The sequence below is a fragment of the Armigeres subalbatus genome, chromosome 3, assembly GCF_024139115.2.
Source record: "Armigeres subalbatus isolate Guangzhou_Male chromosome 3, GZ_Asu_2, whole genome shotgun sequence".
NCBI lineage: Eukaryota > Metazoa > Arthropoda > Insecta > Diptera > Culicidae > Armigeres > Armigeres subalbatus.
The window spans coordinates 180538111-180599058 of NC_085141.1; the positions used below are offsets into that span (position 1 = coordinate 180538111).

At 40.2% G+C, this 60948-nt stretch overlaps 2 protein-coding genes across 2 annotated transcripts in view; one reads left to right on the forward strand and one right to left on the reverse strand.

Moving 5' to 3' along the window:
- The window catches only part of LOC134228127 (ras-like protein 2), a 16521-nt gene extending 14601 nt beyond the window's left edge, over positions 1-1920 (reverse strand). Inside the window, exon 1 of the mRNA XM_062709907.1 lies at positions 1603-1920. Coding sequence (XP_062565891.1) covers positions 1603-1713 — 111 coding nt within the window. The 5' untranslated portion in view covers positions 1714-1920. The remainder of the gene's footprint in view (positions 1-1602) is intronic.
- A 13955-nt stretch (positions 1921-15875) lies between these two features.
- On the forward strand, positions 15876-60665 carry LOC134222163 (uncharacterized). Its single transcript, XM_062701308.1, has 11 exons — positions 15876-15954; positions 17524-17687; positions 25484-26383; positions 26993-27133; positions 35466-35701; positions 35881-35963; positions 58360-58749; positions 58811-59255; positions 59321-59396; positions 60020-60104; positions 60173-60665. Exons 1-11 carry the CDS (start codon positions 15891-15893, stop codon positions 60613-60615), a joined length of 3027 nt encoding a protein of 1008 aa, XP_062557292.1. The 5' UTR covers positions 15876-15890; the 3' UTR covers positions 60616-60665.
- Positions 60666-60948: the final 283 nt, after the last annotated feature.

Genomic DNA, 60948 nt, shown 5'->3' on the forward strand with positions numbered 1-60948 from the left:
CATCAAATTCATCGTCGTTCAAACATTAACGACATCTGTTGATTTTAGTTAGTTTGGCAAACCACGAACCAGATGGCGGTAGTGTGCAAACGTCAAACTCGAGCAAATCCGATGCGCGCGCCACGAGTGATCGATTGGCCAACTTATGATTATTTGAATTTACCAGTAAATCAGTGAACGATGGAGATTTGTCGAGTGTTATGTCTGTTTGTCTGTGATAATGGTGTTAATTTGTTGATCAAAAATGTATACATTTTGTCTTTATGAAACCATTACACAGATGGCTTGTTTTTATAAGAAATTGCAGACATTTTCAAATGTAGAGCCATTTCTTCATCTAAAGCTTAGAATCCTTTTTATTTAATTAAATCATAGACAATAAACCTATCTATCTGTGTATAATTTAATATTGTGAATAAGAACAATATTAATTGCAGAATTTAAAGGTGACCCATCTTGCCCCGCTGTTTGACCCATCTAACCCCGGGATTTTTTGGTTTTGGTTTTGGATAAATAGACTCCTACTTTATTGACTCAAAAAGAAATAAAAAGTGGAATTTTTGTTATTTCATACTCCTGGTTTACAGATTATGAGCTATTTTTATAGATCCACGTTGAAAAGTTGAATCAAATGTTTCTGTTTTGAAGCATTCAGGGTTCGCCTTAGGCGACCTATCTTGCCCCATCATACCATATTAAATAAAATAATATAATAATAATAAGAAAGATAGATAAATGATCAAAATCGAAAAATTGCATGCAATTTGTACGAAAAAAATTTCATCGAAAAGATTGAGCATTGATCTTCAAAGTATTCCAATTTTTTCCTCGTAAATAAAAGAAGGAAACGAATATAAATTAGCAAAACTGGTGTTGTCTATTCTTGTGTAATGACTCATTCGACGACGGCAACAAAAAGGTTTGGAAATCCGGATTTTATAAATATATCATATAAAAAGTATAAAACTTTTGGGCAAATCTTTGAATACCATATTTTGATCACACCTTCTAAAATGATGGAAGAGTCTACACTATCATTTATAAGTCACTACATAGCACACCAGTTGGAAACTGCTGGCCCACTCTGTAGGTACGTATCGCATCACTATTTAGGTGAAAATACACCGAATTAGCTAAAAGTATAAACAGATTGTTTTCTTTACCACGCAAAATTGGCACCGCTATATTAAATAAAAGATAGATTCTCTCGCAATCACGGACGGATGACGAAACGTGCAGGGAATTATGTGGGCGATCAATGTCGTTTGCCGCGATCTCCCGCATCATAGTTTCAGTATGAATTGAGTTGAGAACAACGCACGCCAATGGAGCAAATATGAATGAATTTTGCATTCTACCCGATCATCGTTGCGGGTGAGGTTTCGGTGATCGATTTGAGTGACTTCTCTCACTTGAGTATGATGCACCACTTGAGACATGTATATGGATGGGTCTTTTGAGGTTTATGATCTGCGGTTAGACATCTTGCAGATGCCACAGCTGCTGACTTTGGTAGGGTAAGCATAATTCCCTTTCATCTACAGATGCTCCGTTTAGTCATATAACAATTAAATAAACAGAACACTCTTTTGCTAAAAATACCTGTATAAACTGTATAGTAATTGCTGATTTTCCAACACCTCCTCCTCCCACTACAACCAGCTTATATGTCTGAGCGTAGCTGCCAGGGTTCGACGGAGTGTAACGAGACATCTTTCGGGTTCCTGGGGATATGTGCCGTTTTCAAAACACGTAATTCTTAACAATTAACAAACGAACTGTTCACACAAACTACAAATTGGGATTATGTTGGAGGTAATATCAATTAAACCAAACAAATAAGGATAAAGTGATCACTCAGCAGTAAGTTGTGTACATTTTTTGAAACTGATCAGCAAAAGTGACATCAGATGTCTGTACGAGAAAGAGAGAACAGTTCCGCAGCGACGTGAAAGATGGAATACAGTGCTTGCCGCATCGTGCGAACGCAGCATACCCCACTGGGTTATGCTGTGTTGGATTGAATGAACGAAGGGAACAGATGAAAACATAGGAAAGATTTGAATTGCCAGTTATGTTTAGCTTATGGTATGTTTTATGTTTAGGTTTCGATGATTCATCTCATATGTAGATTGTAATGGGAATGGGAAAGCAAAATTGATATTTTTTTATTTGCATGACTATGAGTAATGCAACAGTTAATTTACCGCATAAGCCACCATACTTCTAATAATAGTTTGCAAACAAAAAATATTTAACACAAAAGTAAATGATGGAATGAAATCTGACGTATGTGGCTGAGTAAATCATGATGATAAATGCAACATACAATAATTGTGATGAACAGTACCACTCTGCATGTCTATTATCTATTTTGTGCACTGCAGAAATGGAATTATGTGCATTTGATACATGATTTTTTTTTGCCAATTTCACGATAACACCTTAACATAATCGAAAAATACGCATGAAATTGCTGAAACCGACATGTCGCGCTATCATAAATCTGCGATGGATGCGCATTATATTTTACTCTACGATGCCGAGGCCACCCATCACTTGTTTCACTTTCAATAACACGGAACTTTGAGTATGTATATTGATCTAGATTTGTTAGCTGGTGAAACGTGTACTTCGAGAATACCCCCAAAAAACAAATCTGACAATTATTGTATAAAATCTGGGCATATACAATTCTGTAAGCTTTTTATACAGATATTGTATTAAAATAATACATATTTGTATTATTTCAATACAACAATTGTATTGAAATCTTCCGAAATTGTATATGCTCAATTATTTTACAGCTTATGTAAAGTTCTTATGCAGAACTGTATTAAAATCTGCCTTCCGCTGGTTGAATGTAGGTGGTGAATCCTAACCTCTATTCACTTGGATCGTAGTGCAATTTACACCAGTTTAGATAAATCACGGAGTAGTAACCATTGATATATATAGTCAGTCTAAGTTAAGCTAAGCTAAGAAAATCAACAATGTGTGGTCTCTGTTAATAAAGAACGAAAAAAAAAATCAATATGTGGTTCCTTCAACTCACCCGTAAGTTTTTCGTTCAATCAAATTAGGTGTACAAACAACCATGCGTTCACCGTTTATTTCTCATGCAATTGTGCCATTTTGCATCAGTAGTGAATTTTGTCCCAGGTTCATTTTTAAAACGAATTCTAAGTGCTTTAGAAAGTCAAGACAATCTGCAAATAGTGCTTTTGAGAAGCAGATTATTGTGATATGTACACTGAAGTCGATTCTTACACGCGGGGGATACGTACCTCGTAAATTAGAACCGTAGAAAAACAAGAATCCAAAAAACCGCGTGATTCCCGAAATTAAAAAACTGCGTGAAAACATGTTAAATAGTAAATCCCCAAGTCCTAGGGGTCGTGGGTTCGAGTCCCATCGAAGGGAAAGTGGTTACCTTCAATACATTTTTCAAATCAATATCTTCCACATAACGTACATATTCACATATGAGTTTTCACAACATTGTAAATTAATGTCCAAGTCGGGTGGTTTAATCCCCGGAATATAGGGGAAGAGGCCCCAAAACGCCCCCCCGATGCAAAACGCCTTTTGTGGTTTCCCTCATATTTACCGTCATTAATATGTCGCTAACAAAACTAGATCTAAAATTATGTAGGATAGGCGAAGAAAGTTTCAAAATAGTGCATGGGAAGGTCGGAAAAACCGAAAATTTCCACATTTTGAAGAAACATCTAACATTTTGGCGAGGCAAAACGCCCTAGTGGCAATAACCTACAAAGTACTTGCGTCTCCACGGACTATCCATACTAGAATGCTGATTCGCCGACGCGTGGTACTTTGTTCCCTAGGAGCCGCCAGCTGAAAGGCGTTTTGCCTCATGAGTTTTCCGGCAACAAAATATCACCACTTTTTTGAAATGTGAATATTATCAATATGATTGAGAGTTTTGACAATTTTTGAATGGCATCAACTAGCTATCTTGTTTAACTGATGCATAATGTAAAAATGCCCATGAATAGCGTTACAAATAAGACAATAGAGCAGTGTTTGCTTAGCTAGGGCATATTGCCCCCCCCCTTCCCCTAGGCAATTAACTTTGATTGAACAGATCTATTCTTGTAATTTCATAAGAGTCTGCGTTTGGAACGAACATTTATTTCCGAAATTTTATTTCCATAAAAACTTAGTTTACCGAAACTTAAATTATGCTCAAATAGGATTACGTACTTTCATCAGGCTACGGATTCTTAAAATTGACCTATTTCAGCTTTTTAATTTATTCTAACATTATACTGCCTTACCTTATTATTTTATTTATGATAATAAACTGAATAAATAAGTTTTTTTTAATTCTTTATGTACGTGCTAACTAAATCAGTTTTTTTCTCAAATTATTTATTATGTTGATAATATGACCAATTATCCTCTGGTTTGGTTGAATTCTTGTTCCATCCTTCAGTTTTGTGTTATGAAAACGTATACTCCTAGTTCCGAAAGGTAAACTAATATTAATTATGGCAATCACAACAACTATATAAGTTGCACGTGCTAATCAACTGAAACGCACAAACTCTTAATTTCATTTAGTGTTTGTGGGTTACAGTTGATTAGCACGTGCTTTCAAATTAGCATTTTTCTCATATATCTCATTCCAGCATGTAACAAGCCCCATATGAGCTTATTATGAATTAAGTTATGATTATTATGAATATAATGACGTAAAATGCTGGGCAGTAGTACTGTATTTTGAGTTTAGTTATATATGTACATATGTCTAACATAGCATTGTTGGGTTTCAAATCATCGACGCTAGTAACAACATCGCTTTTTCAACACTCAATATGATAATGTGATTCAATAATCGTGTTTTTTTTATTGTAAAACAAAAACGCTCCCACGCCAAATGTAATGAAAACTCCCAGTCTGGGGAAAACGGATAATGCTGGAAATTAGCTATTTAAAATAATTTTAATTGCTAATGAATTATTACATGTATTCATCTCTTAGTGGACTGTGCAGTGCATAAAAGTCTTCTCCATTCTGCTCGGTCCATGGCTGCACGACGCCAACCACGCAGTCTGCGGAGGGTCCGCAATACGGCCTCTACTTGATCGATCCACCTTGCTCGCTGCGCACCTCGCCTTCTTGAACTCGTCGGATCGTTGTTGATAATCATTTTCACCGGTTTACTGTCCGACATTCTGGCGGCTACGTGCCCGGCCCACCGCAGTCTTCCAATTTTCGTGGTGTGAACGATGGATGGTTCTCCCAACAGCTGATGCAATTCGTGGTTCATTCGCCTCCGCCTCGTACGCCATCTGCACCCCACCATAGATGGTACGCAGCACTTTCCTTTCGAAAACTCCCAGTGCGCGTTGGTCCTCCACGAGCATCGTCCAGGTCTCGTGTCCGTAGTGAATTACCGGTGTAAAAAGCGTTTTTTAGATAGTCAGCTGGGGAGGCGGCGAACTCTATTCGATCGGAGCGTTTTGCGGAGTCGTTATCGGAGGTCATCAGTGAACCCAAGTCCACAACTCTTCAACCACCTCGATTTCGTCACCACCGATACAAACTCGTGATGGGTGGCTTACGTTGTCCTCTCTTGAGCCTCTTCCTACTACGTGGTATAATATCAATGTCGTCGCCGAAACCAAAAAGTGATGTTGAATAGCAGGCACGAAAGACCACCATCTTGCCGCAATCCTCTGCGCGTTTCGAAGGGACTCGAGAATGCCCCTGAAACTCGAACTATGTGCATCACCCGATCCATCGTCGCCTTGATCAACCGAATCAGTTTATCTGGAGGAGACGAGCCAGCCTCGGGCTGAAAGTCTCCCTAATTAGCATTAGCATTAGCATTGAGCAATTCGCACAAATTCGTAGGTGGTACAAGCCAAGATTATTGTATGAGAGTAGCATTACTTTCATCCGTTACCTCAGATATTGATTTGGGACTAATCACTATCTCTTAGATGGAAGCATTGCACTCTCCAATAGTCGAGATCTGTCCTGGCCACGTCCTTGCGAATGCTGGGGAAGGGGAAGGATGGTTAGTTGGACACCTACTTAAGAAAGATGCAGAGAACTCTACGACCTCTCATAGGTGCCACGGGAGGTTTTGGGATTGTGTGGAAGGTTATAACAGTAGGAATCGTTTTGGTAGAACGTGAAACACAGAAAGAACTAAGATAGAAATACAAAGTAGGAAAGGGACGAGCCTGGAATTGATCCCACGACCTCCTGCTTATAAGGCAGAAGCGGTAGCCACTAGACCACCGAGCTTGTCCTCGGGCTGAAAGTCTCCTTAATAAAGACAAAAAAAAAGTTTATCTGGAAATTCGTATTCGTGCATTGTGCATTAGCTGCAATAGCTTGTCCCGATCGATTGTATCATATGCGGCTTTGAAGTCGATAAATAGATGATGTATGGGCACATTGTTTTCGCGGCATTTCTACAATACCTGACGTACAGTGAACACCTGGTCCGTGGTAGAACGTTCACCCATGAATCCCGCCTGGTACTGCTCCACGAACTCTCGTGCAATTGGTGTTAGTCGGTGGCATAACATTTGGGAGAGTACCTTGAAGGCGGCGTTCAGCAATGTGATTGCGCAGTAGTTGCTACAATCCAGCTTATCACACTTTTGTAGATGGGACACACTACACCTTCCATCCACTCCTGCGGCAGAACCTCATCCTCCAAAACCTAGGTAATTATCCAGTGCAGCGCTCTAGCAAGTCCATCACCACCATGTTTGAACAGCTCTCCCGGTTGTTGGTAAACTCCAGAGGCTTTGTTGATTTTCAGCTGGCTGATCTCCTCCTGGAGTTCCTGAAGATTGGGAGCCGGAAGTTGTATGGTTCATTACACCATTGTATGCCACATCGCCATTCAGGTGTTTTTCGTAGTGCTGCCGCCACCTTTAGATCACCTCACGCTCGTTCGTAAGAAGGTTCCCGTTTATGTCCTTACACATATCAGGCTGTGGTACGTAGCCCTTACGTGAACGGTTCAATTTCTCATAGAACTTTCTTGTATTATTAGCGCGGTACAGTTGCTCCGTCTCTTCACGGTCTCGATCTTCCTGCTGGCGCTTTTTCCTCCGGAAAATCGAGTTTTGTCTGTTCCGCGCCCGTTTGTATCGTGCCTCGTTCGCCCTCGTGCGGTGTTGCAGCAATCTCGTCCATGCTGCATTCTTCTTTTCCACTAACTGCTCACATACGCCGTCATACCGGGGGCACCGTGTCAAGTGCAGCGGATGCGGTGCTACCAATGGTGGATCGAATATCTCTCCAGATCCGATACATCTTCAAGAGACGCTGCGCCTAGCTGCTCTTCCGTTGGGAGTACCACTTCCAGCTGCTTCGCGTATCCTTGGGCTAGTCTACCGTATTGTAGCCGCCCAATGTTAAGCCGCGGCGTCCGACTTCGACGCATGTTGTACACAGTCGAGAATTTTGATCGCAGGCATACTGCAACGAGGTTGTGGTCGGATTCAATATTCGCACTGCGGTAGGTGCGGACGTTCGTGATGTCGGAGAAGAATTCACCGTCGATTAGAACGTGGTCGATTCGGTTTCCCGTTTCTTGGTAAGATGATCTCCATGTGGCCTTGTGGATATTTTTGCGGGGGGCTGCGTAGTTTATGCATAGTTGGCCGTTGTCATTTGATACGGTGTGCAGACTATTTGGTCCGATGACCGGTCTATACATTTCCTCCCTTCCTACCCGTGCGTTCATGTCGCCGATGAAGATTTTGAAGTCGCGCAGTGGGCATCCATCGTATGTCTGCTCCAGCTGTGCGTAGAACGCTTTTTTCTCGTCGTCCGGTCTCGTGTGGGCAGTGCACGTTAATGATGCTATATTTGAAGGATGATTATGATAACCTATTTAATTAGCTAATAGCAATATGTTTTTTTTATATGTGGAAGTCGCTACTACGGGCTCCAGAAGAAACTGCGGTCAAAAAAAATTCGCCACCGCACCAAATGTGTCATGTACAAAACGCTAATAAGACCGGTTGTCCTCTACGGACATGAAACATGGACAATGCTCGAGAAGGACTTGCAAGCACTCGTAGTATTCGAGAGATGAGTGCTTAGGACCATCTTTGGCGGTGTGCAAGAATACGGTGTGTGGTGGCGAAGAATGGATCACGAGCTCGCCCAGCTCTAAGGTGAACCCAGTATCCAGAAGGTAGCTAAAGCCGGAAGGGTACGATGGGCAGGACATGTTGCAAGAATGCCGTACAGCAACCCTGCAAAGATGGTGTTCGCTTCCGATCCGGCAGGTACGAGACGGCGTGGAGCGCAGCGAGCGAGATGGGCAGACCAGGTGCAAAACGACTTGGCAAGCGTGGGGCGTATTCGAGGATGGAGAGATGCGGCCTCGAACTGTGTATTGTGGCGTCAAATTGTTGATTCAGTATTATCTGTTTTGATGTAAACTGAATAAATGAAATGAATGAAGCAATATGTTTTTAATTGGATTTTTTTTATGAAGGTTATTAATATGTATATCGATTTTTACGTGAACTTTTTAAAAGGATCTAAGCAACATTTTTTGATGAATTATTTTGAGTAGTGCATTCAAAAGCTTTCGTATTGGTATGTTGATTTAGAATAATTATTTATATAAGTTATGTTACTTAGGTCCTTTTGAAAAGTTGAGTTTATATGAAGGAATTGATCCCTTTTATGAGCTGAATATACAGTAATATCCCTATTTCATCACCCCTCGGTGAATTTTCGAGTGATACAAAAGGGATTGTGTCAAAATCGGGAAAACAATTATTTTAAGTTTTTTTTTTAAATTTGTTACACAGCTAGAGGTTAGCCAGCCAAGGACTGAAAGCCTAAGAGGCTTCCAATAATAATAATTATTACACAAATATCAATAAATTTATGCCTTGGAATTTCAAAATACTTGAACGGAACCCGTAATTTCTTATCGAAAATGCTTATAGAATTATTTAAAGATAGGGGGAAAGACGGCTTTGGCAGGCTTTGTTCTATTATTGGCAGGGGGGTTTTTGTCGACCAAATTTTATGAATTTTGGCCACAATATTCTTTGATATGCATAGAATGTTCAGGCTAAATTTGAGCCTAATCAGTCATAAAAAAGCCCCTGCCAATAATAGAACAAAACCTGCCAAAGCCGTCATTCCCCCTACTCAGAAATGATTCATAATAAACCACAGGAAATTTCAAAATCGATTTTTTTTTGTTTGATGCCAAATGTCTTAGAAAAGCATGAAACGTCGAGATCTGGTGTTACGTCGAAAAAAAAAGAAATGACATTTTGGAAAAAAATTTGGAGACTCGAAATGGAAAGTATTTTAGTTCTCGAAAAGAATAACACTGACAGATAGAACAAAGTTGATAAGGCTGAAAGTCTCGCTAATAAAGACAAAAAAAAAACAAAACAAAACAAAGTTGGCATGCAAATGACGATTTATGCAAGCAATCCACTCATTCAGATTACTATGAGAAATTGAGGTGGGGGTGATCCTTGCTTTAAATCTAGGACAAAATTTACATGCATGAGGATTACTACTCTTAATACAACCTCATAATTACCACGGAGTAGGATATTGGGAACCCGAGCAAAGCCTGACATCATAATGAGAGCAAAAAGAAAACATATTTTGATATCGACATCAAATTAAAATCATAATTTGTTTTCAGACTTATTAATGATTCATAACTTATTTGGGTAGGGGAGGAGGTTCGGTTGTGGGCACCCTTTTGTGTTTGGTCCATAGCTTTGGCCCTGGTGGATCTTATGTCGACATTTGCATAGCAATCGAAAGCTAAACTTATAACCTTACTACTAGCAAAGTAATTAATATGATTTCATCGATTTGGAAAAAAATATTGACAATTTAGAAAATTTGACATTTTTGGACATTTTCATTTCGTGGTTCGGTTGTGGGCACCCTTGAAAACTTAGCTAAAAATAAAGAAGCATGAATAAAAACCACCCAGATTTAAAGACAAGGAATAGTTTATTCATTCTAAAAGCCAGGAGACGCTCAAAGCAATTCACCTAGCAGTGATGATGCCTCTCTCGGTGCATTAAGGAAGATGTTGAAAAAATCACATAAGGAAGGTCTAAAATAGCACATTAGGTAAATGGGTTTTAATTTTTCATTGATTTACGTTTTATTGGTATGCATCACAGTCAAAAAAATCCTGATTAATCACCCTAGCGGCAATAGTGCCTTTCTCGTTCATTTCAAAGAATAATATTTTGGCCATAAATTTTGATCCCATAGTCCGATCTGACCAATTTTCAATAGGAAACAATGAAAAAGCATTCCCCGTCGAATGCAACTTGTTGCAAGCAAATCGGTCAACGCTTTGTTCCAAAAAGTGTGTGTATAATGACTAGACATGCCCAAAGAACCAAAATATTAAATAAACTCCAGGGTTCGGATTTCTCACTCACTCACGCGACAACTGATCACTCCACCATGCATTTTATCCGGATAAATTACAGTGCGATAAACTCCGGCACAAGCGATGGTGCGAAAAATTGTTATCCTTCTTCCCATGTTTCGCGAAAATCAAATGCCGCTTGCTTTGCCTCTCCAAGCTGATTGAATCTGACGATGCGCCACGATAAGCAGAAGGTTTAATACAGCAGTTTTTCCCTTCGCTTTCAATCAATTCATGTGGTGACGTGGTTTTAGTGGGCGCTCTGAACATTTTAAAATTGTTTTGGGTTCGAATCCCGTTGCGGTCCTAAATTTTTGTAAATATGCTTGTAAAATTTATCTGATGAGGCGACGAGAAGGAAAATTTGTGGATTAAAATTAAATTATCCGGCGATCCGGCGCTCACGAATTTATCACTCGCCATTCTATCCGGATAAAAATGTTGTGTGAGAATACTTCCTCACAGGCTGACCATGAAAAATCACACTCCGGTAAATGGATTAATTGCAGGTTTTTATTCATATGAGTGAGAATTCCGAAGCCTGATAAACTCATTATTTCGAACAATTATGTCAAACTAATTATAAAAACAGCCTTAAAACGTTATTAAAAATAAGTTAAGGGACAAGTAAAACGATATTGAATGATTTATCAATAAAATGAGGGTGCCCATAATCGAACCAATAAAGGTGCCCACAACCGAATTTCGCAGCCTTTTTGGAACGTGAAGAAAAAAAAATCACGCTAAAATTTTGATGGCAATCGTCATTGAGCCTCAAAATAGATTAAATTTACTGTATAAATACGCATTAGAACTCACTTTTTGAATTAAATCACTTCAATTTATGACACTTTGAAAAAGGCCAAAAAAAACTTTCGTGTTGTTTTTCTTATACAAAAAAATTATTTGTTTCTAGTTCAAAGTAGAGATGCCTATCCGGTTTGATATTGAGCACAAAACATCATACTATCATAGCAAACTAATGACGGTTGTCAGAATGACAGCATCTCTTATCTGTCAAAAGATACATAGGGGTGCCCATAACCGAACGGTGCCCACAACCGAACCTCCTCCCTATCATTTTGCTGTTGATTTGTGGATTATATGAAGTTATATCAAACTGATTTCTTATTTCGTTAACCAAAACCAATATCAAAACCTGTCATGATTTTCTGTCATCGACAGCAGAAATAGTTTTCAATTTGATGTCACAGTAAGATTTTTCTGCTATACATTTTGTTATTTTAACCGTTAAAATGACCAAAAGGATATTAAAATTAGGCGATTTCACAACAACAAAATTAGCTATCGATTTGCTCTTAAGTTTTGCTCTGGAAGATATTCATTGGGTTAGGCTTTGCGTGTAGCTGACAATGTGACCGTGGTAGATCTTACACCGTAACACACGACCCAAATGTATCTACCCAGCGGTACGGGGAATGAAACGCTTGGAAGCTTTTAGTCGCCAAAATGTATTTATTTTATATATTTGGGATGCATTTACCACACCTTACTACACTAAGTCGAATGCAACAGATAGAATCGAGAGAGGCATCATCAAATTTTGTTTTTTTTTATTGAAAACACAGCCTGCCTACTTAGGTCAACGAAACGTGGCTGCTAAAAACAGTGTCGAAGTGATTTTATACACAAGTTTATTGCGTTTAATAGTTGAAGAAGTACATGAGTCTAGCGTAATGAGGCTAAAATACGTTTGATACATTTTTTTGAAGAAGCGTAATCAGCGTAAGAGCCTGATAAAAAATATTAGGGGTATTCACTTAACAGCGTAAGCAGCCACGTGTTTGATTATCGAAATGTTTCATACACAATCACAAGATACATATTTCAAATCACCTATGAAACATTTCCTTAGCCGTGCGGTAAGACGCGCGGCTACAAAGCAAGACCATGCTGAGGGTGGCTGGGTTCGATTCCCGGTGCCGGTCTAGGCAATTTTCGGATTGGAAATTGTTTCGACTTCCCTGGGCATAAAAGTATCATCGTGCTAGCCTCATGATATACTTACGAATGCAAAAATGGTAACCTGGCTTATAAACCTCGCAGTTAATAACTGTGTAAGCATTGGCGTAACTACCTCCGATGCCTAGGGGGGGCTATAGCCCCTTTATATTTTTTCTCGAAATTTACCCTCTTTTTGAAAATTCTCGAACATTTTAACATCTCATCAAGTTATCAGCGGTAATGTAACAAATGCAGTCCAACCACCTAAGGCACGTGTGCACGTGTGAGCAACAACTCACAGTCTATGTTTAATTGCGCTCGACTAGCGTCAGGCAGTGGATATATTTGCATACTTCATAAATATTCCATCTATCTCAAATGAAAAAAAAAAAAATAGTGCAACTTTCCATGGATTCCGCCGAGAATCTTCCAAGAATTCTGATGAGAATCCTTTAGTGATCCTGACTGGAATGTTCCAGGGACTCTGACGGAAATCTCTAGATATTTCGACGAGAATACCGATGGGAGCCTCCAGGGATCATGAAGGGAATCCACCAGAGATTTCGGAGGGAATGTTTCAGGAATTCCAACGGAAAAATTTCAAGGATTCCGACGAGAATGCACCAGGGATCCTTCACCCTCCAGGAATTTCGACGGGAATATTTCAGGAATTTGAAGGGGAATATTCCAGGGATTTCGTCGAAAACCATCCAGGAGTTCCAATATGATGGTTCCAGGTATTTCATGAGCAATGTTCCAGGGATGAAGACGCATATCGTCGAAGGATTCCGAAGCAATCCGTCGAAGAACTTCGAAGCAAATAATCGAGCGACTCCGAATTAATCCTTCAGTTATTTCGAAAAGAATCCTCCAGCGATCCCGAAGGGAATCCTCCAAGGATGTTGAAGCAAATCGTTGAGGGATTCCGATGCAAATCATCAAAAGATTTCGAAGCAAATCGTCGAATGGTTCCAAAAAAAAATCGTTAAGGGACTCTGAACAAAATCTACGAGAAATTCTGAAGCAAACCGTCGATGTATTCCGAAACGAAACGTCGAATGATTCTGAAGCAATTCTTCGCGGGATTCCGAAGCTAATCGTTAGCCGGATTCCTTATCGTCTAGAGATCCCAACGCAGATCATTTGCAAAACGTCGAGAGACTCCGAATTAAATCTTCAAAGGATTACGAAGCAAATCGTCGAAGGATTCTGATTTGTCAAGGAATTCCTAAATCAATCTTGAAACGAATCTGGAGATAATCCGGAGCAAATCAACGAGAGATTCTAAGGCAAATCCTCCATGGATTTTAAAGGGTATTTTTCACAGATTCCCAAGGGTATTGCTTAACAATACTGGAAAGAATCCAGTAGGAATTCTTCTGGATTACGATTGGAATACTTCGATGAATCCGAAAAGAATTCTTTAGAGATTGAAGTGAGAATTCTTCTCGGATTCTGATGAGAATCCTTCTCGGATGCTGATGGGAATCTTTCTCAGAATTCAGAAACAAGGTAATTTTTCTTCCACTCATTTCATTAAGTATGAGAGAGTGAATATGAGAGATAACTCTTTAGTCTTCAAACTAATTCATTCACATATAGCATTGTATATAGCATATAGCATTGTATATAGCACATATAGCATTGTTGAAAACTGATATCACTGCTAACTAACTTATCAAATCCTAGGGGGGGGGCTAATTTTTTTCTAGGGAGGGCTTAGCCCCCCCTAGACCCCCCTTATTTACGCCAATGTGTGTAAGTGCTAATGAACACTAAGCTGCGAGGCGGCTCTGGTCCAGTGTGGGGATGTAATGCCAATAAGAAGAAGAAATCTCGCTTAACTTTTCAAAAGGACCTAAGTAACATTTTTTTCATGAATTAATTTAAGTACTGCAATCAAAAGCTTCCATGTTGTTCTGTTGATTGCGCTATTCAAATTAATTCATGAAAAAAATGTTACTTAGGTCCTTTTGAAAAGTTAAGCGAGAAATGAAACATTTCTTCAAACAGATACGCAGCAACCTACGCTGTTAAGTGAATACCTCTATTGTATTTTAACTAATAACCGGCAATGTTTTTCGTAGTTTGTACAAAGATGAAATTCGAATTCGAATACAATAGGTCTGGGGGTGAGGATGGGTCAGCGCCCTCACCGACAGTCTGGAGTTCGGATAACAAAGTCGTTCAGAAAGGTCTCTTATAAACCCAGTTTTCTTGTCTTCAGTTATATTAAATTTTTTCTACAAGCATTTTATGCAGTCGAAACAGTGACCTCAGTTCACCCCGACGACGGTACCTTTACATGCAAGTGACGTGCGATGATGATGTTAGTAGCGAGTGGAAAAGGCGTATTGCAGCTGCGAATAGAACTGCTTACAGACTTCGTAATTAACTTAAGCCCCGTTGTCTGTGAACAAAGACAAAACTTGCGCTGTGTACTACTCTGATTATTTTGGTGGCTTTATACGGCCATAAAACACGGAGGCTTAAAGGAGGCTGATCGAAGAGCTTTCGGAGTATTTGAGCGTAAGGTGCTGCGGACAATACTCGGCGTTAAACAGGAGAACGGCATCTGGCGGCGTCGTATGAATCACGAGTTTTACCAGGTGTATAAGGGGCAAGTACGTCACGCCTCTAGGAAAGAGTGGGGGTTCTGAGCAGCGTAACGATCCATACAAAAAAAAAAAATGGAGTTTGTTGCCAAAAGCGAGACGAAGGGGGTTGAAAACCGCCAGTTTTTGCGAGACATACTTTATGGATCTCCCTTAGGGCTGGATATTGTTCAGCTTATACAACACGGTAGGACTCCGGTGGGCTGGTAAGGTTGTTCGTAGTCCGGAAGAACGCCAAGCGAAGATAAGAAGGCCACGTACACGATGGATTTTTGCAGTTGAATACGACCCGAGGGCGTTCAGGGTGACTGTAAGCAATTTGGCCCGGATGGAGTCCAGTGGATAAGGATACTCCATTCGGCGTAGGCTCATCGGAAGGAGCTGTAGCCCATCAAGTATCAAGTAATAAAAATTGGCTTCTTGGGTTAGAAACTTTGCTTTTAATAACTTCAAGCTCGTAATTGTCCCTCTCATAGTAGTTTCTAGTAGTCAGAGAATCTGGCGGAATCGGACAGATTTTCTATCTTTGACCAGAGATCGTTCGCACTGGAAAAAACCGCAAGACAAAATATATTTTCCAATATTTTTTCCCAAACATTGTCTCATGCAAATTATTATCTAAGCTTCATCGGGAGTCCCCTTGTCAACTGTTATTAATAAGATAACAAAAACCTGCCAATTGTTGGAGGATGTTTGTAGTAGTTTGCAAAATAATCATTCTAAAGCATAACTGAGAGCCAAAGTATTGGCCCGACAGCCGGACCTGAAGTGTTAGTTAGCAGTTGGATGGCTTTCTATCTGGATCTTTGTAGATAACTGTTACATTGTTTCGAATTTGCAACTTCTGTTTTGAAATCGCAATCAATAATATGTGGATTAGTGAAGTGTTGCTGCTAATTATATCAGTTGGTATTAAAAATGTGGTTGGGCAAAGTGAGTACATCCATAATTATGTGTTGAATGGTTGAGATAATTGGTTCTAGAGTGACAGACAAATTAGCAATGAACTTCAATTGTACAACTTTAAACGCTCATAATGATCGTATCAACAAAACGACTGCATCAATTCAAGAAGCATGGTGCTAGTAAATGACGTTGCACTGCATCGTTATGCTCTACTAATTTTTGAAAAAAATATTTACCTGTGTTTTGTAGAACTCGTGCAACAGAATTATAAGCAAAATTAGTATCAGTTCCCAAACAATAATTTAAGGTCAACATTTGAACTTCGCTAGAGCTAGTGTAAATAGAATTTCGGTATAGTCAATCATTGAACAATTTGTATATGGTCTATTATTCGGTATGTTCTAATCAATGTCGGTGGTATGGAGAAGCAAATATTGCATGTGACATTGACTTTTTCTGATCCACACCATTTTGCCGCTTTTTAGCGAACATTGTTCAGCGATGACAAATGAGACCCATTCTCTATCGTGTGATGTATTTATTAGCCGTTATGCTGAATGATCATTCAGTTTCATGTGGAACGTTGTACAATTCGTTGCGGTTGATGTGAAGCGCGTGCATTTAGTGATTCAGTGTTATGTCGTTGGAAGATATCTGTTGGAAGCTCTTACTATTCCCGTGGATTGCAAAGCTTGCTCATTGGAAAGGAATATGTTTGATTTACTATAAAACTACCACTCCTTTTCCATTTATTACTCTCCCAAGTGGCTATACCTTCCCTGCTTCTACAAGTACACCCTATTTTACCTTTACTCCCTTAACAACTAGTCCTGTGACTACTCAGCCACCTCTTACTTTTAGTACAGGTACAGTCCCAACTGCAACAACATCAACAACACCAAGCACGACACAAAGTGTCTCATTCAGCACCATTCCAACAACTTTCCCCACATTTACGACACCAACAACATTCCGAACAACGATATCAACTGGTACTCCAATAACATTTCCTACTCCTCCAAATACTCAAACACTCACGCCACCTGTGTTGACAAGTGGCATCTTCACTGTACCGACTACTCCATCTATAGTACCTACGCTTCCAACCGGTACGTTTCCAACTCTTCCACCTACATCCACTCCAATTTCATCACTCTTCCCAACAGTTACTTTCACACCACCTGTCCCCACCAGCACTATTCCCGGCGTAACAGCCACATCGCTAAGCCCCGTTACACCAATCACAGACTACTCTCCACTGCCCACTTTCCCAACCTTTATTTCGACCTTATATCCCCCTACTATAACAAGCACGTTCCCAACCACCGTTAGTTGTGCACCTATTCCTCCAACTTGTCCTCCTTTACTTTCTACTACTACTACTGCTACTACTACAACGGCAAGTGTAACTTCTACCCAACCTGGCATCGATCCGCGACCTGCTATCCGGCAACTTCCCAACGGTTGTCCATGTCTTGATCCACGTGAGCTTTGAGATTCAAAAACACTTATAGAATAGAATGAAGGTACCACAAGTAGGATTTTACGAAAACTTCAAGATTAGTGCATTGGTTATTCTTTGCTTCATAATTGCAGATGACGCCTGCCGTACTCCGGATGGTCAAACTGGTATCTGCATGATTTACATTAACTGTGATAGCATTGTGCGTTTATTGATGGTAAACGCGCAGCAACGAGACCCTAATATCGAAGACTACATCCTACAGAGTATTTGTGGGAACCGCCAACTCTCTCAAATGGTAAGCGATGCGTTTTATAATAGATTTTTAGAATATTGATATTTGCAGTGATCAAAATGGTCGATAGTAACAGTCATTTTGCTAATCTTGATGATGGGTTCATTCTCTTCCACTTAAAAAATATCGCATTTTGTCGATGGATCATCACTAAGGCAGAACTTTTCCGAAAATTTTAATTTTGAATAAAAGTCATATACGGTTATAAACGGTTTATGAACGGTTTCGTTAAATGATTTAGAGATCAACAAATTTTTCGTCAAAAAGTCTTCAAAATAGAAGGATAACACTGGACGACAAATTCAGAAAAAAAGTTTGTATTCGCGATGTTCATGTGTTGCATTTGTAGTTCTCGACCTTTAACATCGACTGGTTACTGGTGTTTATTGTTTGATTGGAAAAAAACCGAGATTATTTGGTCACAAAGTAGGAAAGGGATCATCGCCTTAACGGCGTTGAAGTCACTTGCATGTTTGCATGATTGCATGGTCAGATTAGTTAAAATACTAAGTTATTACGATATCTGAATGTCACCATGAATGCTATTAAAGAAAAAATGGGCCTTTCAGGGGAAACGATAGGTAGGGATCAGTACTGCAAAAGTTCGTGATCGTCATAAAAGAGCAAAGCGTCTTTTTCTATCTCAAGCGAGCAAATGAAAGTCTCGTGGGTATTTTGATCAATTTCGCATGAAAGGCAGTCTTGAAAGCATGTTGTGCTTTGTTTTAAAGTTGAAATTTCTACATTATTTTATTAGATATATGCAACTAGTCAATAAATTAATCATTTTCCTTTAATCCACCGAATTGAAAGTGGTAATAAACAAAAATAAAGCAGGTATTGCACACTTTTATAACCTATTTCAATAAATATTTTTTGAGATTTTTGTAGCATGCCTTTTATCCTTCGCGTTTATATAGAAATTGGAAGAGGCAGCTATGTAAACATCGTCTGACATCTCTCATTGAAAATGAGAAATTGCAGTACTAGTAGGGATTTTAAAAACTGTTCAGCAGCATAACTAAGTACAGTCGCCTCTCCACATCTCGATATTGAAGGGACCATCGAGATAAGAAGAGATCGAAGAATGGAAGGGAAATTGAAATAGGTACAAGACAGCCCGGTGGGATCCCTATCTCACACAATAGGTTTGTTTTGCAGCCCGTATCCCACTGACAGTTCTGTATCCTAATGGGGATCAAATGTGATGTTTGTAAACAAAACACATCTTCTTCTTCTTCTTTGGCATTACATCCCCCACTGGGACATTGCCGAATCGCAGCTTAATGTTCATTAAGCACTTCCACAGTTATTAACTGCGAGATTTCTAAGCTAAGTTACCATTTCCGCATTCGTATATCATGAGGCTAACACGATGATACTTTTATGCCCAGGGAAGTCGATCCGAACATTGTCTAGACCAGCACCGGGAATCGAACCCAGCCACCCTCAGCATGGTCTTGCTTTGTAGCCGCGCATCTTACCGCACGGCTAAGGAGGCTAACACGGCTAACAAAACACATACTATCATGACTACACTGAGATGTTGGCTACAAAAACATGGCGTCGTGCCACCGACCTGGTACTAGATCGAAAAAGCACGTTGCTATGAAAAACGACAACAAAACAGATTTTATCTTTTGTTTTTAATGTGTTTGTTATTGTACAAAGACGGTCTTACTTGATACTTGCTGGGCTACAGCTCTTCGATGAACCTACGGCGAATGGAGTATCCTTCTCCACTGGACTCGATCCTGGGCCAATCGCTTCCAGTCGCCCTGAACATTGAGCGCCCTCAGGTCCTCTTCAACTGCAAAACGCCATCATGTACGCGGCCTATCACGAAGCCTGCGGCCTCTTCCGGTTTCTCTTCTAAATATTATCTTCACTTGGCGTTCTTCCGGCATACGAACAACGTGACCAGCCCACCGTAGTCTGCCGTGTTGTATAAGCTTAATAATATCCAGCCCTTTATACACCTGGTACAATTCGTGATTCATGCGATGCCGCCAGCTACCGTTCTCCTGTTTACCGCCGAGTATTGTCCGCAGCACCTTACGCTCAAACACTCCGAAAGCTCTCCGATCACCCTCCTTCATGTTTCATGGCCGTATAAAGCCACCGGAAGGTTCAGAGTAGTATACAGCGCGAGTTTTGTTTTCGTTTGCAGACTACGAGACTTAAGCTGGTTACGAAGTCCGTAATAAGCCCTATTTGCAGCTGCAATACGCCTTTTAACCTCGCGGGTAACATCATTCAAGGATGTTATCGATCATTTAGTAATTTGCGTTCGATCATTTAGTAGTTTGTCAATAACTCATTCCAGAGGCTAAATTACAAAATGTGTTGTATGGTGAACTTCTAGTGTAAAGTCTTATCTACAACTCTGCCTAACAGTTCGTTGTTTGATTTTTACTAAAAACGGAGCTAAGGCGCTAATAGCAGTAACCTATACTAAATGATTGAAATTTTGTTATTATTTAGTATGAGTTACTGTAACTAGCGCCTTAACTCCTTTATTAATGAAATTCAAACATCGATCTGTAAGGCAAAGTTGTAGTAAAACTTTCGCACTAGAGTCCACCATACAACAGATTTGGAAATTATGCCTCTGTAATGAGTTATTGACAAACTACTAAATGATCGAGCGCAGATTACTAAATGATCGATAACATCCTTGACATTATTATCGCACGTCACTAATCCAGCACCATTTCGCTGTCTCCCTCTTAAAATGCACAAAAGCCTCTTCCATGGTACGGCGATCAATCCCGATAATATCGATATCGTCCGCAAATCCCAGGAGCGTATGCGATCTTATGATAATGATGCCTCTTCTTTGCACACCAGCTCTCCTAATCGCTCCCTCGAGCGCTATATTGAACAGTAGATTCGAGAGTGCATCACCCTGCTTTAATCCAATCCAACGTTATACGAATCAGCCGTATCAGTTTCGCCGGAAAACCATGTTCAAGCATAATTTGCCATAATTCATTCAGTTTCACTGAATCGTACTCCGCCTTGAAATCAATAAACAGATGATGTGTCTGCAAGTTGTACTCCCGGAATTTATCAAGGATTTGTCTCAGGGTAAACATTTGATCCGTCGTTGATCGGCCCTCACGAAAACCTGCTTGGTGTTCGCCGACGAAGGACTCTTCAAGCGGTCTCAATCTGTTAAACGGGACATCATTTTGTACGCTGAATTAAGGAGGGTTATTCCTCGGTAATTGGCGCACTCCAGTTTGTGCCCTTTCTTAAAGAGAGGGCAAATGAGTCTTGTAGTGTTGCTTCCTGGCAGCTATTTCGGTTTTATTTGTCAGCAAATTCCCTTGTTGCTCGTTGCACATGAGGGGAGATGACGCTGTCTTTCTCCGCACGCCATTGACAGACTCATAAAACCTCCGCATATCGATCTGCTCCATTTTTTCCTGCCCCTCGCTAATCGCTTGTTCTTCATATTTTTTCTTCGTCCTGCGGTGGGTTCGTTTTTCGGCTGCTCTTGCTTCCTTGTACCGATCTCTATTCGATCGGCTACCCGACACCAACATCCGGCTTCTGGCAACGTTCTTCTCGGCTGTCACTCTCTGACACTCCACATCGAACCAACCCGTTCTGGGTCGCCTCTGTGCAGTATCTACCACTTCTCGTGCTGTTGTGCTCACCGCTCTATGGATCGACTCTCATAGATTGTTGGTGTTGTCGCTAACGTTGATTGCACTTATCCGTTCGTCGAGCTTCTGGCGGTACTCAGCCGATACTCCTTCCGCCGACAATCGCTGGATATTGTAACGCATCGTTCGCTGTGATCTTTCGTTCGATACAGTTGACAAACGTGATCGAATTTTACTGACAACGAGGTAGTGATCAGAGTCAATGTTCGGACCAAAAACGGTCTAGTAGCCTATAAATTGGAATATATCGACATAGGGAGAGAGAGAGAATCTTGAATGACGAGCTCGGTGGTCAAGTGGCTACCGCTTCTGCCTTATAAGCAGGAGGTCGTGGATTCCAGGCTCGTCCCTTTCCTACTTTGTATTTCTATCTTAGTTCTTTCTGTGTTTCACAAGCGGGCTTGGTAGTCATATGGCTACTGCTTCTGCCTCATACGCAGGAGGTCGTGGGTTAAATCCCAGATCCGTTCCATTCTCCTACTTTGTATCTTTCTCTTTATTTCTCATGTTCTAACAATCGCTAGAACTGGAAATGGACTTCCATACCGTTTCCATTACTATTCCTATACCTTCAACTTGAGTATTCTAACAGTAATCTGCTAGAATCGGAAATGAACTTATATAGCTCGTTTCCTACATCCAATTAGAAATTCCATCAGTTACCTTCTCCTATCTATCACATTGGCAGCTCGTTAACCAAGACGGACCTCTGCCTCTCCAACCTAACCCATAAATTCCAACAAATTCCGCATGAACTCGTGGCAAGTGCAGAGGTATATTCGGCTTGCAGTGGGCGAGTGATTGCATCATCATTTCCTTCCCCTTCCCTACATTGACTTGCATTCTGACGTGGCAGGCACCAGTATGACCTAACAAATGAGATCACCAGTACTTGTACATTGAAGATGTGTGCTAGTCCCAAGCAAACATCTGTTGGTTCCCTGTGCAAGAATAGCTGATCTGGTCATAATGGAGTAGCAACTACGAGCAGTCAATCAAGCTCAAGCTCAAGCTCAAGCTATCTAAGTTATTTTTTTTTTTTTTTTATTCCTCTCTTTATTTGGTAGGCACTCTGTGTTACTTAACCGCTACTGTGCCGAGATCTACTGTGGCATTCTGCTGCCAGAATCCACACAGAATCTATTTTTAGATTTTCCATTATCATTATTGTTGTCGTTGCTTGTCCATCTCATCGTGAGTCCATTGTGTCCGTTTGTCCATGTCGTCTATCCAATGATCGTTGCATTTTTCGGTTGCCATTTATCCGGGTAACGTTGGAGGAATGCCTCCGAGAAGAACTAGTTGTCAGTCGCCATCAGGCAGCCGTGACGGTAAGGCGTGCACCCCAGAACGCCACCGTATGGGCTGCGGATCAGGCGACTGACGAGGGTTTGGTGGAGGGGCTGGGAATCGAACCCATGACCATTCGCTTGTAAGGCGAACGTGTAGCCAACTACGCTACGGGACCCCCCATCTTAGTTCTTTCTGTGTTTCACGTTCTACCAAAACGATTCCTACTTTCACACAAACCCAAAACCTCCCGTGGCATCTATGAGAGGTCGTAGAGTTCTCTGCATCTTTCTTAAGTAGGTGTCCAACAAATCATCCTTCCCCTTCCTCAGCATTCGCAAGGACGTGGCCAGGACAGATCTCGACTATTGGAGAATGCAATGCTTCCTTCTAAGAGATAGTGGTTAGTCCCAAATCGATATCTGTGGTAACGGATGAAAGTGATGCTACTCTCATACAATAGTCTTGGTTTGAACCACCTACGAATTTGTGCGAATTGCTCAATGCTAATGCTAATGCTAATAGAGAGAGAGAATCTTGAATAAAATATGACCAGACTACATCGAGATAGGGATGTTATCGATATGTAGAAAGCCCAAACGTATGTAGATTGAAGGGACATAGGAAGAGATATCGAGATATAGAACATCTAGATGTAGGGAGTTCGACTGTATAAAAGCATATGGAGACGCATGGTACATTTATGCGATGATTCATCTTGTGACTAAACTTTTTATGCAAATTTCATCACACCTTTATTATTAAATAAATGAACAAGTGTGCAAGCATTTGTATGAAACTTGTATTATGGGAAACCTGAACCTAATTGCATATTGGGAAGAACATGTTCTTTGTCAACATGTCGAATAATGCAGTCAAGAAATCATTAGAATCATGATTTCAAACAGCAGGTTCCCGGGCATCTTCTAAGCGATTTTCATAATTCTTTCACGGTTGTCTTGTGTACCTCATCTAGTTTCCTGTAGTTTGCTAATTTGTTATAACTATTTGAAATAGAAATAGTCTATTTCTAAGAATCCTCATTTTTGTTCCATTCAAATTACTTGCATTCATTCATACTCATTGCAAGAATAATCAATAAACGATACTTATTGTGAAATTTGAAATGTGCCAAGAAAATTATTTTTACAGTGCGGGATTAGAAAAAAAATATTTTGGAAATTCAATTTTAATTCAATTGGCCTTTCCCGTCAAAACATTTTATTCGCCCAATCGATTATATAATTTATTTAAGGTTAACTTCCCAAAAGTTTTGACTCCTCTAACTATTTTTAAATTTTAAAACAAAAAAATCCAAAACGTGCGGTTTTTCAAGCTTGGTTTAATATTCGCCCGATTTTGAACCTTCATCAGGCCAATCTTTTAGGTCGGTTCACACGTGCAGCACTTTTTCAGCTTTTGTTTTCAATTTTTTAAATAGTAAGAGGCCTAAAAATATGGGTTCTTTAGAAAGTTGACCATAAATGAGTCAAAGAATTGACTGAGACCATAACACGAGACACAATTTCTGACGGGAAATGTCAAATAAATGTATTCATACATTTGTTATATTAGAGAGAACCTGTAATAGGGGACATTTCCATTTGCGAACCAAACGAACGTGTCCGGGAACAGCTCATTTTTCGTGACATATTACGAATAAACTTTTAAAGTCTTTGTAAATGGTGATATTCCTCAATGGCCACTTCCAATTGCCAATTTTACATGGGTTTGCTTTCACCCACACTACCCATGCAGCATCAACCATAGTAACCCATGAGTCAGCAGACAAAATTTGACAGCTCTATCAGTCGAACTCTAACCGTTACGGCATAAACAGTGAAGCAACTCCATTCAAAAGTGTGCGCGTTCAAAGAACGGCACCCCGCCGCGTCGAAAACGGACATCGTGCGTCACCTTGTGGACGCCGGATACACCCGTTCTACAACATCTTGACACTCCTTCTTCTTCTTCTTATTGGCATTACATCCTCCACTGGGACATTGCCGCCTCGCAGCTTAATGTTCGCACTTCCACAGTTATTAACAGCGAGGTTTCTAAGCCAAGTTACCTTTTCTGCATTTGTATTTAATGATACTTTTATGCCCAGGAAAATCGAGACAATTTCCAATCCAAAAATGTCCTAGACCGGCACCGGGAATCGAACCCAGCCACCCAGCATGGTCTTGGTTTATAGCCGCGCGTCTTACCGCTAGGCTAAGGAAGGCCCCACATCTTGAGCCAATTTGATAGACAACAATCAGAGCATCGAAAGAAAGCCGGGGTTCCGGATGGCCGACGACCCTGAGCGTCTAGAAGCTCCAAAGGAAGCTGAAGAAGAAGACCGAGGGAAAAGTGGCTATATCGCTGCGTGCGCTTGAACGGGTGTTCGTTGCAACCGGCCAAACAGTAAAAAAGTGCCTGGTGAACATGAACATACATGTTAGGAAGCGGAAGTCGCTTCCACTGTTTTTTATCCCCATCCGTAAAAGACCATTTTTAATGCAAATCGCTTTTGTATACGTTTAATGCTCCTCAAACACCATGAAACCTGATATGGACCCCAAACAATTTAAAAAGTTTCCATAATGGAAAATCTTCAGCAATCTTGGCGATGGAACTCAACTGATGAGTGGTTCAGGAAATGTCAGCAGATCGATGTTAGTCGACCGACAACTTAGCACCCAACCTGGCTAAGGTTGGTCAGCCAGTGTATCATATTTATTAATCTTAAATAACAATTTATATCTTTTAGCTTCAAACTGAGTCACAGAGAGCACAAGTCTTTAGAACTTCAACATATTTGAGTTTTTCAAAACTATCTGCTTTCTACAGGTTTGCTGTCCAGGTTTGCGTTTCTCGCATGGGATTACTGCTACTTCAATGACCACTCGTGCCACAACCACTGTCAAAACAGTCACCGTCAGACCTACCACTGCGAAAATAACTACTGCCGCAAGCTCTGGCGGAATATTCTTTTTCTCCGATCTTTCATCAGCTGCTCCAAATCCAACAACAACAACCGCCTTGCCCATACCCATACCCAATGGTACCTATAAACTACCAAGGAATTCCATTGACCGCTGTGGAATGACCAATGCTTCACATTCTCGAGTTGTTGGAGGTGTGGATGCCCAGCTGGGAGCGTGGCCTTGGATGGCTGCTCTGGGATATCGTTCCAGTACTTATGACCTCACCACCGGCCCAGTGTTCCTATGCGGTGGAACTCTAATAACCATTAGGCACGTACTAACTGCGGCACATTGTATCCAGAATCTGCTTTATTTCGTCAGGTTGGGTGAATACGATATCACGACCACCAATGATGGTGCCAATCCCGTTGATATCTACGTTGAAAAGGTTATAGTACACGAGCAGTACAACGAAAAAACCATTCAAAATGATGTTGCTCTCATACGTTTGCAAAGTGAAGCACCTTTCACTGACATGATTAGGCCCATTTGCATGCCGGTAGAGGAGCCAATGCGTTCGCTTAACTTAACGTACTATTCGCCATTTGTTGCTGGCTGGGGAACGACATCTTTCCGCGGGCCCACAGCATCTCGTCTACAGGAAGTTCAGGTGATTGTCCTTCCCATCGACCAATGTGCGTTCAACTATAAATTGTACTTTCCGGATCAAGTTTTTGACGATAAGGTCCTGTGCGCTGGATTTGCCCAAGGTGGAAAAGATTCGTGCCAAGGCGATAGTGGTGGACCGCTGATGCTGCCGCAGGTGAGTGACACACTTGGGATAAAACACTATGGTCCTACTTTGTAAAGCACGGTTTGCACATTCCATGTCCCCTAATTATGATCATCATCACCAGTAACTTACTTTTATATATTGCCAGTAAGGTAGGTCGTGTTAAAGTACATTTGCAAAATTGCCATACATGCATTTTTAAACTCGATCGAAATGGTCAAAGCGCACGATAAACAAATCACAATCGAACGCTTGAGCTGCGATGCGACACGGAAATTAGCGCTTAATTGCACATAGATGAGATGCTGATAATTACGGGAATCCCCATCATCGCTTAATAGTGTTGAACCTGAATCATTTGCAGCAGTTAACAGCACGAAACCGAAAATATTTTCTTGAGAAACATTTTATTATCCAAATTAAGTCTATCCGTTGAACTTTTGACATTTTTCTTTAGCGTTGCTTCTTGTTTTGTGTATTCTTATCGGATTTATTTCACAAGCAGTATGTTTAGAAGAAATCTTGACTTATTGAGAAGTTTTGAACATTTTTTTATATATCTCAACGAAGAATTCGTTTGTAATTTAGTTAATTAGAAAATATCGCATTGAAACCCATCCATGATTTTTTTCCCAACAGCTCTCCAGCAACGGACAATACTATTATTTTAACTTGATCGGAATAGTTTCATATGGCTATGAATGTGCAAAGGCTGGTTTCCCGGGAGTGTACGTGAAAGTCAGTGCGTACATACCGTGGATCGAATCGAAGCTGAACGCATGAAGGCCGATTAATGCGGGAGCATCACTCACATCGGATGACTAATCCGTACGGTAGCAGTTGTAGGTATAAGCAAGAACGGTTGACTGTTGAGCAGCGGAAGTGTCCTTCAAACAATATGTTTTTGTATTCTTAAATAGTTCTGTTCTGATTGGGTTTTTTTGCCGGATATAAATTCTGCTACCCTATAGCAGTAGCAACAGTAACCGTCGGTGGGTGTGTTTGATTGATGTAGTAGTGGTAATTCACAGCAATAATTACTCGATTTGCATACAGAAGTGACTCGGTGATCAGGTTGATAAGAATAAATCGTGATTCAAGCGCTTGTTAACTGCCTATCCGTGCGCTCTAGTCAACCTTTTTGATCTTGGCCGTTTGATTTATAATGGTGAGAATTGCATCTTGGAATGGTCGACATCCGATCTCAATAATCGCCTAAGCGCATTGAAATTTCAACTTTTTGTTAAAATTGTGTTATTGATATGTGTGAATATTGTGTTGTTCTGGTTAGTTTGTTAGAATGATCATCTCTAAACCCTGGTATATCCCGTATTCAAATGACGTCTGAATAGCAATTGCACATTATCATAATCATCTCCGTTCTTTGAGGTCTGGTACTGGGGAAACAGAGAACTGTTTAGTTTTAACTTGAATTTCCATTGTTCTCAAAGTTAGTTCATTTCTCCTACATATTTTGCCTTTCAGGTCATCGATAAGGCAGATGATTTTATCCCAAACTTCCCTCAGTCTAAGGACGTCCCACAGATTTTCGTGGTTCAGAAGGTTGACGGCTTCTTCGCAAATCGTAGTTAATGAATATATATAAGTAGATAAATTCCTGGGATTCGTTGACCTGCTCTAGCATGATAAGGAGCGTGACAATATGGTTCACACATGATCTTCCTTCTATTTTCTCCGGTATCCAATGTATCCTTGTTTGCACAGAACTTTGAGAACAATGCACAGTAATATGATGCCCCGTCAGTTCTCACACACAGTCAGACCCCCTGTTTTCGGGACCTTTACTAAGATGCTTTGCATCCAGTCGGTTGAAAAAAAATCCCAGAACGGAAAAAATACAGCACAGTTGATGCAACATTTGCGCGGATAGCATGGGGTCAGCTTTGAGCATCTCTACTGATGCTGTAATTGTTTTTCGGGCGTCGAAACTTAAAGCAGTTGCTCGAAACAACGTTTCAATTGATCAGTTTGGTCGGTTGCCAGCTTCCCACTACCAAGTTCTCCCGAATGATCTCTTCAACAGCTGGATCTCCTAGTCGGGGTGTGTTGAATCGAGTATCTCTTTTCGTTGCTGAATCCGACCAGACGCGAGACTCACGTGTCGATGCGCTGGAAAGAGCGATCCTCCTATCGCCATGTCGAAGTCTGCAAACAGCTAACTTTTTTTAAAACTAATTTTATTTGCTAATTATCTAATACGGCTGAGAAACAGACGAGATGAGCCAGCCTTGGGCTGAAGATCTCGCTAATAAAAATATAAAAAAACAAAGCCCATGGAGTTGACCAACTACCAGGAGAGCTGTTTAAACACGGTGGTGAGGCTCTGGCTAGAGCGCTGCACTGGGTTATTACCAAGGTTTGGGAGTTTGAGGTTCTGCCGCAGGAGTGGATGGAAGGTGTCGTGTGTCCCATCTACAAAAATGGCGATAAGCTGGATTGTAGCAACTACTACGCAATCACATTGCTGAACGCCGCTTGTCACTATCACCAATGCCGTCGACTATCACCAATGAAATCGACTATCACCAATGGAAATCAGTATGGCGAAAGGCATCTAATGTTTAATATCTCGAAAATAAGCACCTTAATCGAACAAAACATTTGGTAGGCGTAGTAGCGGACACCTTCATACATAACTGGTACCAAATAGTTTTTCGTTAAAAGTTGAGAAAACCCGCATTAGATGTCTTTCGCCATTCAAACTTTAGGTGGTTAACTCATGCTAGCTATTTTTACATATACGACAGCTTCTGGATGCAGACGAGCTCGGTGGTCTAGTGGCTACCGCTTCTGCCTTATAAGCAGGAGGTCGTGGGTTCAATTCCAGGCTCGTCCCTTTCCTACTTTGTATTTCTATCTTAGTTCTTTCACAAACCCAAAACCTCCCGTGGCATCTATGAGAGGTCGTAGAGTTCTCTGCATCTTTCTTAAGTAGGTGTCCAACAAACCATCCGTCCCCTTCCTCAGCATTCGCAAGGACGTGGCCAGGACAGATCTCGACTATTGGAGAGTGAACTGCTTTCATCTAAGATATAGTGGTTAGTCCCAAATCAATATCTGTGGTAACGGATGGAAGTGATGCTACTCTCATACAATAGTCTTGGCTTGTACCACCTAAGAATTTGTGCGAATTGCTCAATGCTAATGCTAATGCTAATGCTAATACGATAGCGTCTGGATGCTGCCAGCGGCGGGTAGGAAACCAGCCACTGTATGTGATTCATTGCAAGGAAATTCGTTGGACAGTACCAGGAGACATTCATGGGTGAACGCTTTAGCACGGACCAAGTATTCGCCGTACGTCAAGTATTGCAGAAATGCCGCGAATACAACGTGCCCACACATTATCTATTCATCGACTTCAAAGCCACATATGATACAATCATTCGGGTCCAGTTGTGGCAGCTAATGCCCGAACCCGAATTTCTGAATCAACTGATACGGTTGATAAAGACGATGATGGCTCGGGTGATGTGCGTAGGTCGAGTTTCAGGGGCTTTTTCGATAGAGATGGCCGGGTTTCACATTTTGCAAACCCGAATCCGACCCGAACCCGATTTATAAATTCTTTTCAACCCCGGACCCGACCCGAACCCGAAATGAAACATCTCATCAAACCCAAACCCAATCCGTACCCGATAATTTTTACATTCAGGTTTACGTACCCGACTCGAACCTGAATTAAACCCCAGCTGGACCCAAACTTTTTTTTGTCGGAAAACTCAAACTAAATATTTTATATTTCTTTTTACATCAAAAAGGATGTAGGACCAAGCAACGTAAAAGTCTCAAAATTACCAGATACGAATAAATAAATATTCGGTATTTTATTTTTTAAACCCGTACCTGACTCGGACCCGACATTTTTTCATGTCACAAACCCGTACCCAACCCGAACCCGACATTGCACTAATTTTCCAAACCCGAAACCTGACTATCTCTAATTCTCGAGTCCCTTCTAAAAGCGCAAAGAGCTACGGTAAGGTGATGGTCTTTAGTGCCTGCTATTCAACATCGCTTGGGAGGGTCACGAAGTCCGTTCAGCTATGAACCAGTGAAAACACTCCTGTGTATTTTCAGCGTGCGCGCTCCTGTGGCTCTGGCGTGCATTTTTTCGACAGTTTGACATGACATTTATAAAATTCAAATATCCATCTATTAGTTGCACTTACTTAGTTGACACTATAAAATCGTTTAGATGGAGTAAAATCAAAGAGTAGAATTTTTGCACTGGAGGAACTCCAAAAATAAACTTCAGAAGTAATTCCTGAAAGAGCTCCTGGAAATCAAAGGAGAAATATTTTGAAGAAATTCCAGAAGGAAATCCTGGGGGAACTCCAGGAGTGGTTTCTGGAGGAATCCAAGGAGTAATTTCTGGAGAAGCTCCAAGAAGAAGGATTCCCGTAAGAACTTCAAAAAGATATCATGGATAAACGCCAGGTAGAATTCCTGGAAGAACTTCAAGAAAGATTCCCGAAGGAATTCGAAGAAAAATTTCCGAAAAGACCTTGGAGGAAACCCTGATAAAAATCCTGAAGGATCTCCAGGAGGAATCCCTTCAGATACTTTGGAAGTAATTCCCAAAGGAACTCCAGGAGTAATTTCTGAAAGAGCTTCAGGAGGAAATCCTGCAGTAATTTCTGGAGGAGCTCCAAGAATAAATTTTTAAGAAAATCCAGGAAGGATGCCTGTATGAATTCCAAAACGATGTCCTGGATAAACCCCATATAGAATCTCTGCAGGAACCCCAGGAGAAATTCCTTGATGAAGTCAGGAGGGAATACTGGAGAAACTCCAGTAGAAATTTCTAGTGGACCATCAAGAAGAATTTTTGGAGATATTCCTGTACGATTTCCTGAAAGAACTCCAACAAGGCATTCTTAAAGTAACTCTAGGAGAAATTTCTTGGGAAATTCAGAATTAATTTCTGGGGAATTCAGAATGAATTTCTGGGGGAGTTCTGAATGAATTCCTGGAGGAATTCTGAATGAATTCTTGGGGGAATTCAGAATTAATTCCTGGAGAAATTCAAAAAGGATCCGGGGGGAAATCAGAATGAATTTCTAGAGGAATTACTGGGGAAATTCAGAATGAATTCCTGGGGAAATTCAGGATGAAAATTTGGAATGCTTCTTCTTGGCGCTCCTTCAGGATTCCTTCCTGTAGTTTCTCCAAAAATTCTTCTAGGAGCTCCTTCAGAAATTACTCCTGTAGTTCTTCCAGATATTTCTCCTTTGATTTTTCAGGAGCTTTTCCAGGATTTTCTTGTGAAGTTTTTTCAGGATTTTTTCTTGGAGTTCCTTCAGGAATTCTACCTGTGGTTCCTCCAGAAATTCTTCATCCTGGAATTCTTGGAATAACTCACGTCGGTTACAACTTCATGGGGCCCTCCTTAGCCGTGCGGTAAGACGCGCAGCTACAAAGCAAGACCATGCTGAGGGTGGCTGGGTTCGATTCCCGGTGCCGGTCTAGGCAATTTTCGGATTGGAAATTGTCTCGACTTCCCTGGGCATAAAAGTATCATCGTGCTAGCCTCATGATATACGAATGCAAAAATGGTAACCTGGCTTAGAAACCTCGCAGTTAATAACTGTGGAAGTGCTTAATGAACACTAAGCTGCGAGGCGGCTCTGTCCCAGTGTGGGGATGTAATACCATTAAGAAGGTTACAACTTTTAAGAGGGACAAATGTGAGGAAAAAAATCATTTGGCAGCGACATTTTTAATTTAGAAAATTCCCGGAGCAATTTCAGGAGGAAATTAAAAAGGGCTTGTGGAACTTCACGATGGATTCCTAGAAAAAGCTTCAGGAGAAATTCCTAAAGGGTCTCGAGGAGAAATTTCTGATGGAACCAAAGAAGAAATCACTAGAGAAGTTACAGGATGATTCTCCGAAAGAGCTCTCAAATATATCTGGGTGGAGTTATCGTAGGAATTCCAGGAGGATTTTCAGGTGGAATTCGAGAAAGAATTCTTGGAAGAATTTCAGGTTTAATTTCTGTGGGATTCTCCTGAATGGAATCCTGGAGGATTTCCACGATGGGTTTCTGGATGAACTCTAGAAGGTATTCAACGAGGATTCATGAATTCCCAAATTCCTAAACTCCTTAACTCACAAAATCCCATATTCCCAAATTCCTGAATTCCTAAATTCACAAATTCCTGAATCCCTCATTTAATAAATTGCTAATTCTCAAATTTCTAAATTTCTAAAATCGTTTCTAGATTACTAGGAATTCAGTAAAAATCAGAATTTTTCTTAAATCTCTATGTTCCTTAGTTCCTAAATTCGTCGCCGCCCACAACCAGGATGTTAGGCAAGAAGATTCACGCTTCGATTGTGTGCTATTCAATAGACGATATCTATGCCTCACATTCACATTCTGTCGCTTCATACTTCATACTAACGAACGGCTTTCAATCTGTTGATTTTCAAATACAGTCGACTCTCCACATCTCGATGTTCTATATCTCTATATCTCTCTATGTCGATGGTTTTCTCGGTCCCTTCGATTTCCATACATTTGGGCATTCTGCATCTCGATAATTTCCTATCTCGATATCTCTCTATCTCGATGTGCTCTGGTCATAATTTGCTCAGGATTCTCTCTCCCTATGTCGATATATTAATATTTCTAGGCTACTAGACGATTTTTAGACAATAACAAACACATGAACAATAAGAGATGACATTTGTTTTGTTGTCGTTTTTCATAGCAACGAGCTTTTTTCAATATAGTACCCATTTCTATTAGGGGAATTGTACTGGTTTTGGCCATGTTCCTAATTTGGAAAATTTTGCGAATAACTCCGAAAATAAAGCAATTGGGTTGTTTAGAGGTATATATGTTTTTACATATTCTGAATCTGCATAAAAATCTGAGCCTAGCTCCAATTTTTCAGAATTGTTGGAGCCCCGGAAGTATTTTTAATTTGCATTTTAAATTTATATGGGACTTGAAATTTGTTCTTATGCTGCATGGGCCTGTCATTCTATGAATGTTAGTTCTATCGATTGAAATGGCTTATTGTTTGCTATATAAAAATGTAAATAAAAGGTTTCCAAACAAAATAAAAATATGTTGGAAATCAGAAAAGCATGCTCTTTATGTTAAACTGCAAAAAACTAGATATTTTTCTGAGCTAAACAACCCAATTCACGAGGGTTTTATTAGTTCAAACAAAAGATATATCCCTTACGGTTCAACGCTGCTTTCAACTGATCGATTATTTTGGAAAAATATGTATTTTCTAGGGTTGGCCAAATTAGGCACTAAGTTGGCCAAAACCGGTGCACTTCCCCTATCCTTCCATTCCTCGATCTCTCCCTATCTCGATGGTCCCTTCAATATCGAGATGTGAAAAGGCGACTGTAATAACTTTTGTTTATCGATTATCCCTCATACTTAAATAAATCAATATAAATCCCTAAATAAATCCTGAATTTTGAATTCCTAAATTCCAAAATTTGATATATCGTCAAGTAATTCATTATTTACCAGTCCAGATTGCAATTTTTAACCTGGCCAGCGCACATGCGCCGCGATCCAACTTCGCTTCCCCCAGTGACCATAATCTTATCAACTGCACAAATCATCCAAATTCTAATCCCGTTTTCTAGTTATTTATTTTTCTTGCTCGTTTTTCACAAACTGGATTTTAAGAAACACAGTTAAAACTAACTATTGTTTCAATTCGAACGGCTTTCATACAAGCAGTGCGATACGACTTGCAAGCTGCGACATAACTTGTAAATGCAAAAAAACGTGGAACGGATTATTCCGGCTGGGCCAATGTACGGATTTACAATCTGTACTCGCTAACGAAATCCTGATATCCTACAGATTGTAACTGGAAAGAATCATGACAATCGGACTAAAAACACCTGAGATATATCGGAGCAACGTAGGAATATCAACTAAGATCAAGGAATGTAAAATAACAACATTGCCAATGACAACAACATTGTCCTCTCTTGTAAATGTTGGGACAAACTTTACTCGCAATAAGCGTTTGTCCCAAACTGCAACAGAATAGGACAATGATCGCCTGCCGCGCATTTTGAGAAGTAGTCGGTTTCCGATTATGTTTTTGGTTAAATAAGTATCAGTTATCATAGCTTAGACATAGCTTTAACAATCTGTACACATGATTTGTGTTTTACTTCTGAAATATACAAGTTATCGCAGTTTGAAAAGTTCACAACAATTACCTCTCCATGTTTGTTGCAAATAAAATGGAACGCAACAATGTCTTTATCTTCTGCAGATGAGGACAAATAATTATTGCTATTCTCTTTTGTCGCTTGGTTTTCGCATTTTTCAGCGACAATTACATTCCTTGACTAAGATATATTCCTTAAGACGATTTCAAAAGCTTTCCTAGAGAAATTTTCAAATTAATATAAAACAAAAATTCCAATGAATTTCCAAAGAATTTCTAGGGCATTTTTCGAAGGTGTGTTACCAACGGCTTGGAACAATAGAAAACCGGCACTCGGCATTCAGGGTGGACAGTTAAGGCTAGGAGGATAACCTACATTTAGTTAATTTTTGAATTTGAGCTTTGAAAAGTTATAAAACTAGTGAAGTTTCATGATTTTCTTTTTCTAAATGTTAGACATGTACTTTGACTTAATCTATATAAACACAGTTGATCTCAAAATTATATACAACCTACACAAAAATAAAATAAAACCACACATATGTAGAATACTAGTAACTAAATAAATAAGAATTATTTTGCTATAAAAAACCGTCAACTCAAAATAAAGATTGTAGCCCCTCGTATAAAAAAATAATTGATAGATCTCAAAAGTTGGTAGTATGAGCAGCGGGAAGAACGAAGGAGCAAGAGATGAGAGTGGGATGGAGAGAAGAGAAGGGAGAGAAGGAAGAAAAAAGGAAAAGAAAGTTGGGGACTCTGGTGTGAGAGGAGAAGAACGCCGGATAAAAGTGAGGAAGAGAACAATATCGAGGTGACGATAGACGCCAGTTTTTTTTACGGTTCCCGTGCGATTCCAGGTTTTTTATACGGTGCAAACGGTTCCGAAAACAAAAACGGGATACAGCGAAGCGCGTGCGCAGAGTAGTGGACGGCGAAAACTGTGGCCAAGCGTGAAAGGATCTCGATAAACGGCTACAAGCCTACGCTGTGGACCACGTGTCAGTGGATTGCAGTACCGGCCACCGAACCCCATGTGTACCAGTTTACGTACAGATTGCCTTGTCTCCGTCGCAGCGAATTGGCCACGTTTGGCCCGAAAAGACAGGTGGAGAAGTGCCCCGGAACCCCGGGAAGTGTCCTCACTGAGCGGTGTTCTCAGAAGGCAAGTTTCGGCGAGTCCCGTGCTGGTGGTCGTTGTGCCTGACGTAATTGCCACACCACACGCCCCGGAAAGTGGTGACCAAAGCCTTGGAGGTGAGGGTCTAGTAAGGTCCGGCGGGCTTGCCCCCGCTTACTAGAACCCAAAATCCGATGAGTCACCACACCGGAGGTGAGCACGCGGAACGTCGGAACGAAAACGGAGTCGCCAAGAGTGGACTAGACGAACTCCTGACATCCAACACGAAAGCTGGTTGCAGCAAAGGTAACCGCCTATCAGCCAAACAACTCTCTCTCTCTCTATCTCTTCTGCATGCTCGAACATCTTTGGGCCCCAACGGATCCCGAACGGCCGCATCGAGAACCCGATTACCCCGCTATGATGTCAAACCTACTGTAAATTTAGAATAAATAGATGTTTAAGCTTATTCTACTGTGGTCGTCAATTTATTTCTCTGGAAGAGGGTCCTGAAGGTCTTGTGTCTTTCCGCTTGCGTTTTCAGTTGCTTGGTTCGTTGTGTGTTCGCCCGTAGCAAGTAAGCAGTCGCCGACCCTGAGAATTCCATATTAGGAGGTGAGCTAGTTAGGGGCGTGCGGACGTCCACTGCCCAGGCGTAGGGACGTCAAAGGCAGTATCATGTGTTTTCAGTAGATACATGAATACAGGAACCCCACCATAAAAATTATTTTGCCAGAATATGCATCAAAAAGCTTAACTTGGCCGTTTGTTGTCCATCATGTTGTAGTCCATGGTTGGTTCACTAGCATCGGTTTGAAATTTAAAGTACCTGTACTTTGGCTGCTAGGTCCAAGCAAACTAAATGTTTGCTTAACGCGGTAACGCGATTTTGAAAAAATCGAGGATTTTCGGAAAAAATCCCTGGAGGAATTTTTGAGGGAAAACCGGAAGAAAATTCTGATGGAAATCCTGATTTTTGATGGAATTGCTGGAGCAATTTCTTGGTGAATTTGCGAAGGAGTTCCTGGAGGTATTTCCTAATATTTACTTATTTGAATTGATGATTTAGCTGCTGCAATCAATTTATTACACCTTCGTTTTTACCTAGAAATAAATGTAATGCGCCTGGAGAGGATAATGTGATGACTAACGAGTTGGTATCGGTGGTGACGAACTTGAGGTGGCTGAAGACTTCGTGTACTTGGGCTCACCTCCGATAATGATACCATCAGAGAAATTCGGAGACGCATCGTGGCAAACTGACTATCTACAAAACACTCATTTGCAAGGTAGTTCTTTACGAACACGAGAACTGGACGGGTTTGTGGAGTGTTCGAAAGGAAAGTTCTGCGTATCATGTATGGTGGAGTGCAGTTGAAGAACCGTGCGTGGAGAAGGCAAATAAACCACGAGTTGCATAAGCTGTTGGTAAACCTATCTATCGTTCACACCGCGAAAATCAGACGACTGCGGTGGACCGGGCACGTAAACAGAATGTTGGACAGTAATCCGGTGAAAATGATTCTCGACAACGATCCGTCGGTAGCAAAAGATGCGCAGCGAGCAAGGTGTATCGATCAGGTGGAAGACGACTTGCGGACCCTCCGCAAACTGTGTGGTTGGCGACGTGCAGCCATGGACATAGCTGAATTGAGAAGATTTTCATGCACTGCACAGGCCACTCCAACCTTGGTTTGAGAAAAAAGGTTAAAAACAGTGGATAAGTGTAATTTTCTCTTATACAATTTTTCGCTTATACTACGATGAATTTATATTCTAGTAATGTAAGCAGGGAGCGGAGTACGTTCCTACATTTGAAGAGAATCTCTCCAGGGCACTTTATGTTTCCGATCTTATTTTTTCCAAATTGATTGCCCTGGTCTTTTATCAAGTTTGGATGTAAATACTCCCCAAAGACAGCTCCGGTCTATACCTTTCTTTTTTCTTCATGGTACACGCGCAAATTATGGGCATAATAAACCCAAGGACATTCAATCGTTGTTCAACGGAATCCGATTTTCATCTTCCACCCTCGACGTTGAAAAAAAGATTCACGCACCGCATCAACCTCTACTCGTTATGCATTTAGTTTTTATTTTTTATTGTATGTAACAGTGATCGTTTTTCTGAGTTGTACCTGTGTTAGATAGTAAATCTAGATTTCAGGCAATATTGTATCATTTTGAGTATATGTAATTTCTGTTGATACAAAAGATAAGAAAGTTTTACGCCCATTCGATAAAGTGCTTATTGATGCACTACTCGAACGGGCTTTTCCTTGCTCCCAATAAAGATGATAAAGAAATAGAAGAAGATAAAGAACTTTGGCATTTATAAGGACGTGGTCTTCCTAAAAAAGTGTCAAAAAATATCCGTTAACCATATAATTAATAGGCTCTTTAGACTACCAATATTTTCACTTGAATGTGATATATAATAGCAAGTAACCTATAATATGGATTTTCCTGTTTTAGAACCTACTACAGGTTAAAGTTGACATAGAACAACCCATAATCATTTAACTTGTCTGTAGAGAAGTACAGGAAGATGAGATTTCTAAAAGATACCATGTGAAACTCAACTAAGAACCGTTTTCTGAAATATTATACATTGATTATTTGTGTAACGGACGTTTAACAAAGCTCAATCATACATCTCAATTATCTCCAATATCATACCTTTGCTAGGTTAACTAGAATGTGTTTTTGTACCAATTATCAACATGCGTGTAAACTGCGTCATTCTCCTGTTTGGATTACAGAGTTGTCTCACCAAACCCCAGCTCCTCCCGTATTTAAATAAGCTTCGACAGTAATAACACATTACTGGAAGAATTCCCGTTTAGTACTTTTAGCACATAGGTGCCGATTGAGCCATTGCAAAATCAGTTAATTATTGGTTATTAAATTCAATTTTTACACCAGCCCAAGTTGCGGTGGTTTTGTTGTGACCGAAAGGGCATCTGGGATAAGTGCAACCAAAGGGGGACATAAGGGGACACAATCGATAATCGTGATCGATTAATCACGTTTCATTAATATTTATAGCTGTGGCTCTATGGCTATCAGTGCAGTATGTTCAGTAATAAATTAAATGAACTAGGGACTATAAGTGGAGACTTTCATGGCGCCGATACTAAGATCTGTTTGAAAGTTACTGGGTTCGAAGGGATGGTAATGCGATATTGGGAAAATGTAGTTCTACAAGCTGCGTTTCAGTTTCAGTCTGTGCGACAGCAGTGTTTCAGTTGGGGATGTAATGGTAATAACAGAAAGCAGAAAAGACGATGCAATTGAATAACATTGTTCGTAGTAAAGCTTCTTGAAGCGTGCCCCTCTGAGCACATTATCTGATTGATCTTACATCATTTATTGGTGATTTACTTCCATCATTACAGCCCCCATACCGTTTTGATGATCATAAACAATAACATTGCTTATCTGTGACTAAGTATTCCGCGCTGGGAAATTACTTCGGGCATAATTTCTCTAGTAGATTACATTCTTCCTTCGCTGTCGAATGGTGATTCCTTTCGTTTCATCTCAGTATTTAGTGACGTCGGGTTTTCCAGGTGTGGAATGCATGTTGTGCATCGATCAACTATGAATGAATCAGCAATAAGTGTCACTGCACTTTTACTGCGTAAAGTGGAAGGATCAAGTCTAAGGTTGATTACAAACGGATGTTTGCTCATTAGATAGTTGCTTAGGATCTTAAAGGTGAATTTTGTTAATCATTGCTAGTGTGGAAAATCGTTGTTGCATTCATCAGAGTTTTGTCATAAATAAAGTTCTACATGTTTTGGTCGACAACTAAATGAATGATGATACTTATCTAGAAAAAAAATACATCCGGGTGGTTTTTTCCAACTAGAACTATTACATTGATGTTAATTGTCTTCTATGCCTGGAATTTGGCAAGCACAGACATCTGAGAGCATTTTGCCAAGAAAATTAAGATTATTTTCTATCCGAGAGATGCTAGACCAGGCCGATAGATCAATTAATGGATAATTAATGCAATATTACCATCCGATTTTTTCTCTAAACATTTTCCATTATTTGGCTAAATGTGTGTGGTTCTAACTGAAATTTGGCATAATGTTCTGCTACCTAATTAGTGGGCAATGCTTGTGACCAATCGCATGTTTAGGGCAAAGATAAATAAGGGAGAAAGTAGAACAAAAAAGAAGAAGAAAAAACAGTAAGTAGAGAAAAGCGAATAAGAAAGAAGAGTAAAGGTAATAAGAAAGAAGGGAGGATGAAGAATAAAACGGATAAATGAAAACATTAATGGGGAAAAGATTAATAAGGAAGTAGTAAGAAAAAGGTAAATTAGAGAGAAGCAAGAAGGCTAAAAATGAAATAATAATGGCTACACGTTTGCAGTCTTTAAGGCAAACATTATTTGGACACGCCTTAGTAAAGCCACGATATGTATGGTTCACGCGTGGAAATCGTCTTCATGGCGTTGGTTGTTGTCACTCGTGAGGAAACAGACCCACGGAAAATAAAAACGCCATAAATAACTTGTCTTAATAACTCGCATTCGGCGAAATGTCTTGGCATCAAACCAGACATGCTGAAATGGGTCACTGAATCTTGGCAGAACTATTATCTACACCCAACCACCGAATGGCAGATTTTCTAACAATTCTGCATCAGAACCTGCCAAAATCTGTATAAGAATTGGGCATATGCGAAATTGTTAGATTCTTTTACACAAATTGTAAGCTTCTTATACAGGTATTGCTAGAAAAGCTTGCAAAATTGTAAGGTCTCATACAAAATTTGTATAAAAATCCTGCAATTTTGCATATGCCCAGTTTATATACAGATTCGAGCAGGTTCTTATACAGAATTGTAAGAAAATTTTACATCCACTGGTTGGGTGTATAAGTAATACCTGCGTGAATGCTATGGAAAGCGAAGCTCGAGTAGATGCTTTCAAAACCTTAATGCTGTCTTTGATAACATCAACCACAGCATGCTGCTGACCAAACTTGTTCGTCTCCGTACCGCCAATAAGTTTGCATCATGGAAGGAAACTGCGAGTGGGATTTTGTCTGTGCTGAGCATCTGAACATTTTTATTTTTCTTCTTCTTCTCAGAGGCGTCGCGTGATAAATTCTTCAACCTGTGCACTATTTTAATATTTCGAGAAAAACACATAAAAGGTACCTGAAATGATAAACGAGTCATTTTCCAGCGCGTTTCTCAATAAGTTTTGCTTATTTTGTTGCATCTAACTGGTTCTTAGCTACTTCTTATTTTCTGAATTCACTCAAACTAAACTAAGCTTAAAAGTGATAGTTCGTAAAATTAAAAATTACTATCACCAGAATCGTTTTCAATGTGACAAATAAGACATACATCTATTCGGAAATTATTGAGCTGGCACTTTCAATTCTAATTTGAGTTATTTCGTAAAATAAGACGAAGTTTTAAATAGAGAAAAGGAAATTGGACTATATCAATCATGCAAAGTTACTAATAATAACTTGAATTAGCATGTCACATCAGAAAAATAAAGTCTATACAATAAACAATGAAGTTCATAGCCTTAACTCTTCTCAATTAATAATTATTCTATTTACAATTTATTTCTTTGATCAATATTCTGGACTGGACAGATGTCGAACAATTTTCCGTCCATCAGCATGGAATTTCCTCATAGTTTTTTTTTATTAAATTTGTGTGGACCATTGACATTTGACGTACCCCCATCCCTAACTAAATATACTTCTTCTTCTTCTTATTGGCATTACATCCCCGCACTGGGACAGAGCCGCCTCGCAGCTTAGTGTTCATTGAGCACTTCCACAGTTATTAACTGCGAGGTTTCTAAGCCAGGTTACCATTTTTGCATTCGTATATCATGAGGCTAGTACGATGATACTTTTATGCCCAGGGAGGTCGTGACAATTTCCAATCCGAAAATTGCCTAGACCGGCACTGGGAATCGGACCCAGCTACCCTCAGCATGGTCTTGTTTTGTAGCCGCGCGTCTTACCGCACTAAATATACTGTATTTCTCGAAAAAAACCTTCAGAAATAAATTTCTTTGAAAATGTTGACCCGTTTTATTTTCGGTAATTCTGATTTTCATCAGAAGATGAAATGTCTGCTTACATTATGTTAATATTGTCGGATACTTCAATGTCGAATATAACAAGCGTATTTGTAAACAGGATTTACTGCAAACTCTTGTTAAAGATGAAAATTTCTGTTTAAATTGAGCTAATGTCGCGCTAGTATTATCGGACAGTACATTGTCGCCAGGATTAGTGGATATGTAAACTGGCCATCGCATTCAATATCAAATAAGCGCTTTTGCTTCGCGGTGCTTATTCAACGCGGAACTTTCGTTAAGGTTCCCTCAAACACACGCGACGCGCTAGTCGCGACGCGATTATATCGCTTGGCGACAGCGATTCTGTCGCCGTTGGTATGGAAGCGTAAATAGAACATTGCCTGCAGCGACCCAACGATAGAATCGCGGCGACTAGTTGTCGCCGTCGCGGCGATGAAATCGCTTAGGTCTGGGGGAGCCTTTATGGAGCGCTTTGAGGGAGCAGAAATGCGCGCGCTTTACTCTCTTTCGATTTTGTTTACCGATTCGCGCATGCGCTGTTTGAAGGGGTTCTCGATAGGCACCAAACCGTGCACTGCAAGCGAAGAACGCTTTGACTACCTATACATCGCCGATTGCGGTTACAGCAGATGATCCACACACACAAAATAATGCGTGTATGATGCATGACAAAGCGTTTTCGGCTGGAAGTTCCGTGTTGAATCAACATGTGGTGTCGGTGGGTCGGTTCAGTATGGTAAAGAAAAATATAACGCGCCCCATCCCAGCATTTGGTTGCCTCACATTACATGCCGCCTATAAAAAAGCATGCATATTTTCCGTTTATGTATCTAATAGTCAAATTTGCATGAAACATCTATCAAATGCACATAATTCAAATATGTATATGTTTGGATAGTAATGTTGGGGATAGAATTGCCACATGTGCAGTGCACAGGTTCCACATGCGGACGCGACGCCTCTGCTTCTTCTATATGACTCTACATTCCCACCAGAATTTGGCCTGCTTTTCAACTTGGTGTTCTCTTAGCATTTCCTCAGTTTTTAGTTGAATGCTTTCTATGCCCGCCAATGCATGAGTATGTATCTTGTGTGGCAAGTACAATGGTTACACTATGCCCAGGGAGTCGAGAATTTTTCCCACCCGAAAACATCCTAAACCGGGGCTGAGAATCGAACTCGCCATCTCCGGATTGGCAATCCTACGCCTTTACTCGCAAGGCCATCTGGAGACCCATGATTTGAACATTTATTTGATGATTCAATTGGCTGACGTTTGTAACTGCTTGCAAAGTTTGCTGGAATAAACGGCAGGGTACTAAAAAAAGCAGAGATGGTTTCTGATCTTAGAGTCTTGTTGGATCTAGAGCGATCATTTCGAAGGCAAATTGTCAGCTGGACTTTATTTCTAAAATTTCCAAAAGCTTTATCGATCAATATTGTTTGATGTATTGTGAGATTGAACGGCCTTTAAAATAAATGTTTCGAAGGCATTTCTTTCTGCAGATTTATCTAGTAAAAGGATTTTGCTGCCATTATCTTATTTATTAAATTTTGTGTTTCCAATTATAATGCTAGGCTTCTTGAGATTGGAGAAAGGTTCGGTAAAACTCTTAGATATCGAGGAGAGGTCATTAAAAGATAAATAAGGGGTCGTACACTAATTACGTAAGCGCTTATGGGTAGAGAGGGGTCTGCTATTTTCTTACGTTCCATATAAATAAAAAAAATATATGGGAAAAATCTTACATGGGGGGAGAGGATGTTGAAAAACCCAGAAAATTTGCTTACGTAATTAGTGTACGGCCCCTAAGAAAGACTTAGCATTCTATCTGATGGATTTCAAAAACTCCACAGACCAAGCGACAGACTTATTTAGCTTTTCTAAGCACCTTGTAGCCACAGAAATATAACCAGAGGAAACGTCTCAGTAGGCGTGAAAAAATGAAGTTAGGTGACAACTAGTGCAAGAATTTTTTCAGACAGTTAATTTGAAATATGCGTTGAATTTATTCCTATAAGGTAATTTGTTGCTAAATTTGTAAACTATATTGAAAATTGGGCCCTCCTCAGTCGTGCGGTAAGACGCGCGGCTACAAAGCAGGACCATGCTGAGGGTGGCTGGGTACGATTCCCGGTGCCGGTCCAGGCAATTTTCGGATTGGAAATTATCTCGACTTCCCTGGGCATAAAAGTATCATCATGTTAGCCTCGTGATATACGAAAGCAAAAATGGTAACCTGGCTTAGAAACCTCGCAGTTAATAACTGTGGAAGTGCGTAATGGACACTAAGCTGCGAGGCGGCTTTGTCTAAGTGTGGGGATGTAATGCCAATAAGAAGAAGAAGAAGATATTGGAAATTATCGATAAAGAAGTTTTATTAGGATGTTAAATTGTATTGTAAATAATCATCCTAGAATATATCCTAACATGAAAGTAAGGTTGGTTTGTTGTGGTTAGATCGCCGTTTGAAAGCTCGTAGGAATTGTTGAGCTACTGAATCGTAATCTTTGAATTACTAACTAATTTATCCAATATTTAATATACAATGTATTCTAGGTTTAAAGCAAAACAGTAAAACCTTCAAAGATCGGTATGGAGCTTTTCATTCCATTTACGGCGAACGCAACTCCTATGGTTTTCTGAACCTATCAAGATTTTCGGGAACGCTACGAAATTTTTCTTTTTATGTCAGGGCTGAGTGTCAATGAACATCATTTGAAATATTTAAGTCGTATCTGGTAGGCCAATTTGCGAACAATACAAAATGGTTAGCCTTCTAGAAGTTTTCATTAGCTACGCCAATGCCTAAAATGTGTTAACTTTTATACTCTGTGAATTCTCAATGGTTAATCACAATTTAGTAAAGGAAAGTCATGTCTATAAACTAAAAATTCTACATGTGGCGAACTAGTTTCAAACTAAAAGCCATCTGTTTCAAATAATAATCAATATAAAACGAAACATCTAAAAAACAAAAACGAATGTTCGGAACATGATTCGAGATTTGAATAAAAAAGTATTGAAGGTCTTAAATACCCTCTGACAATAAACCTATCAAAGCCGTCACGGCCCTTGCCTAGATATCTACAATCTGGCGAAAATTTGTCGCCAGATCATCAAATGCGTAACGCCCACGTACGATCGATAAAATCGTATTCATTGCTTCGCCTCTCTTCAACACGCATTAGGGTTGCATCGTACAATACTGTAGCATTTACAGATAAAAGCTTTATTTGTTAATAATATCTATAAAACTGGGAACCCCTTGTTTCGGAAATAAGAAAAGGGTTACAATATATTTTAGCATAATAAATTCCCGGGAAATCCGGAAAACTAAAGAGTACATCCTGGGAATCGAGAATCCCGGGAAATTTGATTTCCCGGGAAATTATTTCCCGGAATAGAAGCCCTATTTCAAACGGTAAAATTTAATGATGTCCTTGTTCCTATGAATCTATGACAAAAGGTCGAAAGACAAAAGGTCGAAAGACAAAAGGTCGAAAAGACAAAACGTACACTGCAAAAATTCCACACATTTTTATTGGCAAAAATCCATTAATTTAATTCATGATTCTAATTAGTGCACACATAACCACTCTCCACGCGAAGTACAAATATAATCTATAATCAAATAAAATGTATGTGTGGTCTCTAATATGCAGTTATTGAATTTATGTGTGGGTACAAATTGTATATATTTGGGTCGCCAAATTGCAAAAATTTATGTGTGCGACAAATATATTCAATATAAAGAATTTTCTCAGTGTAGAAAAGAACATAAGGTCGAAAGGGCAAAAGGTCGAAAGGGACAAAAGGTCGATCAAGACAAGTTGGATGTATTCCAAAGAAGTTTGTGAAATGCATTTTACTTCAAGCAGAAGTACACTTCAAGACAAAATTTTCAAAACGACTTTTCTGCTTTTGTAAACAAAGATTCAAACGACGATTTGACGAATCTGATAGCTCTCCCACACAAACCAGCACCATCAACATTTAGCGGAAACCTTCACCTACCTATTGGTAGTGTTGGTTTGCGTGGGAGAGTTATCAGATTCGTCAAATCGTCGTTTGAATATTTGTTTACAAAAGCAGATAAGTCGTTTTGAAAATTTTGTCTTGACTTATCTCATCAATCAAAGAAGAATGAGCAATTTTCAAAGAAGGAGTAATAGCTATGAAACAATATTATGAATATCCAAATAGCTCTGTTAGAGATAAAAAATATTGTTGATTTAAGAAATTAATAAAACTTGTATTGTGCGAGATTGATTATCTCGGTTTCACTTTCTTGTTTATTTCGACATTTTGTTCTTTTCGACCTTTTGTCCTTTCGACCTTTTGTCTTTCGACCTTTTGTCTCTAACCCGTTGTGAACAGCTTAGTAGTATGGACAATAGATTTGCCCAGAATATAAAAAGTCGTCGGATGCTACGGGGCACCCCCCAGGATTTTGCCTTTGGATGAGAACATCTATCTCTGAAAGTTTCAGCTCAACCGTTTGTTGCATAAGCTGGCGCATTTGATTTCAAGTTTTTATGGGGTTTCCAGCCGACTTATATAGGAAAATGCACCTCAATTACTCTTTCGTTCTGGAAATTGGTTCGGAAAGCCCGATTGATCCCAGAATTGCAAGAAAGGCAACTGGTATGCTAGAAAACAATATAGTCAAACATAACTTTTTGGATGTCCACAAATTGATGCAATCCAAAAACCCTTGTGTTTTTAATAGGGAAATTGTAATTGTAAAACTGTTAAGTGTATCCTGAGCAGGATAATTTAAATTTCGAACATTTTTCAGGTACTTTGATAGCGAATCCTGAGGTAGAAAGACAATTTATTAGTAAGGGAACCTATGTGAGAAAAAATGTTAAAATCGTCGTACAACTTTCAAATAGTAATGAATTCGATTGTTCAACCCAATCTCCGTTATAAAATAAAACAGTGGACTCACTAATTTAGTAGCGATTTGCTTTTATTGAGTTGCTGAATAAATCACAAAAATATGAAACTTTTTTTTTATTGCTTTTTATTTGATGGGATGAACATATGAGCTATGAGATGAAGTCCAGGAGCGGTAACCTTATATGAACTTGTAATAACACCTGGTACTTGTTAGGTGTCGTTTGTGTCAACTACGGGGAAATAATAATTTTCCATTGTCCATACAAAAGGCAATATTTTTTTTCAGAATAGGTAATAATAAAGTACGAATAGTTTTCGTGTATATATGTTGTAATTGATAATAATCCTACATATGTTGAGCTGCCAATTCGCTGAGAATTTTATTCTGCATAAGTGTCGTCGAGTTGTGGTAAAACTGTAAACAAGCTACAAGCCTTTCGTCAAGTATACATGTTAAAGCACCTTATGGCCGAAGTTGAATAAATTTCATATGAAAAATCCCCTACCAATAATAGAACTGGAAACAGATAGAAACTGAACATGAGATGAAATACACGTTTTTTCTTATGCTTCGTCTTTTTATTTGAATTTTCACCTCACCACCAGTTGTTTTTTGCGGATTTAGATTTGTATGTTTATCGTTGTGGGTTGTGGGGTTTCGGCCTGTATCTTATTAACTTTTTTTGCTATTAATGAAGATTTCTTATTTATTATTATTAATATTAAGGTTTAATTGGTAAGTAAATTGTGATAACTGCACTGTACCAATCAAATCGTTTTTTGAGAATTAGATAATGATCACCACGATAAGGATTGATAATAAATACCCGCTTTAAACTGATAATTGTAAGTATTTTTATCTGTGTGTATACAAAAATGTTGTTCTATTTGTCTACTGGGTGATTCAAAACAGTTCCAGTTCATAAAACTCTATTCTTGGTGGAATTTACCCCTTTTGAACTCTCTAAAGCGATGCGACTCATTATTGATTCATCAAATCATCATGCTTCCAATCTCGTCTACCGCGGAACGTTGATCGTTTTCGCTTCCACATAGCTAATCATGATCGCCATGACTATAGTGCGAACTCTGACGATCGCGTCCGCCGGCCAACCCTTGGGGTTTGTTTTTGTTTTTTTTCGCGATGATCTCCGTCCACCTCCAGCCTGTGCTAATTAGCCGATATGCTTATGAGGGAGATAGCCAGCCAGCCAGTTCGCGCAACTTGTGTTGGTGTGTGACGGCAGCCAGTCGTTTCCGTTGATCCGCAATTCGTGTAAATAGTTTTTGCTTAAAATTGATACTGGAGGAACGGGTTTAGGTCAGTCTCGCCGCGTCTTCTGATCGAATAAGAACTGAAAGTTCTGGGAGCGTTTCGCTGTGATATGTGATCAACGGAAAGGTTTCTGATGTCCGGTTTAGTGAATTATTCAACAAACATGTGGATCCTGAAGCTAGTGATCTTTGCTGCCCTAGTAGTTAAAAATGTACATCCTCAAGGTACCAAAGTTTTTTTTAAATGGTTTTATAAATATGCATTAAGAGTTAGCCGCAGTTATACAGCTTTGTATGACATATATGAACGCATTGAAATCAAGGAAATACTGTACAATAATGGCAAGGTCACACGGTGGACTTTTTATATTTTCTGAAAGTTCAGTTGATTCGGCAGTGTTGAAGTGTGTGAAAAAATAGATACCTATTCATAATGGAAAGCCGGTTCGCATCTTTATCGCAGGAATTGATGTCTTTCGTTTGTTCGTGAAGCGGTGGCTTTGACGATAACCGTACGCAAAAACAAACTAAGGTGAAGAACTCGCGTGACAGTTCAGTATTCAAGTGTTCACGCGTATGTGTTGAATGAAACGCATTTTTTGCGAAAGACAGTAGTGTTGTATTTTATGGATGGGGTTTATTGCAAGCAAAGCCATACAAGCCGCATCGGAACAGACCGAACGGATCACGTATGTTAATAATCGATGCATTCAATGACACATCAGAATTGTTATTGACTTGCTTCATTGGTGACCGAAGAACTGTGTGATCTATTGATTGGTTTGTGACAAACTATATTTGATCGAACGATTTAAAAAATAAAAACCAGATAATGATTTGAATATATTATCCAGAAGCAAACCGTATAAGTAGGTTATTAACAGTATAGGTTGTGACTGTGACAGTCGTTAATTAAATAAATACCAGCTAATGAATATTCGAAAAGTTCAATATAATAATTCATGATCATGGCTAGTTTTTTAGGCAGATAAGGGCTTCATTTTTTATCTCTATATTTATTTTCATCGATTCTTGGGAATCTGAATGCATATTAGTTAAAGCGAAAAATTGCATATCAAAATACTCGCGAACAACATATAAGTTATTTGTAAAACTTTTACACGTGAACAAATCGATAAAAATAAACGCTGAAAAATTTCATTGAGAGTACTTTCCCAAACTATATTTAACGGTGACACATCCGTTATTAGAGGGATACGAACAACGAAATTTTAAGCAGAGTTGTAGAAAAAACTTTCACACTAGAAGTCCACCATACAACACATTCTGAAATACAGTCTCTGGAATGAGTTATTGACAAACTACTGAATAATTGAACCTAGAACTAAATTATCGAAAATATCCTTGGTGTATTATAACTGCCTATGTTAATTTTAAAACGGTGTCTACTAATATTGAAAACACCTTAGCCAAAGAGTCCGCTTTCTCATTTCCCGGGATCGAGCAATGAGAAGGGACCCAAGTCATGTTGATTGTGTAAGACCGTTGTGATAAGACACTCAAAGCTTTCCGTATCCCATTCAGAAGATACGCTGAGTGCTTAACCAGTTTCATTGACCGAACAGCCTCCAAGGAACTTAGACTCTCGGTGAAGATGGAAAAGTGTTCAGGAGGTAGGGATGCGATTTACTCGAGTGAATAGTGTATAGCTGCTAGCTCAGCAGTATACACGGAACAAGGCTCTTTGAGCTTAAAGTAGGCGCTATGAAAAACGTTGAAAACACCGAAACCAGTGGAGTCATCCATTTTTGACCCGTCTGTGAAAAAGCTTCTCTCCTCGCTGGCGTGCCCGTATTTGCTTGCAAATAATGGAGGAAGAACGCACGAAGAAAGTCTGGTATTCCATGAACCTCCTGCTTCATGGACAGATGAGTCGAATAGCGGAGACAGCGGTACTGAATCTGTTGAAGTTTCAGCATGTGTGTTTTAGCCGCGGACTGGAAGCAGAAACTACCGTATTCGAGGACCGACAAAATGGTTGTTCGATACAACATCATAAGATCTTCGGGATGCGCATCGGGAACATGGTGGGGAATGTTACGGTAATTGATCGCATGAAGTTGATCCGTTTCTGGCATTTTTGTGTCAGATACACAATGTGCTTCCTGAAGGTGCATTTCGAGTCGAACCAGACCCCGAGGTATGCTATGAGTGATTGTCTTACCCATCAGTTGGAGCGGGAACTTTGCCAGCTTATGTTTTTTGAAAAGACTACCATCTCAGTTTTCTCCGAAGAGAATTCGATACCCAGCTTCGTAGCCCAAGTGGACAAATTGTCCAGAGTTGCAATGGTCCTTGCAGATCAATTGCGGTTGACCCCGAAACGGATACAACGCAGTCATCCGCAAGCTGTCTTAACGAGCAATTCGGCATGAGACATTCATCAATGTCTCTGACGTAAAAATTGTAAAGTAGGGGGTCCAAACATTAGCCCTGGGGGAGACCCGTGTAGTTAATTCGTGAAGTTGCCGAGTGTTCATGAGAAAAAACTCATACACTTCTCTGACAACAAATTGTACAAGTAATTGTTTAAAATTGGTGAAAGTCCACACGAGTCCATAGCAGTTGGTGATTTCTGAGTTGACGAGGTGCATGAAATCGAAGATTCTCCAGGATATAAACAATACTCGATCTTGCACGTTATGACTTCGAAAATAAACATCATTTGAAGCATCTCTCGACGGTCTGCTAATGGTTGCAAGTCAATCAAAGCACAACTAGTTTGGAATGGAGAAAGGTTGGCTAGATTATTCCATGGAATACGGCGCAAAGCGTAGATGATGAAGCGTTTTTGTATTCTATCGATGAGGTCAATGTGACCGGAATGATACGGATACTCCATACTCGACTATGCTACGATATAATGCACAATATAGCGATTTGAGAGCATGGACAATGGACATCATCGAACAGTGCTGTGTTACGTCGTAAGAAGTAAGCGTTGGCCTTAGCGGTGGTAACTGAGACATGCTCAGTAAAACGAAGCTTACTGTTGAGAACGATTTCAAGGTCTTTGATTGGTGTAACCCTCTGAAGCGCTGTGTGACTCAGACAATAGGCGTAGGTTACAGAAGATCGGCAACGGGTGAATGTTATGGCTTTTTGTAAAGCACAGCAGTCTACAAGCGATTTTATGGCACGGTAAATTTGCAGATCGTCCGACTAAATCAGTATTCCGGAGTTCCAGTTATTGATCAGGTCATTAACAAAAAGAATAAAGATGAGCAGACCTAGATGACTGCCGGACTTGGCTTGACTTGGCGCCATGTACAAAAGCCTTGCGAGAGAATAAGTACGATTTTAACCACCAAATGATCCAATTAGGTAAGTAAAGCCGCTCATGTTTTTCTATCGCTATTATTGTCGGCGTAGCACCAACTTAGAATTCTGAAGTCGGAACTTCCGAAACGAACTTTCTTCCGAAGTTTTATCTGTCCAAACCAATTGATGCGTTGTTTAGCGCATCTTTAGGCGAATCCAGCGCACTACTTTCGAAGTTGGGTAAGTTGCCTGTATCTGGAGAAAAATCCAACTTCAAGATATAAAAAGCGACTAATGACTTTGTTCCGGATAGACAATATAGACAACGCTTTTGAAAAGTTGATCCACCTGGCTACGGTTCCCCGATTTGTCTAGCACTGTATAGGAAAACGCCATTAGGTTGAATGTTGTCGAGCGCTTTTTAGTAAGTCCATGCTGATGTTCGAAAATATAGACTAAACCGCTGGATGTAGCATGGCGTGCAGAAGACCTTCAAGAACTTTAGCAAAACAGTTCAAGGTCGATATCAAATGGTAGTTCTCTACACTATGTATATGATTGAAGCAAGCTTCCAAGCATCCAGAAAAACAATTGCTTATAGTTCGATTGAAAATTGAAGCAACAACGGGCAATGCTAGTGATGAAGGACATTGTTTGATTAATCAATTAGACTGAACGTCAATTGCTCTGTCTCATTTTGTCCAGATTTGAGCGTTCCATTTGAATGAGTTGGACATTGATTCAGCGGTTAGCCGTTTCAATTTCTTCTTACGCGATTGTGTATCTGCCTGTGTACCGAAGCGAAAGCCTCCAAGAAAGCCACCATGGACTAATGTTGCTCAACGCAACCTCAAACGGGCACGCGCTGGAGCTCTCCGTGTAACGATTTTTGGCCAAAATGAGTTTTTTACATATTCTGAATCCTCGTCCAAAAATACGTATTCTGGCAAAAAATATGAAAAATATATTTTTGTTCAGGATTGTATAAAAACAATTTCGTTTGTTTGAGAAACTGCATATGTGCGCGCACCTTGAAGAGCAATTATGGAGTACTGTTTGCAGCTTTCGCACTGGAAGTGCCCCAAGGCATTGAGTTTTGCCAAAAAGTATTATTCTGGATCGAAGAAATCGAAAGATTCGGTTCCAATTTGTTCAAAAACAGTTTTTTGTTGTTTTCCCGAAATTGTGTAAAATGGATATATGCAGTTTCTCAAACAAATGATTCAATTGTTATCGCCGCTATAGCATGCAACTTTATAAGCAGTATGTGTGTCGCACACAGTAGAGTCTTTGACGCCACACCAAGAGGTTTTGAGCCTTCGTGAATAGCAGGAGGAAGAAGACTTGAGGAAGCCGGACGGAAAACGACGGAAGAATTTCTTCCAACCACTGGAGAAGGTTTATGTACTGAGTGGAAGAAACTGTCAAATTAATTTGCTGTTGCGACAGGTGATCGGGAGGAAGGCGTGCGAAAGGTGACGTCAACAGGGTGATTGTTCGACCCCTTTCGTTCTTCAATGTATGATGAAGAATTGTTTTTGAAATTTGCTTGAAGATTTTCTTTCCTAACGCTTTCCTAGCGACCCCAGTGTATCTTCGGAACGATGGCGCAGAAACGGCGGCGCGCCTTACGAAAGACTGCGTTTGTGCTGCAGCTCAACATTCCACCATGGTTGGCTACATTACGAATCTGCTTTAAATCACTAGACATCTTACTTTCGGGTAACGCAAGCTCCTGTTTTTGCAATGCCTTTATTTGTCTTGGTGTAAAAATCCAAGGCCTTGTCATAAGATCAGGTTAAGCGCGGTAGATTATAGTCGCCATTGGCGACTCTCCAATAATAATGAGATCGACATCGCTGCGAGATGTACTGTTATTGGCCGCACACAGTCGGAATAGGCGATTTATTTCATGTTCGATGTTTGGCCTCAGATAAACATCACATATGAAGATAAACAGGAGCGTCTCCCTCAAGATAGTCTGGAGCTAGTCGTCCTTCTTTCAAAAAATTAGTTTTGAGAAAAATGGGTGCAAAGTTTTTCGATATTTTTTCACTTAATACAAATTGTATGAAAGTTCAAAAAAATCATTTTTTTTTGTAAATTTTCACATATTTTATAAACAACATATTGCGGCAAAGCTCGAGAACCAAAGCATTTTTAGCTGTAGTCAACTCAATTTTGACCAAAATGTCACTTACACCCCTCTGCTTCTAACCCCCTCAATTGAATTATTTTTCAATTTGCTTTTATCGACAGCAGGAATAGTCACAGTAAATTTTTTCTACCATGGATTTTGATGTTTTAACCATTCTTCTTCTTCTTCTTCTTATTGGCATTACATCCCCACACTGGGACAGAGCTGCCCCGCAGCTTAGTGTTCATTAAGCACTTCCACAGTTATTAACTGCAAGGTTTCTAAGCCAGGTTACCATTTTTTGCATTCGTATATCATGAGGCTAGCACGATGATACTTTTATGTCCAGGGAAGTCGAGACAATTTCCAATCCGAAAATTGTCTAGACCGGCACCGGGAATCGAACCCAGCCACCCTCAGCATGGTCTTGCTTTGTAGCCGCGCGTCTTACCGCACGGCTAAGGAGGGCCCCATAACCATTACAACGACCAAACAGATATCAACCTAAGTTATCAAAATTAGGCGATTTTACAACAACAAAATTAGTTATTGATTTGCTCTTAAGCTTTGCTCGGTTTCCTTGATGGAATTAATCTCCAAGTGAGTAAGACAAGGTGATGGACTTTCGTGCCTGTTGTTTAACATTGCGCTAGAAGGTGTCATGCGGAGAGCCGGGTGTAACAGCCGGGGTATGATTTTCAACAGGTCCAGTCAATTATCTGTTTCGCGGATGACATGGACATTGTCGGCCGAACATTTGCAAAGGTGGCAGAACTGTACACCCGCCTGAAACGTGAAGCAACAAAAGTTGGACTGGTGGTGAACGTCTCAAAGACAAAGTACATGCTTGTGGGCGGAACAGAGTGCGACAGGGCCCGCCTGGGAAGCAGTGTTACGATAGACGGGGATACCTTCGAGGTGGTCGAGGAATTCGTCTACCTCGGATCCTTGCTAACGGCTGATAACAATGTCAGTCGTGAAATACGAAGGCGCATCATCTGTGGAAGTCGTGCCTACTACGGCTCCAGAAGAAACTGCGGTCAAAAAAGATTCACCACCGCACCAAGACGCTCATAAGACCAGTGTAGTCCTCTACGGACATGAAAATTGGACAATGCTCGAGGAGGACTTGCAAGCACTCGGAGTATTCGGTGTGCAAGAAGACGGTGTGTGGCGGCGAAGAATGAACCATGAGCTCGCCCAGCTCTACGGCGAACCCAGTATCCAGAAGGTAGCTAAAGCTGGAAGGGTACGATGGGCAGAGCATGTTGCAAGAATGCCGGACAGCAACCCTGCAAAGATGGTGCGCACTTCCAATCCGGCAGGTACGAGACGACGTGGAGCGCAGCGAGCTAGATGGGCAGACCAGGTGCAGAACGACTTGGCGAGCGTGGGGGCGTATTCGAGGATGGAGAGATGCGGCCTCGAACCGTGTATTGTGGCGTCAAATTGTTGGTTCAGTGTTATCTGTTTAGATGTAGACTAAAGAAATGAATGGTGGACTTTTAGTGCAAAGGTTTTTCTACAACTCTCCTTAACAGGTCGATGTTTGAATTCCACTGCTAAAGGAGTTACGATGCTAGTTACTATACTTATACTAAATGATAACAAAATATGCAATCATTTAGTCCAAGTTACTGCTACTAGCGCTATAGCTTCGTTATTAGTGAAATTCAAACAACGAACTGTTAGGCAGAGTTGTAGATAAACCTTTGCACTAGAAGTCCACCATACAACACATTTTGAAATTTAGCCCCTGGAATGAGTTATTGACAAACTACTAAAGGATCGAAGGCAGATTACTAAATGATCGATAACATCCTTGTTCCTCATTTGAAGAGCCAGAGTTTGCTCTGCGGAAGGGAAACGGAAAATCCGCAGTCTCGGATAATATTGGATATCTGATGATGAAGCATCTTCCGATAAGCGGAAGGTTGGCTCTACTTGAGGGGGTTTACAAAGAATTGATGTCCGGAACAATAGTAGGTCAGTCTGATTGTTCCCCTTGCGAAAAACCATGGCTCCTCCCTCATGCGAGCTCTGGACTACAGGCCCACGGATGGCGAACAGAAGACTCACAGAATTCCTTGATAACCGGCAGCACGGTTTCCGTTCCGGTTTGAACGTTCATCCGAAACTGTTATCTGGAAATCTGGACGGAAATGGTTTGATAAAAAATGTAGTTTGGCTGATAAGTAGCAAAAACAGCCGGAAGTGATTTGGCAGAAAATGCCATTTGGCCGAAATGATCTATTCGGTCAACCGGCAGTTTCAGCCAAATGGCATTTTCAGCCAAATGGCATTTTCAGCCAAATGACATGTTACGGTTAGGGGTTAGTTGTTTTTTCGGTCAAATTACCAGTTCGTCTCTTTTGGATGTATGTCGCTGTCGGCCAAACTACATTTTCGGTAAAAACCATTTTCGACCTGATAACAGTTTTGGATAAACGTTCAAGTCGGCCCAATGGCATTTGGCTAAATGGCTTTTGACTTAATGGCCAGTATCGACTCAAAAAGTAGAGAGGTAGGGGCGATTCAAATATGACGTCCACTTCTTTTTGAGTTTTCTAGACCCCCCTCCCCCTTTGTCATGCTTTTTTGTATACCTAGTATATGTACTGTCACAAAATCTTAGACCCCCTCCCCACTAAATCCTTTGACGTCATTATTGAACGACTCTTTATGTAATTTTGTTCAATGGTAATTTACAATAAGGCCATTTTGCCAAACGAGTGGACATTTTTGATCATATTACTCGTTCAATAACAGACATTTTCGTCAAAATGGCACTTTCTGTAAAAAAAAAATTCGACCAGACGACCTGTTATGGCAAATGGCATTTTTGGGCCAAACTAGCTGTCTTTATTAATCTATACTGAGAAAACCAACAATAAAAATTCCCTTCTACCGATCACAATCTTTTATAATAATGAAGAATTTTCTGTGTAAATTTCGAAGAATACTTGACAGTAACTTAGCAGGAGCTTCCCATGAATTCCAAAAATTCCAGAAATTTGGAACAACTTTCCCAGAAAATTCTGATGCTATTCTCAAGTAAAATCTGAAGGATTTTCTGCTGAAATTTCAAACAATTTTCCTTGGGAGGGTTCTCGAAATTTCAAAGTAGTTCCCCTGGAAAATCCAAAAATATTTTCCAAATGAATATTCTTTAAAAACTTAAAGAACTTTCTAAAGATTTTTTCGGCGAAATTCAAAATAATCTCCCGTTAATGTCTTGAAAATAGTCAAAATGATAAATTCCTCTACAAATTCAGCAAATTCTTGTGCCGAACAACCCTTTTCCGTTCAAAAATTCTATTTCAGAGAGAAATTCTTTAGATTTCAACGGGAAACTCTTCGCAATTTCCGCTCGAAATTTTTCTTAGTTCTTACGGAGTTCGAAATTAAAACGGGAAATTGTATAAAATTTTCAAGGAAATCATTGGTATCTTTACGAAAAATTCTTTGGAGTTTCGACATCTCGTTGTAGGGATCAATAAAGAAATTCTACGTAAATTCCACTTAATATTTTTCATTTTAAAATTTGTATCGTTGTGGAAAATTTTAGATCAGCGGCGTGATAAATTTTAAACGGGGCGCACCGATTTGAAAATGTCGGCGGCGGTGATGTGGCGCGACGGTTTTCTCCCAACATGATGTTTTAAGGTTCCCCCAAACACACGCGACGCGACAGTCGCGATGCGATTCTATCGCTTGGCGACAGCGATTCTGTCGCCGTTGGTATGGAAGCGTAAATAGAGCATTGCCTGCAGCGACCCAACGATAGAATCGCGGCGACTAGTTGTCGCCGTCGCTGCGATGAAACCGCTTAGGTCTGGGGGAGCCTTTAGACTAGACAAAGCCTGGTTGATCGTTATTGAAGCTACTGAACACGTTTGGCCTCGCACCGACGCGACGTCATGTACTACGTGAAGGGCCTTTATTATAAAATCAATTTATTAGACTGGTATATTTAATTCTCATTAACACACCGTTCGACTGTTTAGGTGATATCTTGAGTAGAGCGACGAAATTTATTTGTACTACGCCGCGGGAAGCTGTGAACTTAACGAATAGTTGGTCGCTGTTATTTGGAACAACATGTCGACCGTTTGACTCAAGCTACGGTATGTACATTATCTTATTGTATAGTATTCATGTTTCCGACGCCAATTTCCAAACTGTTGTATGTTTATTCCAACACTGCACGCAACTACTCAATACCCAATCATGCACTGCACTGGTGCACCTATAAGCAACATAAACAATATTTCCAGTTTGTAGGTGCTGCGCATATAGTTGTAAAATAAACCGTACCGATAATTCCAAATACACTGTTTTTTAAATAAAATCAATTTTCCAAGTTTGTTAAAGTTTTATAGTTACATACATTTTATTGCTATAGTGTCGAATTCTGCTAATATTTTTGAAGATTAGTCATTAGTTTTAATTGTTTCCTTCGCACTGTTTTGAGGTTTTTGCACAGCACATTGTCTACTGATAATCGCAAGTGGCTTGAAGCCAAGATGTGACGGATAAGAAATACAACTGATCTCGCAGCTATCTGTACTTTATAATTTTCTTTGGACATCATGTGTTCCAAAAATTGGCCCATTTTGGTATTGGTTTTGGCTGAAAAAAATCTCTACTCAATTTTCCGAATAAAAAGATCATTTTATCAAAACGGCCTATAATTCCGTCGCAAACCAAGTAAACAAGTTTACAATAGCTATTATCTTTATGTCCACTATTTGTTTTAGGTTCTTCTTTACTGCAAATGTTTTAATGATCGAACCCTTCCCTTTGAACCTAAATCAATCCTCAGGTATGGGTGTAGCTCACCAGTTGATCACATTATTACCCACCCACCCCAATGTGAAACACTGAATCGTATGGAGAAGGATCATTGTTAGGATTTGGGTTTTATAAATCGATGCGAAAACTCCAACGAAACACACACTTTCTTGTAATTCAAATTATTGTTATGCTTTTCTTTGCGATTATTGCAGCCCAATCATGTTACACTCCAAATGGTGTGATAGGAGTCTGCCAGGCATTGCCGAACTGTCCATCGTTAGTACGTCGCTATCAGTTTGATAAAAGTCGACAGACGGTAAATTTCTTAATTTCGTCGCAACGTAACTGTGGGAACCGTGTACTCAGAGGGTATCCCGTACTGTGTTGTACCGATGGGGTTCAGTATGAACCTGCTCCAACAACTCGTTCACCTTTCGTGGAGATACCACCAACAACTCCAGCCACAACGACCACCACTTCCACAACCACCACCACTACTACTACAACTACCACACCGAGACCGACGCAGCCACCCACAACTTTGGCCCCTCTCCGCCTAGCCGATTGCATTGGGCCGGATAATAAAGAAGGAAATTGCATTAGTAAGGATATTTATTAATCATTTCGTAACCCCCTAGTCAAGATAACCTTTCATTTCCTCAGGTTTACGAGATTGCCCGGTGATGTTGAATGAGTTTTTACAGCGACAGAAAGATCCTCAGTACATTAGGTTCATACAAGACTCAAACGCCATTTGCAACTATATTCAGCCAAATGTGTGTTGTCCTCTGCAATCATATACACCTGCTCCTCCAGTTCCACCGCCGACGGTGACACCTCCAGCTCCACCGGCTCCCTCTACTGAAGGACCAACTCAGCCCAAAAACAATGGCATCACGACAATTCCCACCCCGGCCACCGGATGCGGCTACAGTAAAGTGGAGCACAACCGCGTTGTCGGGGGAGTGCCAGCTGCTCTGCACGGGTGGCCGTGGATGGCGTTGGTCGGCTACAAGGATGCTCTCGGCGAAGTATCATTCAAATGCGGTGGATCTCTAATTACTAATCGTCACGTGCTAACGGCTGCGCATTGCATACGCAAAGATCTGTAAGTATTAATGCGTACATTGTGTTTGAAAGCAAGATTTATAATTCAATTTTGGGATTTTCCAGCTTCTCGGTTCGTCTAGGCGAGCATGACACATCGATCGACACTGAAACAAACCACATCGATGTGGTCGTTGTGAAGGTGAGTAGGTTTCAGACTAAAGTGATTACAAAAAGGTGTGAAAGCTCTAGAACAAGATAGGGTTGACCGTTTCCGTGCTGAAATAATTCTCAATGGTAATCATCGTCACCATTGAACTGGCGATGGGGCCTTCGAAATAATTTGTAGTAATCGTTCAGCATGGATCATAGTAAAATTGATGTTAATCATCTGTTTAAGTGACGCCTTGTTAATACCTTCTAGCATGATCTTAAAAAGTGCTATCATTCATTTGGATATCTTTGCTGCGTTGAAGTGTTGTCTCAAATAGCATATTTGTATTTGTTGTGTTTAGGTGTTTTGGTTTTATTGAATGACTGAAGCGCTTTTCTAAGAAAGTTATTCTATGTTTGTACATTATGTCTCAAATGGTTTCTTGCGAATAAAGTAACGTGAGATTTGTCGAATGAGGTAAAAATAATCGAATTCTAATTTCATAGTTTAACAAATTTCCTTATCGAATGTCACTCCACTCGTAGAATAAGTCCCTTTGGTTGGACTTGAGTTTTGAAAAGCAACACCTACGTGCTAATTCTCAAGTTCATTATATTTATTATCGCATGCTAATCGCTCCGTATTCGCCTTTCTGTCATCTGTTTTTATAGATGGAAACTCATCCCAGCTATGACAAGAAAGATGGCCACTCCGACTTGGCAGTACTGTACCTTGCAAATGACGTAGCTTTCAATGGTAATTTGCTGAAAGGTACACCGTTCAATTTTATTTAGCAAAACTGATTTTTTTTTCAATCTTCATAGATGCCGTCCGTCCAATTTGCTTGCCACTGAGCGATCCGATTCGTACTCGCAACTTCGAAGGATACACACCTTTCGTTGCCGGATGGGGCCGAACGCAGGAAGGAGGCAAATCGGCGAACATCCTGCAAGAACTGCAGATTCCAATAATTTCCAACGGGGAATGTCGGAATCTATACGCCAAGATCAACCGAGCCTTCTCCGAGAAGCAATTCGACGATTCGGTAACGTGTGCCGGAGTGTTGGAGGGCGGTAAGGACTCATGCCAAGGGGATAGTGGTGGTCCGCTGATGTTGCCACAGCGGGATGGCGTCGACTTTTACTACTATCAGGTTGGAGTCGTTTCGTACGGAGTAGGTTGTGCACGAGCGGAGGTGCCTGGGGTCTACACAAGGGTGGCGAAGTTTGTAGACTGGATTCAGCAGAAGGTAAATGAGCCAGTGTGATTTGTTGTCTCAGGTTTTTAATGTTAAATAAAATAAGTTACATTTTCTAAGAGGTTTTGAATTTTTTTTTTCGTTTTGAAGCCCTTGGGGGGGGGGGGACTCTTGGTTTTGATCTTGGGTTTAATCCGATGTTCTTCAAGATGACCTTATTCAGCTGGTACTTTCATGCACTTTTCTCGATTGACGTCACAATTACCAAAGGCTAGTAGAACGAATGAACGCCATTCACGATGTGTTTGTCCGAAGAGGCTTATTTTCAAAAAATCAGTATCTCTAAAACACCCACCACACGAAAGTATAGGTTTTCCTCTTTCACGTAGGTGCATTTTTAAA

Bases quoted from the DNA above. Each gene is read 5' to 3' on its own strand.
- LOC134222163 (XM_062701308.1), top strand. From the start codon at position 15,891: ATGTGGATTAGTGAAGTGTTGCTGCTAATTATATCAGTTGGTATTAAA. The intron at 35,702-35,880 runs GGCAAGTTTCGG...AGGTGAGCACGC, and splicing joins ACTGAGCGGTGTTCTCAGAA to GGAACGTCGGAACGAAAACG. The intron at 60,105-60,172 runs GTAATTTGCTGA...CAATCTTCATAG, and splicing joins AAATGACGTAGCTTTCAATG to ATGCCGTCCGTCCAATTTGC.